The sequence below is a fragment of the Vicia villosa genome, linkage group LG4 (assembly GCF_029867415.1).
Source record: "Vicia villosa cultivar HV-30 ecotype Madison, WI linkage group LG4, Vvil1.0, whole genome shotgun sequence".
In the NCBI taxonomy this organism is placed as follows: domain Eukaryota; kingdom Viridiplantae; phylum Streptophyta; class Magnoliopsida; order Fabales; family Fabaceae; genus Vicia; species Vicia villosa.
Window position 1 is genome coordinate 180991958 of NC_081183.1, and position 71933 is coordinate 181063890.

The following is a 71933-nucleotide window of genomic DNA, read 5'->3' on the forward strand; positions in this document are numbered from 1 at the left end:
TACTGTCGACCATAGTTGATTCCTTTAAATATTCCATCATCACATTCCCAAGATACGCTAATAAAGGCAGAATAAGTACAAAAGAGAAAGAGAATTCAGGTTATTACCTTGAAAGAGATGAATTTGATGATTAATGTATGACAAGATTCACCAGAAGAAATGGTACAAAGACATCGTGGCCAATGAGAAATTGTTGACAAAGGCAATTGGCACCTGCAGAAAATAAGGGAAGAACTGTTAAAGTCTCACAAATGGTGAAAAAGGGGATATTAATCCAAGAACCCTTTATATATTTTTCAGACAATCATACAATATATGACAATAGGAGTTGGGAAGTGTGACTATGCTGCCAACCGTCGTGCTCGCATCAAACTATTCATAATACTCGAGTACCCTAAGATTGAGGTCAAATTTATACCACTCGCGTTGACCAGGGCGGACTTGAAACCCACTTTATAAAAGCCTTGTTCTAGAAAGCAGGAATAAGGGCTTAGGGGGACGACTCTTTTGGACTGCTCACATGGCCCAATAACAAGTACTATGAGTACTATGAGGAATGGCGCGAGGAATACATACAACCTAACTCAAGCTCGGAGCTCGTAATTTTGACATCCTATCAACTTTCCACCGTTAGATCTAATTGGACAGTGATATACACAAAATGCCGAATTAATGAAAAGCGGTTCTAACCGTGTTCCACATATAAAGCTCTATATGCGTCAAGTTCCATGTATTCTATTCACTCTCACATTCTAACTACTTCCCATTCTCCCCTGACTTGAGAATTGGATAGTTAACCTTGCAAGTACAACTCGCTTCGCCGTATTGGATATACGCTTTGCCGCATCTGAACTTTGTCTAATTTTGCCATTAACTATTTTTTGTTACTGCACGGAACGCCCTTTTTGTAAGACAGTGGAAAAAAACTTGAATTTTGTGAAATTTTAAAATAAAAAAATATAGAATAAATTAAAATAACATTAACTATTTCTTTTATGGCTTTTGAAACTATTTCATAATATATATTTGTGTTTTCATATTTCACTTACTAATATTTATTGCAACAAAAAGGACCGTCTGAGGACTAAGTCTACCGAACCTGTCTTATAAATAAAGGAAACACTGAAGTCACAATTCCAAGAAAATATTAACCAAATTTCACTTTCAAAACACTCTTGTAAGTTTGTGAATGAAAATGATGAAGCATGTGTTAATGATTAATGCATTAACCATGATGGTAGGAATAGCTGCACTTGCAGCTGATACCTGCAATGATATTATTCACACTTGTGGAGATGTTGAAATTCCATACCCGTTTGCCATATACAACAACAACCCGGATTGTTTCTCCCATCGACAATTACTTAAGCTCTACTGCAACAAATCCAAAATTTATGCGGGTAAGAACTTGCAAGTATTAAATATAAACATCTCCAAATCTCAAATCGAATGGTTGTTGGATGTCTCCAAGTATTGTGGTAAGGATAATGTTAATAATTATGAAAACACGCTTACCACAGCTTCTTATACCATTTCAAGCAAAGATAACAAGTTCATAACTGTTGGTAATAACAGTTACGGTTATCTTAACAGTTTCAGTGATGATGGCGGTAAATATTCAACAGGTTGCTTAACAAGATCTTTTGGTGATCCAAGAGACATTGATAATGGAACATGTTCGGGTATAGGGTGTTGCCAAGTTGACATTCCTCCTCGAATGACCAATATAAGTGTACAAGCTTACAATTTTAACAAATCATCCGAATCTTGTAGCTACTCGTTTGTTGTAAAGAATGATAGCTATACTTTTTCTTCCACTCATTTATCAAAAGGTTTACCTCAAAGGGAATTTCCTGCGGTTTTTGACTGGACCATTGGTGACGAAAACTGCTCTTCTGCCAAGAATAATGGAGTCAACTATGGGTGCAAGAGCAATAGCCACTGTGATGACAAGGATACATATTTTGGTTATCGATGCAAATGCAATCCAGGCTATGAAGGAAATCCTTATAATCCCATTGGCTGCACAGGTTAATTTTTTACTGCAATTTTTACAATTTTTGTTCGAGAAATTCTTATGTACTTGTCACAAAAAGTTGGATAGAGTTACCCAATTTTTTGTTTTTCTTATTTCAGTTGATCTTTACTATCACTATGCTAGCGTTGATTGAAGTTCTGAAATTCAGTAGTTTAACCATTTTTTATTGCAATTTTTACAATTTTTGTTTTTCTTATTTCAATTGATCTCTGTTATCACTATGCTCTTATTTCAATTTTTGTTTTTCTTTTTCTTTGTGGGTTTACAGACATTGACGAATGTGAAATCGGCCCACATGAATGCAAAACTAAAGAAAATTGTAGGAACACTGATGGGAATCACACATGTTTTTGTCCAAAGGGGTCTTCTGGAGATGGAACATTGAAAGGAGGGTGTCAACAAAATTTAAATACAATAGTACTTCCTATTGTCCTTGGTAAGCAGCAAAACACACCTAATTTTATGTGTGTTCATTTTTTTCCCTCTAAATCTTATGTGTTATGCTACTCATACTAGTTTGGAAAACAATCTAAATATTGGGTTCAATATATTTTGGATGCAGGAGCAGGAGCAGTATTTACTGTTCTATTTGCGGGGATAATTTTCTATTTACTAAACCAAAAAAGGAAACTTAACAAATTGAAAGAAAAATTTTATAAGCAGAATGGAGGTTCTATTTTGGAACAGAAACTTACCCAAAGACAAGACTCATCTCAAATAGCTCATATTTTTAAAGAAAATGAACTGAGGAAAGCCACAAACAACTATGATGAGAGCTTAATCGTTGGTAGGGGAGGTTTTGGTACAGTTTTCAAAGGGGAACTAGAAGATAATAGAATCGTTGCTATCAAAAAGTCCAAAACAATAGATGAAAGCCAAGTCGAGCAATTCATTAATGAGGTGGATGTTGTCTCTCGAATAAATCACAGGAATGTGGTTAAACTGTTGGGATGCTGTCTAGAAACAGAAGTTCCTTTGTTGGTTTATGAATTTGTTAGCAATGGCACCCTTTCTGAATTTATACGCACAGAAATAGGTAAGGTGAATAATGTATCATGGAAAACTCGTCTTAAGATAGCAGCAGAGGTAGCTGGAGCTTTGTCATATCTACATTCAGCTGCCTCAGTACCTATTATCCACAGAGATGTCAAGAGCGATAACATTCTTTTAGATGAAACCAACACTGCGAAAGTATCTGATTTTGGAGCTTCAAGATTGGTTCCACTTGATCAAATAGAGGTAGCCACAATGGTGCAAGGAACTATTGGTTATTTAGATCCAGAGTATATGCAAACAAGCCAATTGACAGAGAAAAGTGATGTCTATAGCTTTGGAGTAGTTCTTGTGGAATTGTTAACAGGGGAGAAGCCTTTTTGTGCTGGTAGGCCGGAAGAGAGAAGAAGTTTTTCTATGTACTTTTTATCTTGCTTGAAAAAGGATAGTTTGCATGAAGTTATTCATGATGGTATGTGGAATGAAGAAAACAAACAAGAGATCAAGGAGGTTTCTGTTCTTGCGGCAAAGTGTTTGAGACTAAGAGGAGAGGAAAGACCAAGCATGAAGGAAGTGGCTATGGAATTGGAGGGACTGAGGTTAATGAATAAGCACTCTTGGATCAACGAAGACATAAATGTAGAGGAGAGTCGGTACTTGCTTCATGAATCATCTTCTAGAATTGATGAACTTGGTGATAGCAGCAAACAAGGAGATTATGGGTATGACAGCTTGAAAGATCATGTATTGATTGCCTTGGATGATGGAAGATGATTGTGAGACGACAAAATGCAGTTCCCACTCGTTGTTTTAGTTTTTTTTTTCTTGCATATTTGATTTTATAATTCTGTTGTAATTTGATTGTTATATATTGATTGCCTTGGATGATGGAATAGTCGTAAAAATTTAAATATTGTTATTGTTATATATGAGAACATTGAATGATTGAATATACTAATAGTAGTATGTGAATGTGACATTCAAAAGAGGGTTTGCAGACAATCGATATCGGTGGCGTAAATGTAAGGACGAACATTTTGCATTAGCTATGCAACCCAACCTAAACCAGAAAATTATGATATAGAAGCAACCAAGGAGGTAAATCAAAATAAGAAAATGTATAATTAATTTGTATAGTACCTGGCCACCGAGAGTGAAATTCAGATGGAAGAATAATAGAAGGATCGATATTGAACTGCAATGACTTCATAGAACATAATGATCTGCAAAGTAATAAATGATGCATCTTGTTATAAAGGATCCAGAAATTCATCAAAACATAAGTTATTATAATTATACAACTACATCATAGTGAAATTACTTCAATAATTTGCTGAAATTTCATGTGGCAGGAAAACCCTAATATACAAAATGGATCATATCTTTACTTAGAAACTCGAGCATAGGGATTCAGAGTCTGAGATTCCAAAATCAGAATTCGTAGATCACACAATGCACAAAACTTTTATACTAGTCTTTAACTAAATCTAGAGTTGAGAATTCATGACGAAGAAGAAGAAATCGTTAGATAATGAAAAGATTGATTAGAAACGCAGAAAATCCTTATGAAGTTCCAAAAATGGATCCTCAAAGAGTTTAGACACGCACGTGTTAAGGCGGGAAGCTTTTTTTTTTTTTTTTTTTACTTTTTTTTAATTTTTGAGAAATTAAAATTCTTTTTTATTACAGCTTCTCTGAAACTTCCGACAAAAAGTTATAAATGTTTCATAAATTTAGAGAAGTATCTCCGGACGTATAATTTTCACATAAAATAAGTGTTAATTGTTGAGCACCCCTCACTTTGTCAAACTTTAATTCGCAGATATATCTCTGAATTAACTCTTGTTTTCAAACTAAGAGATATTTTTGAAAAATGCATCTTCGAAAGTTTTTAATGTATATATAACGCACAACAGACTCTCCCTTTCTTCCTTCATTTTTTGAATATTTTTCTTCCCCCATTGGAGCTCGTGAGCAACATTGTTCCAGTCAAATTTTCAAGAACCTATACTTCAATTTTATCAATCTCAACTCACTCCACATACAACATCATTATTCATCCTTATCAACTCTTGTTTGGATAAGTTTTTCATTTAACTTATTTTGATTTTGGATTAATGTATTAGGTAAAATAGTTTACTTTTAATGCATTAGGTAGTATTATAATTCGAAATAGGTAATTATATAGACATGCACTATGATTTTGATGCATTTTGGATTGTTAGGGCAATATTAGGAACTGATTCTACCACTGAAGCAAAACACGAAGCTTTTTCGGAGATGCATCTCCGAATTTGGTCATTTCTGGTATACAGTTTCAAATTAATAGAAAATTTCTTTGGCCACCTCCCTATGGGGGTCACCCCCAGCGAAAATACCAAAATACCCCTGCTTCGGAAGTTCATTTCCGAAAGCGTTTTTTTTTGAAAAAATTGACTTATTTCGGAAGTTCATTTCCGAAAACATTATTTCGGAAGTTCACTTCCGAAATACTGCGATTTCTGCAGATTTATCAAAACACTCCCCCTCCCCCAATCATTTACCCTAAATCAAAACAAAAAGTGGCAAAGGCGAAAATTTGTGCAAACAGAATTCCAAAGCTGCATCAAGGCTCCAATCACACTGCTAAACAACATTCAAAAGCCCTCAATCCTAACACTTTGTAAGTTTTGAAATTTTTAGATCTATTATTGAAATGCATGTTATTTAGGGTTTTAATTGCATAAATGATATATGGTTAGGTTGTTAGTAGTATTTAGGTTGTTTAGAAGCATTTTGATTTGGTTTGAAGTTTGGTTTAGGGGTCTGCCATGGAAGTTGCAGAAAAGTGCATCGCAGGGGTGTTTCGGAAGTTCATTTCCGAAAACACCTCCCTCCCAGTTTTCGGAAATGAACTTCCGAATTGTATCAGAAGTTCAAATTTTTTTGTTTTTTATTTTGTCTCGCATATTAATCGATTTCAACTGTTTACAGGAACATGTCAGACAACCAACAAGCACGCAGGACTGCGTCTTCTAAAGAGGGCGCTAAGGGAAGAAAGGGTTCTTCAAAGAAGGAGGTGAAAGTGGTGAAGGAGGTGAAGGAGGTGAAGGAGGTGAAGGAGAAGAAGAAGCTTTTGACTGGTTCTGCTTCTCGTCCCCTGGGAGTCCATGGCTCGGACGCGCAGGCTCAGCCTTCAGGCGTGATCAACGCTGATGGTTCTGATACTGAGTGGGATGAAGATTGGTATAATTATCTTCATTCGGAGGAGTTCGCTCGTCGAGAAGAATAACGTGTTTTTATTTTGTTTGATGTGTATTTTGTAACGCTCGTCGGGCAGAATAACATGTTTTTGTTTTGTTTGACGTGTTTTGTTTTGTTTTGTTCGGATTTCGGATTGTATCGCACAATGTTTTTGTATTGGATTTATCATGTTAATAAAAATACGTACTACTGTAAGTAACAAATGACGGAGGAGGTGTAACCGGGGCCGGAACATATGACGGAGGAGGTGGATGTCCGGAGGAAGAAGAACCGGAGGTACGTCCACCGCGAGACAAAGGAGCCAATCATTGTAAGCTATAGTTTATCATTATCATCTGGGGACGTCATTTCTAAAAAATCAAGATTAAAAATAATAAGATTTTTTTCCCAATTTTTTGTAATGACGTCCCCTGATGATAATGATAAATTATAGCTTACATTGATTGGCTCCTTTGTCTCGCGGTGGACGTACCTCCGGTTCTTCTTCCTCCGGACATCCACCTCCTCCGTCATATGCTCCGGCCCCGGTTACACCTCCTCCGTCATTTGTTACTTACAGTAGTACACCTTTTGAAATTTGGAAGCCTTTTTTTCTCCCCACCACTCTCTCATCCCCACCTACCCGTGTTCAACAATATGTAACTTTAATTTTATGTAATATTATCGTTGTAATATTCACCCGATTAAATAAAGCGAATTGTTGTTGTTTTTCATTTTATTCTGTCCAGACATATTTTCGGAGGTTCATTTCCGAATTCTCCAAGGGGGGTGCGTTCGGAAATGAACTCCCGTGTATTTCGTTGATTTTGGTTTATTGTTGGGTCTTCTCCAAGAATTGCCCCTTGATTTTCTCTTATCCAATCCCTTTGAATTTGTGGTGGGGGTTGGGGTATACCAAAAAACTCAGCGATGCACTTCATTTGCACTGCCATATGTTTGTTCGCCTGAGTGGTGTTTTGAGATAAAGGGTTAAAAACGGTACCCATTGTCTGCGCAAGCATCTAGACAATTTCATGATTGCTTTCGTCCATTTGCTGCCTGATTACTACTGCGAAGCTGTTTGTGAAATTTGGCATTTAGGACGAAAATACTGCCCAAAAGGCTTGCTAATTCGACCCATGTTATTGACAGCAGACCCATAACCTTGTAATGGGAGAAGTTATGTTCATTATAGGTTATGAATATGTCGAAGTGGAATTATGCAAACCTGCCATAAACGAAGTTGGCATGCATGCATAGTAAAGTTGGGAGGCCCTGAAGTCCTCTAGGAAACATTTCCCATTGGTGGAGGGGACACTGGTGGACCCTGTGGTCTTACATATGTCAAAATAGGGCCAGTGCGAGCGTTCGATTGCATTGGCGTCGAACTTGTTGAAGACAATATAGCATCCGAAACAGGTGTTGAAACCGCAGCCCCCCCTGCCGAAGACACTAGGGATGGTACTTTATTATTGTTAGGGGATTTCGAATAGTTGGCTGATTTTGACTTGCCATTTTTCTAACGTATATTCTCTTAGGTATTTCTCTGTTATTTGTGACTAATTTACCACTTCTAAGTCTCATGCGACGAAGTAAAATACAAGAACGTAATGAAGAATTTTATTTCTACTAGAACAAATATTTTCAAGCACAGTTCACACTGGACGTGCCAATTTTTTTACTGTGAAAATTGGTAAACAAGCGCTAGTCTTTCAAAATATTAATCTTTTGGTTACTCACAGGATCGACTAGGTTGATCCTAAGACATTTTCTTTTTTATTTCAAACTTTGTTCTTGAGAAATGAAGACCATTTCGACAATGATCATGTTCTTACTAAAATGTTTATTTCGATCTAAATAATTCTTTAAGGCAATATTATGAACTTGTAAAGAAACAAAATAAAGATAATTGAAAGTAAATTGCAAAGAAGTAAAATTCTAGAAATGATAAATTGTAAAACTGTTGAAAAGATAAAATTGGTGTTTACACGTACGTTCTGGGAAGATTCTTTTTTCAATACGCATATACTTTGAGTTTTTTAGTGAGGTTTGTACAAAATGAACGAACACCCTGAATCCTAACACTAAGAATCCTATATAAACTAATTCGAAATAACCGTCTTTAACGGTCTTTCGCTTAGAACATGTCATGTTTCGCTCGGCATGGCTTCCTTTCGCCCTGAAGCTCCACGCGTCTTCTGATAAAATGGATAAGGACGATGTCATACCCCAAAATTTACCCGTTATATTTCGTTTTTAAGGGAGTTAAAAATTAAGAGCCATAGCGTTTAATATACCTATTATTAAACTCGCTCTCCTATAAGATTCCCGTATTCTAAATATTAGTGCATTTCTTTCTTTTACCTTTATCAATTTTTTAATGTTAGAACTTTTATCATTTTTAGAACTTTAAATTTTTTCTCTCATTTCTTATAAGTTTAACCATTTTAGATTTGGTCACTTTTGAAATTAGATTGTAGGTTTGTATTATGTTTCGATTATTATTAAGATTTATTAGAATTAGCTTAGTATAATATTACTATTTTCCCATTAGTAAAATCCAAGATAATAATAAGAAAAGATAATAAAAATGATTCAATATTATTTCTTTAAAGTTACTACCATTATCATTGTAATTATTCAATCATGTTTTATTGTTATTAAAAAATGAATCAATTAACATCAATTACTACTACTGTGTGTGCTCGGTTCACCATCATCAATATTGTAGCATATTTTCTTCCCAAAATTAACTCTTCAAACCTGGTACAAAGTAGAATCAAATCTCATCTTGATTGCAAGCTAACAAAAACTAAATTGAAAGTTTCCTAAAACCAACAGAATCACAGAAGGAAATAAAACATTTTCATTCACAACAAATCTTCACAAATCCGATAGTGTATCAAAATTCAATCTTTCCATTTAAAAATTCAGATGCATAGAGAACGAATTAACGATACATAAACGTCCCAATACATGAATCGAAAAGCAGTTATAATCCCATAAGCCAATATCATTCCAAACCAAATCTCCCTGAAATTAAATCAGATTACAAACTTTCTCAATTAGTATTCATTAGAATCAATCCAAATTAATTACAAGACCTAATACCAGCCTATAAAAACACATGAATTTCACAGTAGAAGGGGGATGAACAATCGGGGAGAAGGGAGAAGAATCGGAGAGGTTTTTTTTTGTTCTGAGAAACTTGCTCGCGAAAGCTACGAGCACGAACCCGCCGCCGCCATTGATCTCTCTCTCCGCCGCCGCTCTTCCTCATTCTCTCCGCCGTCGTTCGTCATCTTTCCCCAACGCGCCCCACCGTACTGCTCGCCGTGCGACTGTCCTGGGGGCAAACGAAACTCCCGCCGTCGCCATACTTCAAAGAGGTAGATTTCTTCTCATGCTGTCCTTACTTTTTGCTGTGATAATTTTGCGATGAAGAAAAAGAGAGAGATTAGAGACCGCATAGAAGAGGAGACAGAAGTCTTGCAGATCTGGTTCCTCTCTGTCCACGTTTTAATTCCCTTATTCTTTTGTTTTTTTTGTTGTTTTTTATAATTTTATTTATTTATAACTAATAATTAACTTTTGGGTTAAGGTTAGACATTTAGTGGTTTGGCATATGAATGATGGGTCTTCTTTGTTTATTACTAACACTTACTGTCCATTGCTAACAGCGGCACCCATTGAATTTATCAATTTTTTTAGGATACTGGTTTCATTTTATTTCACTATTTGATCCTGTTACTATAGGTACATAACTTACTAGGTTAAATTAAATTAAGCTCTATTAAGAGAATAATAACAAAAAATATAAAAATATAAAAAAAAACGATAAAATTATACATATAAACATAATCAATTTACTCCAATTATAATAAAAATAACAATTTAATTAATTCTTACTAATTCTCTCCTCGACCCGACTAAATCTATTAGTCGCATTAGACGAGAGATGAAAAATTACAAATTAAAATACATTTTAATTTGCTGCCCGCGACGATCAATCTATCGATCTGAGTAACCAGCAATGCCCCATAATCTGTTAGCTATACTGACCAAATCTATTGGTCATCGCATCTAATGGTGCCATATCAGATCAGGGTTGTACGCCCAAAACATTTAAAATACTACGGATTTTCATCCCTTTCGATCAGGCAATTCAAAACGCCTTTCAAATCATAACTTCCTAAACTACGATAGGCCATTCAAAAAGCCTTCAAACCATATCCAATCAAATTCTAAGGCGTACAACCCTGTGCCCGAACTACTTCCCTCTAAATCTCATTTTTTCCGATTTGTTTCCCTTAATTATTAATCCTTGAAAGCATGAACCTTGCCTTAATAATTTTAGCCATAAAACCTTTGCCTTAACATAAAAACCTTAGGAAAGGGTTGAGGGTGCCTAATACCTTCCCTCGACCTGATTATAATAACTTACCCCGATCTCGTATCTGCGTAGGGTTTCCTATTCGCCCTTCAGAATAGGTGGCGACTCTAAATCTTTAATTTTTAGGGCAGGTTGCTACAGACGAAAATCAGTTAGCAAAACTTCTCTGTCAAATGTCGCTCCCTTTGTCGAATCAACCACAAAACTTAGCAAATATTTCTATGTCCAAGTCCAACACTTCCCTCTATGAGGAACAGGGGCGATTTCACACTATACATATTGATGTGGCTAAATACAAAAGCAATTTTAAATTAAATATATTAAAAATAAAAAATAAAATTATTTAAAGCAATACATTTATAATGAAAATGGTTTACTAAATATGAGAGATTAGTAAATATAAAAGTGAGAAAGAAACTTGAGAGACGATGACAATGTTTCAAAAATCGAATTGGACCGACCAGTCAAATAGGGAAATTAAAGGGTCATATATCTATCTGATTTGATTGTTGGATCAGTGAGAGTTGGTCAGAACCAGTCAAAACTAATAAAAACTGGAGAACCGGCAATTTTAGAAAATCGACGGTTAAGCTATTAAAGTAAAAAATATAAAGAGATTTTGTATCTAAGTTAGTTGGAACAACTTTCCTTCATTGAAATTAAATTTATTAGACATTGCACTTATTTTGTTATTTAGCTTATGTTCCAATTAAAATTTGCTCAACATTTATTTTGATTTGTATTTTGTATTATTTTGTTGTGTGTGATGATTATGATTAGAATGTGAATTTAAATACTGAACTTGTAAATTTTGAAATTTATTAGGTATCATGATTTTTTTTAGAGATTGAGTTATCTGGTTTGACCGATTTAATAACTATATAATTTTACTATAGAGAATGGTTTATTCAATTGAATTATCCAATTTATTCAACTGAATTATTCGAATTAATCTAGTTTAATCATGAGATTCAACTAGTAATCTAATAAGTCAATCAATAAACCTCTAACTCGTCATCGTCAATTAGATAACCGGTCCATTCTTTAAAATATTAAAAAGTTATAAACTAAATGAAACTATATAGAGATCAAAAGATACGAAGAGAAGAGAACAAGCAACATAGTATTATATTCTTCTAAAGAGTGAACTTTACATTGTAATATGAGTCTTATTTATAGGATCCAAGGGAGGTAGAACATTATGTACATTAAAGTGGAATAGAAAGATGAAGAATAAGAATAGGGATGGACATCCACTAGTATAAATGTTTATAACACTCCCCCTTGGATGTCCATTGAGGATATGCCTCGTTAAAACCTTACTAGAAAAAACCCAGTGGGAAAAAAATCTAGTGAAGGAAAAAGAGTACAATATCCTTTCATTTCTCCCCCTCAGTTGAACAGTCATTTCTTCGATGAAGACCAATCTTGTGTACTAGTTGATTAAAAATTCTGCTTGGGAGTGACTTTGTGAAAAGGTCTGCAAGGTTATCACATGAACAGATTTGTTGGATGCTTATATCACCATTCTTTTGGAGATCATGAGTAAAGAAGAACTTTGGGGAAATGTGTTTTGTCCGATCTCCTTTAATGTAACCATCTTTCAATTGAGCGATACATGCGGTATTATCTTCATATATGATCGTTGTATTTAATTTTTCAAAAGATAAACCACAAGTATTCTTGATGTGCTGAATTAAGGATCTCAACAAAACGCAATCTCGACTTGCCTCATGTAATGCTAAAAGTTCTGCATGATTAGATGATGTTGCTGCTATGGTTTGTTTCACCGATCTCCATGAAATAGTTGTACCTCCACATGTAAACAAATAACCAGTTTGTGATCTACCATTATGAGGATCTGACAAGTAACCTGCATATGCATAACCTGTTAATTCGAATTGGGATACTTTTGTATAAAACAAACCCATGTCTATTGTACATCTAAGGTAACGAAGTATATGTTTGACTCCGTTCCAATGTCTTCGTGTAGGTGAAGAACTGTATCTTGCTAATAGATTTACAGCAAATGATATATCAGAACGTGTATAATTAGCAAGGTACATTAGTGCTCCAATTGCACTGAGATATGGTACTTCAGGACCAAGCAATTCTTCATCCTTTTCTCGAGGTCTGAAAGGATCTTTCTCCACATCTAATGATCTAACAACCATTGGAGTAGACAACGGATGACTTTTGTCCATATAGAAGCGTTTTAACACTTTTTCTATATAGCCTTCTTGATGTACAAATATTCCTTTTTCCAAATGTTCAATTTGCAAACCTAGACATAATTTTTTCTTTCCTAGTTCCTTCATCTCAAACTCTTTCTTTAAACAACTCATAGCTTTTGGGAGCTCTTCCGGAGTTCCAATAATATTTATGTCATCCACATAGACAGCTATTATTGCGAATTCCTTTCCTGATCTTTTTATTAAAATACAAGGACAAATGGAGTTATTTGTATATCCTTCTCTAAGCAAATATTCATTGAGGCGATTATACCACATTCGTCCAGACTATTTCAGCCCATAGAGAGACTTGTTCAATCTTATGGAGTAGCGTTCTCGAGATTCGGAGTTGTGTGCATCTGGTACAGATAAGCTGTTACAACATCCATCATATGCAAATTAAGCCCTTCATGTGCTATTAGGCTTATTAGATATCGAAAAGTGCTTGCATCCATTACAGGTGAATATGTATCATCAAAATCAATTCCAGCAAGGCACATATCTTCATTACCGGAGCTAGTGTCCATATTCATTCTAAAAACAATAATAATTTTTTTTTTAAAATAAGTTATAAGCGCACATTAAAAACACAAATTATTTAAATAGTAAATCATGTAAACAAACAAGTAGAAAACACACTTTATTATTATTAGAAAATAAAATTCAAAACATCCATAAAACTTAAAAAGAAAATTTCCATAAAATTTTATTTCTTGACACTTCCATCTCCAATAAGGTGATCAATTTTTCCATCTGGATCAGCAAAGAAGTCACCAATATCTAAATGGGTAACATCCATATTACCGTAATCTGGATCATCATCTTCATTAGCAAAGTGAGTCTCGATCCTTTCCTTTTTATTTTTCAGTGATTTTTGATAAGGATCAACAAGGTGTTTTGGAGTACGACAAGTGCGACTCCAATGACCTTTTCCTCCACAACGATAGCAAATATTTTCATTTGTTTTGCTACTCTGACTTTCTTTTTCATTCTTTTCAACATTTTTCCACTTCGGGTGGAAATATGTGTTTTAATGATTCCCATTGCGACCACGATCAAAACCAAGACCATGAGCATAATTACGATCATGACCACGTGCGTATGCACGACCACGACCACGATTTTTCCTATAGTGGTCGTGCCTTGCCACATTCACTTCTGGGAATGGAGTTGTACCAGTGGGACGGGCCTCGTGATTTTTCATCAATAGTTCATTATTTTTCTCAGCCACAAGAAGACAAGATATTAGGTCAGAATATTTAATAAACCCCTTTTCTCGATACTGCTGCTACAGGAGCACATTGAATGCATGAAAAGTGGAAAATGTTTTTTCTAGCATATCTTCATCAGTTACTTTTTCTCCACATAATAATAACTTAGAAGTTATTCTAAACATTGCAGAATTATAATCACTTACACTTTTAAAATCCTGCAAACGTAAATGCATCCATTCATATCGAGCTTTTGGTAGGATAACCGTTTTTTGATGATCATATCTATCTTTCAAATTCTTCCACAAGACATGTGGATCAGTTACGGTAAGATACTCATTTTTAAGATCCTCGTGAAGGTGACGACGAAGGAATATCATGGCTTTTGCCTTTTGTTGATCACATGATTTATTTCCTTCTTTAATAGTGTCACCGTGACCTTCTGCGCTTAAATGAATTTGGGCGTCTAGTGCCCATGTCAAATAGTTCTTTCCCGAAATATCAAGAGCCCCAAAATCCAATTTTGTAAGATTTGACATACTTAGTAGTTCTATCATAAAAATAAAAGAAATAAAAATATTATAATGACATAATTATCATAAAGGCAATATTAAATACTAATATTTAAAATAATACTTTTGTAAATTCTAATATTTAGAAATAACACAATAGTAAACTAGATTGTCATATTAGTCTTAAAATTATCTGTTTTTTTTTTATAAAAAAAAAATCAATTTAGTGACAAAATACATCTTACATATACAATAAAATAAATAAATAAATAAAGCATTATGAGTTCTTCATGAACTATACAATGTTATTTCGCTATCCTTCAGGGATGCTTTGCTTTTGTTACAAACAATTATCTAAAAATTATAACCATCCTTCTGGGATGCGTTAAAATTAAAACCATCCTTCTGGGATGCAAAAAGTTATTTCTTCTTTCTCTAATTCAATTCCACCGAATAAACAAAAATAGTTCTTTCATGCTTTAAGCCAAATCCACCTTTTAATCCTTTGACACAATTAAATTTATTTGTGCACTATCCATCAAAATTGGAGTCATTGTAAAGCCACATGTGTTATCCACAACCTCAACAACATCAACCCATCTTACTTAAAGTTGAGTTGCTACCTGGGATTTTTTTTTTATATAATATTCTTAAACATACATCAATTCTATGACAAATAAAATTACAATAAAATTACATAATCTTAACCATAAAATTACAATAAAATCATTGAACAATAAAATTACAAAATTTTAAATGTCCTAATATGATTATATTTACTGAATATCATAAATAAATAAAAACAATGATCTCCTCCAAATCATACCTGAGAGCGTCATGCTGATAACCTATTATAAACTATGAAACTATATAGAGATCAAAAGATAGGAAGAGAAGAGAACAAGCAACATAGTATTATATTCTTCTAAAGAGTGAACTTTACATTGTAATATGGGTCTTATTTATAGGACCCAAGGGAGGTAGAACATTATGTACATTAAAGTGGAATAGGAAGATGAAGAATAAGAACAGGGATGGACATCCACTAGTATAAATGTTTATAACAAAAAATGATATATATATATATATATATATATATATATATATATATATAAGAATTTATTTATTTTTGGTGTGGCTATAGCCACAGTATGCCAATAAGTAAATCCGCCCATGATGAGGAGCGACTTCGACGGGTTTTCAGCAAACGTGCCGTTTTTTTTTGAAAGATTCACAATACCTCAAAAGATATTTCATTTTCTTTTATTATTAACATGGTGTCAAAATATCCAGCTAACAGTGCCACACTGCACCACTACATAGGGCCTACACATGCGTGTCAGCAGGGTTTCTGCATTTTCCGAGGGGGATTACCCCAAGTAAATTAGTGAGGGGCTTGTCACCACGCAAATAGTTTGCGATGATCTATTTTGCTAGGGGATATGTCCCCTCGCAAAATGATATTCAGTGAGGGGCTTAACCCTTGACAAATAACGTTTTTGCTTGTAGTGAAATGACTTATAATGTGATACATTTTTTTTTAAATGACTTATAATAAAAATGAATCTAATCATAAAAAGTTGGGAACTATGCATTTGACCAATTACTTAATAGCACATAATTTTATCATATTTAATTATTTATTAAATAATATAATTTTTGTTTGTTTTCAAAATATTTTACATTAAGAGTAATTGTACCCAATATATTAAGCAAAGGATGCTATAGATTTGATATAACTTGCTTCATGTCAAGTGTCAAATGTAATAATAAATATAACTCCTCCCTAGACAAAGCTTCTCTCGATTAGTTTTTAACATTTTTTTTTTGTTATTGGACCGAAAAAGTAATCAAACCAATATAAATAAATGAAACATTGAAGTCACAATTCCAAGCAAGTAACTTCTCTAGTAAGTTTGTGAATGAAAATGATGAAGCATGAGTTGATGGTTACTGCATTAACCATGGTGGTAAGAATAGTTGCACTTGCAGCTGATACCTGCAATGACATTCACACTTGCGGAGATATAGAAATTCCATACCCTTTTGGCATATACAACAACAACCCGGATTGTTTCTCCCGTCGAAAATTAATGCCGCTCAGTTGCAGTAACTCCAAAATTTATGCGGGTAATAACTTGCAAGTATTAGACATAAACATCTCCAAATCTCAAATCGAATTGTGGTTTTATGTCTCCAAGTATTGTGGCATTGGAAAGGATAGTAACACTACACTTACTAGTAACTTCTGTACCATTTCGAGCAAAGATAACAAGTTCCTAACTGTTGGTAATAACAGTTTCGGTTATCTTACCAGTTACACTGATGAAGGAATTAGCTACTCAACAGGGTGCTTAACAAGATCTTTTGGTGATCCAAGAGACATTGATAATGGAAAATGTACCGGTATAGGGTGTTGCCAAGTTGACATTCCTCCTCGAATGACCAATATAAGTATACAAGCTTTTAGTTTTGACAGATCATCACAATCTTGTAGCTATTCATTTGTTGTCAAGAATGGTAACTATACTTTTTCTTCCACTCATTTATCACAAGGTTTACCTGAGAAACTGCCTGTGATTTTTGACTGGACCATTGGTAAGGGAAACTGCACTTCTGCCAAGAATAATGGAGTCGATTATGGGTGCAAGAACAATAGCAAATGTGATGACAAGGACGTAGATTTTGGTTATCGATGCGAATGCAATCCAGGCTATGAAGGAAATCCTTATCATCCCATTGGCTGCACAGGTCTATTTTGGTTTTTCTTATTTCAGTATTCTATAATTCATCTTTACTATGCTTTGATTAATATGAGTTTACAGACATTGACGAATGTGAAAACGACACACATGAATGCAAAACTAAAGCAAATTGTAAGAACGCTTATGGGAGTCACACATGTTTCTGTCCAAGGGGGTCTTATGGAGATGGAACATTGAAAGGAGGATGTCAACAAAATTCAAGAGTACAAAAAATTGTCCTTGGTGGTAAGCAATTTCAATTTTTGAACTCTTCTATATTCCTTGCATGCATGTTTATTCATTGTGCCATTGATATTAGGAGCAATTTCAATTTTTGTACTAATGGGTATGATATATTTTGCATGTAGGAGTGGTAGGAGCAACATTGTTTCTTCTATTTGCTGGGACATTTTCATGCTTAATATACCATAAGAGGAAATTCAACAAATTGAAAGAGAAACTCTTTGAGCAGAATGGTGGTTTATTTTTGAGACAAAAACTCTCTGCAAAAGAATATTCCTCCTCTCAAAGTACTCAAATATTCAAACATGATGAACTAAAGAAGGCAACCAAAAACTTTGACCAGAGTTTAATCATAGGCAGAGGTAGTTTTGGTACTGTTTTCAAAGGATTTCTAGATGATAAAAGAATTGTCGCTATCAAAAAGTCCAATCAAATAAACAAAAGTCAAATCCAACAATTCATCGACGAGGTGGTTGTTCTCTCTCAAATAAATCATAGGAATGTGGTCAAACTTTTGGGGTGTTGTTTAGAGACAAAAGTTCCTCTCTTGGTTTATGAATTTGTTTCCAACGGTACCCTATCTAATTTCATACACAGAGAACGCGAAGTGAATAATGAAACCTGGAAAATTCGTCTTAAGATAGCAGCAGAAGTTGCGAGAGCTTTGTCATATCTACATTGGGATGTCACAATACCCATTATCCACAGTGATGTCAAGAGTGCTAATGTTCTCTTGGATGGAACCAACACTGCTAAAGTATCTGATTTTGGAGCTTCAAAATTGGTTCCACTTGATCAAACTCAAGTAGCCACAATGGTGCAAGGAACTTTAGGCTACTTAGATCCAGAGTATATGCAAACTAGTCAATTGACTGATAAAAGTGATGTCTATAGCTTTGGAGTAGTCCTTGTGGAACTGCTTACAGGAGAGAAACCTTTTTGTTTTGGTGGGCCAGAAAATAGTAGAAGTCTTGCCATGCACTTTCTGTCTTGCTTGAAAAAAGATAATGTGTTTGAAGTTATTCAAGATGGTATGTTGAACAAGGAAAATGAACAAGAGATCAAGGAAGTTTCTGTTCTTGCGGCAAAGTGTTTGAGACTAAGAGGGGAGGAAAGACCAAGCATGAAGGAAGTGGCTATGGAATTGGAGGGAATGAGGTTAATGGATAAGCAATCTTGGATCAAGGATGACATAAATATAGAGGAGAGTAAGTACTTACTTTGTAAGGGGCAACGTGGCAATGGATCCACTTATTGAGGGGTTGAGGCGTGGCACGAGAGAACGGGTTGCTAACAGAAAATATTATGTGTTGATTTTGTTTAAATTGACCAATTATTGGCTGCACTTGGTGTGGAATGATTGGTTAAGAAATATCTTTCTCCCAGAGCTGTGAAGCTTTCTAGAATCATTCCTTAGATTTTCTGTTTGTATTTCATCTTTCAATTAGTTTTTGCCATCTACATTTGTTGCTTTCCCTAAATTGTGTGTTTGTATTCGTTGAATCTTGTGGAATAGTACAATTTACACTCAATTTTCTACTCTTCTTGCATTTTAATTTTTTAACCATGACATCGCATATATGAACCTGGTGATAGCAACAAACAAGGAGATTATGGGTATGACAGCTTCAAAGATCAAGGTACTGAATATGAGAATTTGAGGCCTCAACATTAGTTGTATCCATAAGCATAACTGAACTTGAGTCTGAGCTTGGCTTCTTCTTCGCATTCTTGGACTTCTTTCTTTTAACGAATTTCTTCTTCTTACTTTGGTGCTTGAAAGCCCCTCCACCATCTTTGATTGATGACTCAAAATTGTCTTCAACCATTTGTTTTTCTTTATACTAATTTTTTCCTTTGTTCTTCTTCCATTTTTCTCCGCTTGGTTCTTGTTTCTTGATTTTTGTCAAGAGTACTTGTCCATGTTGCTTCTTAGTTTCCCTTTTAGCTATCTTCATTTCACGAGCTTTAATAGTACTTTGCAAGTTGTCAATCTTTACGAAATTCAAAGCCTTTGTATCTTTGATGGTCACCATTCTGTGATCAAAAAAAGAAGGCAAGTTTCTCAATATTTTCTCAATGATCTTCAATTCACCGAGGAAATCACCATACTGCTTCATTTGGTTTGTAAAAGTTAGTAATTTTGAAATATAATCACATATTTTCTCATCATTCTTCATCTACAATATCTCAAGTTGCCTTCTCAAGGATCACAACTTCATATTCTTGACTTTGGAATCACACCATAGTACCTTTCCAACTTATCCTATGCGGCCTTAGAATTGGTTTCACCAGAGATATTTTCAAAGACCTTCTAATCCATACTTTAATGGATAAGAAACAAATCACTGTAGTTTCTTTTATCGTCTTCTTTGAGTGTTTTCCTTTGTGTCACTGTTAGAAATTGATATTTATTTAACATATTACTTTTCTTGTTATGTCACATTATTTGTTTAGTCACTTTGCTTGTTATGTCACTTTACTTGTCTTGTTTTTTATAATAATTAGATTTCTTATTTGTCAAGATAGTAAAGTAGACCAAATCTAATGATGTCTACTATTTAGTCTACTATTTAGAATAGTGTTGTTTTGAATTTTACTTCCACTACAACAAGTAAGTTCATTGTTTGGTTCTATATATTTGTAGTACTTTTAACTTAATGAAATATATGAAAAACAACATATCATTTTCCTTCAAAAAAACAAACCATAAATGGCTTCCAACAATAGTTCTTTACCTCCACCTCCTATGTTTGTAGGAGAAAACTATCATTTGTGGGCTGCAAAAATGAAAGCTTATTTGAGAGCTCAAATTTGATGGGATATTGTGGAAAATGGAAGCAACCCACCACCTCTTCCAAATAACTCAACAGTGGCTCAAATAAAAAATCACAATGAGAAAGTGTCTAAAGAAGGAAGAGCACTTGCCATAATACATGCAGCACTACATGATGATATATTTATCAAGGTCTTGAATCTTGAGATTGCAAAAGAAGCTTGGGACAAGTTGAAGGAGGAGTTCCAAGGAAGTGAAAGAACAAAGAAGATGCAAGTTCTGAACTTGAGAAGGTAGTTTGAAGCACTAAAAATGAAAGAAACCGAAACTGTTAGAGAATTTTCTGACAGAATTTCAAAGGTTGTTTCACAAATTAGATTGCTGGGAGAGGAACTCAGTGATCAAAGAGTTGTGAAAAAAATTCTAGTGTGTCTTCCACAGAGGTTTGAAGCAAAAATACCCTCTCTTGAAGAAACTAAGGACCTTTCTCAAATCACACTTGCAGAGCTTGTTAATGCTTTGCAAGCTACTGAACAAAGAAGATCTTTAAGGATGGAAGAAAATATTGAAGGTGCTTTTGTGGCCAACACCAAAGGCAAAAACCAAAGCTACGATAGTTTTGGAAAAAAAGCCTTTTGGTGAAAAGAAAGGAAAAGGAAAAAGGGAGGAATTCAACAAAAAAGGAGAAAGTTGGAAAAAGAAATTTCCACTTTGTCAATATTGCAAAAAAGATACTCATTTAGAAAAATATTGTTGGTACAGGCCAGATGTTGAATGTAGAGCCTGCAATCAACTTGGTCATGTGGAGAAGGTTTGCAAAAATAAAGTAAACCAACAGGAACAACAAGCCAAAGTTATTGAATATCACTTACAAGAGGAGCAATTATTCATGGCTTCTTGCTATTCTGTCAATAGTAGCAAAGAAACATGGCTAATAGATAGTGGGTGCACTAATCACATGACTCACAATGTTGGCATTTTTAAGGAACTTGATAAGTCCTTTTACACCAAAGTTACTATCGGCAATGGAGAACATGTCGATGTCAAAGGAAAAGGTGTTGTAGCTGTTGAAACTCCCTCAGGTGCCAAATATATTTCAGATGTTTTATTTGTTCCTGAAATAAATCAAAGTCTTTGAAGTGTGGGGAAAATGATGGAAAAGAACTATTCATTGCATTTCAAAGACATGAGATGTACTATTCTAGATCCTTTTGGATCTAAGTTAATGACGGTTGAAATGAGAGGTAAAAGTTTTCCAGTAGAATGGAAACAAACAACCATGCATGCATTTCCAAGTACTGTTCGTAACTCCTCCTCATGGCATAAAAATTTTGGTCACTTTAGTAACTCAATCTTAAAACAAATGAGTTTTAAATTTTTTTGTGAACAAGTTGGAGTCCGCCATCAATTTACTGTTCCTTACACTCCTAAACAAAATGGAGTAAGTGAAAGAAAGAGTTTGGAGACCAAAAAAATTTTTGTTAGAAAAGATGTGAAGTTTGATGAGTTCTCTAAATGGAATTGGGAGAAAAGTCAAGCTGGAGGTCCAAGTATGGTATTACCTATGGAGGATAGTTTGGAAGATCAAAATTCAGAAGATGGAGGAGAAAATTATGCTAGTGATGTTGATTTTTCAACACGAGGTACTAGAATCTTGGATGATATTTATGTCAGGTGCAATATAGCTATATTAGAGCCTACATGGTATGTTGAAGCTGCTAATGTTGAGGAATGGACATGTGCCATGCATGGGGAGATAAAGATAATAGAGAAAAATCAAATATGACATCTTGTAGACAAAGGAAATCAATTTGGAGCATTGTAATTCCTAAAATCAGATGTCAGACATAATGACAAAAGCTCTTTTCAAGGGAAAGTTTGAAGAATTGAGATCAATATTTGGAGTATTCAAGAAAAATCTCAAGGAGGAGTGTTGGAAATTGATATTTTTCTAACATATTACTTTTCTTGTTATGTCACATTACTTGTTTAGTCACTTTGCTTGTTATGTCACTTTGCTTGTCATGTCACTTTACTTGTCTTGTTTTTTATAATAATTACTTACTTGTCAAGATAGTAAAGTAGACCAAATCTAATGATGTCTACTATTTAGTCTACTATTTAGAATAGTGTTGTTTTGGATTTTACTTTCACTACAACAAGTAAGTTCATTGCTTGGTTCTATATATTTGTAGTACTTTCAACTTAATGAAATATATGAAAAACAACATATCATTTTCCTTAAAAAAACAATCTTTATTATTTTGTAATTTCTATCCATCTCTTCTACACAACTTTACCATAACATCTATTTTTCTTACAGTCACACATGCATGTTAAGGCAAAGCTTCCAAACCTATTTCCACCATATCACAAATATCTTGTGCACCAAAAATGACTTTCATCCGAGTCACACATTCACCCCAATTATTTCCATCAAAAACTAGTCAATATGCTGCAAAATTTCTATGACCCACCGTGATTTAATTCACTTGAATCCCTAGAATCGTTCTTGCTCTTGATACCAATTTGCCAGGGACAAGAGTTTGGGAGAGATGAGATTGAGAGAGGAGAATATTGAAAAAAATATGAGAAATGAGTAGCAGTGTTATTGATACAAAAGGGCTATATGTATAGTCATGATCGTCGCATACTTGCACACCAAGTAACAGCTTTATACAAAGTTTCTAAAGCTGGAAACTAACTATTAATAACTCAATAAGTTAGTTATTCATAACAAACTAGCTATCAAACTCTAAGCTACTATAAGTTTTAATTAATCTCAACATTATTTAGCACATGAGAGAAAGAGGTGATATTTGTAAGATTTTTTCTTTACCCACCTTCCTATGGGGGTCACCCCTAGCGAAATCCCCAACTTACCCCTGCTTCGGAGATTCATCTCCGAAGTAATTTTTTTTAAAGATTTTTTTGAACTTCAGAAATGCATTTCCGAAAACACCAAAAAATTGGTGTTTTCGGAGATGCATTTCCGAAATGCATGAAAATTCAGTTATTTTTTACAATCAGGTAAGAAAACTATTAATGGACAAAAATTGTAATCGCATTGATAGTAAATTGGGAAGTCTCTTAATTATTTACCATTACAGGACAAAAATTGTAATCACATTGATAGTAAATTGAGAAGTCTCTTAAATGATAGTAAATGTAGAACGAGTTGTAATCAACCTGATTTGAAATTTCGAAGTGTCTTTTCTTTCTCCCCCACCACTCTCAGATGGTTACCTTCTAAGAAATGTGGTAACACTTTCCTACTTAAAAGCCTGCTCTCTCACCCATTTCTCTTCCAATCACATCCAAAATCATTTTCGATCTTTACTCTTTTCCTCTACTCACACATTTTCTCTCTCTTGTAACCGCTTTCATCACAATGTCTCGCCGCGGTCGAGGAAACCATCCCGAAAATTGTCGGAGTCAACCATCTCCTGCACATTCTCAATAATCATCCGTCAATGCTGCAGGATCAGGCCGTGGTAGTGGTGGTCGTGGCTCTCGCGGTGGACGTACCGTCGGTTCTTCCTCCTCCGGACATCCACCTCCTCCGGATATCCACCTCCTCCGTCATATGCTTCGCCATCGGTCACCCCTACTCCTACTCCTACATTTGTTGCAGCTCCGGTTGTTCGTCCACCTGTTGCAGCGCCGGTTGTTACTCCATTTGTTGCTACGCTGGTTGCTTCCTTGAGTTCGGCTCTGATTTCCATCGAGATCCTGACTGCCAAAGTTAAATAGAAGGCTACTCTAGAAGGCGCTTTGGTTCCCTAACCGACCTGGTTACGGTCAATTGGGAAGGAAAATTCAAGTTTGTGCTAATCATTTTCAGTTGCGAGTGGCTGATAAGGATCTACACCACTATGATGTAAGTATAGTTTGCTCATAAGTTTTTTGAACTTTAAGTGTATAGTTTTTGTTGTTGTTTATTATGTTGGTAAGTTACAATGTGGTATGGATTTCTAGATGATCAGAACTTTCTAACATGTTGCAGCGTCTCCTCCATCGTCTTTCTAACCTCATTCTTTTATCATCGGGATCAGGACTTTTCAAATTCCCTCTCATATGAGAGTCAATCGGGTTAAACTTGACTAAAGCACGCTTCATATATATGAATGTACTAGTACTCATTAACTGTACTCATACAGTATCCTACAAGATATTTTACAACATGTTTAAATGATAACAGTTGTGTTAACAAAAGGGCAACAATTTCTACACCTCTTGGTAAAAACATTGGATGAATAATCAAAACAAACCCTAAATTAGGTGTATTTTTCCATTAGGGTTTCATGATCATGAGAGTAATGTGAGGGTTTCATGATCATGAGAGTAATGTGAGTGGAATGTAAGAACAAAAAAATAGTAAAAGTAAAGAAAGTATAATTACCGAGAATATGAAAAGGAGAAGGTAGGTGAACAAGGGATGGGTTTGGTTCAGTGATGTTGAGTTCAAAGATCGAGGGCCGACGTTATCAAAATGTTGACTCATCCTCACCTACCTGTGTTTAACAATATGTAACTTTAATCTTATGTAATGTGATCGATGTAATTTTCATCCGATTAAATAAAGCGAATCGTTCTTGTTTGTTATTTTTCTTCTGTCCAGACCTTATTTCAGAAGTGCATTTCCGAATTCCTCCAAGGAGGGTGAATTCGAAGATGCACTTCCGAATACACCAATTTTCTGAAAAACAACTTTATTTCGGAGAAGCATCTCCGAAATCAATATTTTTCATTAAAATATTCACCTTTTCGGAGATGCATTTCCGAAAACACCTTTTTTTCTAATAAAAGTACGTTTTCGGAAATGAACTTCCGAAACAAGGGGTATTTTTGTAAATTCGCCAGAGGTGACTAAGAAAATTAGGAGATGGGTTAAGAAATTTCCTATTTGTAATATCTTGAGGAGTAAAGAAGGATAATTGTTGCATCTTGTCATTTTTGAAGCATGCATTGTATGGAGGTGGTTTATTAGATGGATAAATTTATTATATGAAATAAATGGTGGGGGTTTCGAACAAAAACTATTCTCTTCTTTAAAGTTTAAACTAAAATTTTCAATTTTATTTATGTTTTATTTGATTTGAATGCCATGAATGAAAGGCAAAATAAATGAATCATCAATTTTATTCTGTAATTATTATTCTACTTCTACGTGATCAATAAACTATATAAACATATATTTCCCATTAATCTTTTTATATAATTTAAGTTTTAGATTTTTTTTATATATATTAAGACAACTAATAAATTGTGTTCAATAAAATTTATTTAACTTTTTATATAATATCCAACATTTATTTATATTTTATTTTATATATTTGTCTCTATAGTAAATAATTGAAGTTAATTTTAACAAATTTATAATCAATTATGCATTGAAATTTGAAAATGACAAATAATTAGAAATAATTTACCTTTGCAAATACAATTGATCAAAGTGAGTTATAAACTGTTATTCCCTCTCTTATTTTTAAAGCATTGCTCAAAGAATATTTTTTAGTTATAAAAATTTTGGTGTGTAAACCAACTTTTTAATTGAGTTGATTTTTATTAAAATTGATTAAAAAAATAATTTATTTTGTAATAGGCAATTTGTGTCTAGCAATATTTGAACTTGGGAGCTCGAGGGGAGCACACCCTCAAGATCCAAACTTTAATAATTTTATACATTAATAATAATTCAAAAAAATATAGTATTTATACTATTCATACTATATTTATTCTCTATCGTGACACTCTATATAAATTTTAATTCATAAAAAGAAATATTGTAATTATAATTTTATAAAAATATTTTATTTTAAATATTTATTTTTATAATTAATAATATAATATAAAAAAGAAAACACATTTCAATTATAAATTTAGTAGGATATTATTTTAAAGAATTCTTAATGTGTGTGAAAGTTATAAAATGATCTTATAATAAAGAATAATGAAATAAAAAAATATGTATTATAAGGTTATCAACTAGGAGAAAAAACTATAGTTTGAAAATTAAATTGAATGTTTATTCAAGAAAAATAGTAATAGAATCATATAAAGAATAAAAGAATGGGAAAGTGGAGAATAAAAAGTAATTTTGCTTTTTTGTGTCAAACTCATACCGTTGCTATAGCTATAAAATCTTGTATCACACACACTTCACATTATGAGTCCTAAACCAACCAAAAACTTTCCATGGCAAACCAAAACCCTCCTTCAATTCCCATATCAAACTCTCAAACCACCATAACCAATCCAACAAAAAATTTCTCAGCAAACATGATCATTCAGAAAGTGAAAACCAACTTGGTTTTACACTCAAAATGGGGTGAACTTAATGGTGCCATGGGTGACCTTGGCACCTATATACCTATAGTTCTTTCTTTGACTCTATCAAAGAACCTCAACCTTGGCACCACATTAATCTTCACAGGTACATATTCTAGTTTTTCTAAATCACTTATCTCCTTAAGTAACAATTATTTTGTCACTATATGGACTTACACAAACACATACACGGCAGACACGATATACAGATATCAGACACGATACTGACATTTTTATCTGTGGTTTTTAATTTGATAGGTGTATACAACATTCTCACTGGTGTCATATATGGGGTCCCTATGCCGGTCCAGCCCATGAAATCCATTGCCGCGGAGGCTTTATCGGATACCACCTTCGGTGTACCGGAGATCATGGCGTCTGGAATCTTGACTAGTGTCGCGGTTTTTTTATTGGGTGCCACCGGGTTGATGCAACTGGTGTACAAGTTTATTCCTTTATCTGTTGTGAGGGGAATTCAACTAGCACAAGGTTTATCATTTGCTTTAACAGCTGTTAAATATGTTAGAAAAGTGCAAGACCTTCCAAAGTCTAAAGCTTTGGGTCCAAGACCTTGGTTTGGTTTAGATGGGTTGGTTTTAGCCATTGTTTGTGTTTGTTTTATTGTCATTGTGAATGGTGCTGGTGATGGTGAAAGTGAAAATCATCATAGGTGTTGTAATGGTGAAGAAAGTGGAGAAAAAAAGAGGACTAGTAGAGTGAGGAAAGTTGTTTTTTCACTTCCTTCTGCTTTTATAATCTTTGTTTTAGGTGTTATTTTGGCATTCATGAAAAAGCCAAATGTGGTTCATGAAATCAAATTTGGACCCTCTTCAATAGAAGTGGTGAAGTTCAGTAAACATGCATGGAAGAAAGGTTTTGTGAAAGGTACAGTTCCTCAACTACCTTTGACAATCTTGAACTCTGTGATAGCTGTTTGCAAGCTGTCAAAGGATTTGTTTCCTGAAAAGGACTTTTCGGTCACTTCAATTTCAGTGACAGTTGGGTTGATGAATTCGGTTGGTTGTTGGTTTGGTGCTATGCCATGTTGCCATGGTGCTGGTGGATTAGCAGGGCAGTATAAATTTGGTGGAAGGAGTGGAGGGTGTGTGGCACTTCTTGGTGTTGTCAAATTGGTATTGGGATTGGTGTTAGGAACATCATTGGCACACATATTGAAGATGTTTCCTGTTGGGATATTGGGTGTGTTGCTTTTGTTTGCTGGGATTGAACTTGCTATGTGTGCTAGAGATATGAATAGTAAAGAAGATTCATTTGTGGCACTTGTTTGTACTGCTGTTTCATTGGTTGGATCAAGTGCTGCTCTTGGATTTTTGGTTGGAATGGTTGTGTATTTGCTTCTTAAGCTAAGGAATTGGACAAAAGATAAACCATAGTATAGGTTCATAAAAGAGATTTGGATTTGTTAGAGACATAAATTCACGTATTCATGTGATTAACGTGTTCGCTGGATCAAGATCATACGGTAGAGAAAGCAAGAAGATTTTGATATTTTTTTAATAGTAAAATATCAAAATTAAAATCTGAACTTCCTGATCTTGATTCAAGAGTTATCAATGTGTTTATTTCGTGAATCTGTAAGATTTGTGATTGAACACAATTCAAATTCTCGTCAGAATATCTAACTATAGCTAGTTTAATATTGTTCGTTATTTAGTGTAGTTTTAAATTGTGGTACTATGTTGCAACTAAAATTGCGAATTGCATGCATTGTTGTGTATGTAATGATCAAGTAATGGTATAAAAGAAGTTCCATACTTGCTTTATTTACATAGAAACTCTATGTTCATTTATTTGGATGAACATGTAATGTACAAACAGTTTTAAAATTGAATCAAATGGCAAATAAACCAAATCAAAACCGAAATTGAAAATGAAAAGTTAAAACTTTGAATTAGAATTATAGGAAAAAAAATATAATGATTCAGTTCTTTAACAAATAGTTCAATTTGAAAAAAAAAATTGTCTTTTAACGATTTGGTTGGTATGGTTTGGAATTCCGAACCGGTATATCAAACCGATAATTTTGGTTTGGTTCGACGATAGTTTAAGTGACATTTTATTACAATTCGGTTTGATTTTCTGACCGAAGCCTAACATAAACAACCCTACTACTCCCTTCATTGGAAATGAAAATTGAACCAACAAAAAGAATAATTTTCCCTTTTGAGCTAATTTGGTCACTACTTCGAATAAAATTTGAAGACTAATAGAATGCTCGAATAAGGTTTGCAACTACCTACATAAATGGAGCATTATGTTATGCCATTCCAACTTTTGAAAATCGTATCAAAACCAAAAAGATTCATCATTATTAATAGTGTTATTTTCTTTATGTGCACATATGAAGATGAAGTTTTAAAATTATTATACTCATAGATTATCTTTCACTAAGTTAGATTACTCTAGAGTTCTGTTCATCCACTGTCATAGGATAAAAAGTAAGAATCCTAAAAAAAATATCACATGGTTTTTTCCTCTAATCATTCTTTCATTCCCAAGCATTAGAAGTTTTTAAATCAAAAACTTTCCCTCTATTTGTTACCCAAAGGGTAAGAAGTTGAAAATGGTTAAAATATTTCAAACACTTTTGAGTCTAAAGTCTATTGCTATATGTTCCATCAAAGAATGCATTACTATTACCTAGTTGACATTCCTTTACTCCACTTTCACTTTATATTACCATTCACAATATTTTTGTTCCAAGTATAATAAAAATTCTCGCATCTGAGAATCGAACTAAAAGTAATTTATAAATAACACTCACATTTCTTAATTCAATGAAGTGTTTACTACAAAATTTAAAGCGAACAATAAAAATTATAGTCACTATAGATGAATTTGAATTATCTGCACTCACCGATTTCATTCACATAATTAGCATGTTGATGGTTGCTGGATGAGATTGAATAACCTAAATTTCAGAATAGATTTTGAAATTTCTTAGAAAAACTAAAATATCAAATTTAAAATATGGTTATTCAATCTCGATTTTTGTTGCATACTATGTAACAAAAATTAGGACACTTTACATATAATTACATTTAATCATTTCATTGTAACATTTTTTACACATGTACAAGTAAATATATATATCAATAACATGTCTTTCACATTTACATGAGAAAGCGAGCTAACTCAACTTGATCTTCGATGGATCATATTGATTATCAAAGAAGGTTATAGTTGTATGCTGAATTGTTTAGACACTTCCTCAATCCGTATGTTTAAATCTGTCAAAATACATTATCTGAAACGTGTTTTTGGTAAACCTCCTGTGTTTAAGAGGGGTGGATTGAGAAACCGCCGATTGTTTAAGCTATCCAAATGGATTTCCTCCTGTATTGGAAAAAGAATTCGGAGTTCCATGCGTTCCATATCCTCCATACGATTGTTGAATGCTATCTAGAGATGCATAACGAGTTATGCCGCCATTGAAGGTATCGAATCCTTGTGATCTACAAAATATTACAACGAAATTATAATTAGAATAGGGTTAACATCTTCAACAAAACATAGGCAGGCCATTTGATAGCATAACTGGTCCTAGGGAGATAGAATGGGCCACAAACATGAGTGAGTATCATTTCTTACCTAATAAGTTGCTCTTCATTGTTAACTTGATCAAAGCACACACCTGAGATTATTGAATCGTGAATAATAATAAACTTGAAGAAGAAAATAAACAAAAATTCTTCAAAGGTAACGGAAGATAACAATGAAAATACCGGTAACCGGTGATGCATAACTTGCAGAATAAGGCATCATTGTGTCTAAAGAACCGAGACTTGTAGCATGCATTAGTCCTGTTCTATGTGATACATCTGGTAGCACACCATGCATTGATGCTTGAGTAGCAGACTATAAATAGAAAATTACAACCAAATTTAGGATGCAAACTCAAAGAACACGAGTATGAATGTATGATTATAATACTGCAGACGGACTATAGTATAACATACCGATGATCCTTGCAGTTTACTTCTCCCTTCGGTTGCTTCAAAAGGGTTCATGTATTTTGGTGCAACGGGAAGTCCTGAGGGAGGCTGTAAGAGAAACATCATATCATCTTATCAACATAGATATCAAAATCAAGAAAAACAATTTTGAACGTACTGTCAATGTAAAAAGTTTTATACAGACTCTATATATGAAGTCAAATTTTTTCTTTGACGGTATATATGAACTAAACTTGATAAGGATATGCATAGTGTACCACTGCATTAGGATGATACTGCATATTATTTCCATATCCCATGACATGATGTTGAACATTCTTCCAACCTGCTTGTGGTGCGGGACCAGATAAAAAGCTTGCTGTAAAAAGGTCCTGCAGAGATTTTTCTTAGGCATTAAGATTTTTCTCTATTGAAAACAAAAAAAAAATGTTATGAAAAATGGATACTTATATTACCTCTGGAAGTTCCATTCTTCCACTAGACTTGGTTTTTACTATACCGGACTGGGAGGGGACATCAGGATTGGTGTTTTGAGTAGGATTTGAGGTGGTACGAGAAGATAGTTCATCAAATGCGCGTGATGAATCATGCGTATTAGGAGAAAATGATGGCTGCATACATGTAATCAAATAATAGTACAAGATAAGTAATTATCTAAGAAGATAAGAAGAAATGAAAGATAAACAGCTTAATTAAGCATGTATAGTATATGGGCTTACTATATAAGTGCTTTCATATAAGCCATTTCTATAGTAACCGATAAGATAAAATTAAAACATTATCGTATAAACTTAACTTATTCCATAAGTTATCTTAGAGAACTTACGAAAATAATCTGAAAAAAGCTTATGGACATGTTCTAGATTGTTTTTTTATGTCAGGAAATAAGATCAAATAAACCAATCCGAACAAACGTAAAATTTTCATGTTGTATGTCTCACCTCGTTATTTGAAACTACACTGTTTGGCGATTTTATAGGTTGTGTTGCTGAACTCCAACCAACAGAAACAGAAGGATAATCATGCATGCTTGGGGGTTCATGTGCATGTGAAACTTCAATGGGATCTTCTATCTGTGGTTTATCTCCATGTGAAACTTCAACGGGGTTTTCTGTTTCATCTAGCTCGGGTTGCGGTGGAGGAGCTTCGTTACAAGGTTGTGCCATCTCAGAACATGTTGAAGTAGATGGAAAATCCAATGTAGAGGCGTTTTCTACTGTCGAAGTTGTTGGAACATTGTCACTAGTGGTTGCAACAAAAGGACCTGATAATTCGAAAAGTAAAAGGTCTAAAGGACTTGAAGTGTTTGCTTTAGGTGTTGGTTCCGCTTTAGGTGTTGGTTCTGTTGTGCGAGATGTAACGGTGTTTGTGTTTGGAGTTTTAGGAACATTTTCCTCAGTAGATGTTTCGAATGAGGCCCAATTACTTTCACTTTCCTGGGTCATACTCGGTGTTTCTTGTACAGCGACAATAGCAGTTTCAGAAGCTTGAGACTGTGTCATACTCGGTGTTTCTTGTACAGCGACAATAGCAGTTTCAGAAGCTAGAGACTTCATACTCAAATCATTGAAGCTTCTTGGTTTATTACTTATTTGCTCCGACGGTTTTTTCTCAATAGAACCTTCTCCGCCAGAAGTTGTTGCCTTTTACAATTAAAAACATCAAAGATTTAGTTCAAATCTATCAACGTTGGGAAAATAAAATAATTGAACGTAACCACATGTGTTAGTGGCAATACAGACGCATGTCAGACACGAGACATGCCTTTAACATGAGGCGTTGATACTATACTACAGAAAATTGCAATATGTATCATAAAAGAAATGCATCACAAAATTAAGAAAGTTCATTTACTTGTAAAGATGAATCATTCTTCGTTGTGATTTCACCCGAAGATCTTGGTACTGGTGCTTGGGATCTGTCCACATTCTTACGACCATCAAATGAAAGTTGTCCTATCTTTGATTCTAGATTTGATTGCCTGTGGGTTCTATAATCTTCGTCCCGAAACCTATCATCAACTACCTCAAATTTCATAGGACTTTTGCTTAATCCTCCATATCTTGAATACTTTCGTACGTATTTAGGACTTCTGCTTTCATCGTATACATATCTTAAATTCGCGCCCTCGTTTCTTTCACTTGGACTGTTTCTTGCTCCGGGACTTGACCTAGGACTTACCAACTCTAAACGAAACGAACTATTTTTCTTACTCACATAGGACTCCTCCTTGTCATTCTGTATTCAAATAAACAACAAAATGAACAAATTTTCAGTCATAGAGTTTGGTTCCTCTTAAGTAAGGTATTAGGTTTGAATCTTGCGAACGAAGAAAACATACACCGAGAGAGTTTTGATCCTTAAATAAGATAATACGCGTAAATATGTATATAAAAGTTACCATTTTAATCCTGGGAAGAGTTTCTTGACTTATTTCACCGGTATATTTTCGGTCCACATAGACATGCTTGATAAAATCTCGAAGTCTGTGCATATTACTGAAAGAAGAGATTCGAATTAGATCATATGTGGTCGCGAGTTAAGTATATGACTTATACGATGTGACGTGACTGCAATGTCACGTCACAAATTTATGCAATATCAAGGATTGAGACGTGACCGCAATTTTAAGAAGAAAAAGTTACTTGGAATCGGGATACGAATGTCGCATAGGATCCCATCCTTTGAAATAAATCTGCTTCGCTCTCTGCGTATAAATCGAAGTCGAACATTTATTACCAAATTAAAATCTAGTAGATTGATAAAATAAAATAAAATAAAAAGCATGATAATAATGCTCACCTCATTGCCACCGGCTTGAAGAGCAGTGACTTCATCGGGAGTGAATTTTGCCATCGATACCGATTTTACTCGATGCGTGAACTCTCGACTGTAATTTCATATAACTTAGTAAGTAAAAACATACAAATGAATATGAACAATGATAAGAAAGAAAATAACCCTAAAAAGATTTGTTTTCTTACTGTAGTCCACTGCAATTTGTGCATACAAATGTTGAGAATGTTGTACATGCATATTGTGGTCCCTAATTCATAAAATCAATCAATGTCAAAAACAATGTCATACAAAATTGTTGCAAAACCACGATCACATCGTGATTTTGTAATATATAACATATCACTTCTGTCAAAATCACGATGGTTCATCGTGATTGTGCTAATTTCTCTGTAAATTCAAACATGTACGAAATGCACAAGCGCAGTTATTGTAAAGTCGTGTTATGAATTTTTTAAATAATAAAAGAATTTGTAAGGAATGAATTAATATTATACCAAGGCATTGCAATTGATGCATCTTCTATTTTCAGGAAGTTTTAAGAGACCTCTAATTATTCTTTCAACTCTTTCTTCTTCTTTCTTTGAAGGACTCATCTTCAAATTGATTCCTCTATCAACAAGCAACCTTCATTACAAAATTTTCAATTTCAATGTGAGGGATGATATATAACAATAAAATGTTAATGATGTGCAAAGAGAAACATGTTATGATTGTTATGGACAATGATAGAAGTGGTAGAATCACAGAGGTTTGACAAATTTGGGACAAAGATTTGTCCAAACAAGACAGTTTTGTTGTTGTTGTTTTTTTTTAAGGAGAGGAAGTTGCCGGTAATTAAGGTACCACACGATTTTATTTACCTTTTTTGGTCATTCAACTACTTTATACAAGTTCTCTGTTTAAATGACAACTGAAAATTCACTGAATAATAAAAATATTTCTGATAATTTATTAACAATAAAGAATCTCAATTTTTTTTAAAAAGACCATGTAAAAAGCTTAATTGCAACTTTATTCCTCCTATTTTGTCTTTTTTTTATTTTGATTTCTCTATTTTAAAAATTATTATTTTAGTCTAATTTTTAAGTTTTCTGTGCAATTTTCGTCCCCCTATTCTGTTTTTTCCTGCAAAATTAGTCTATTTTTTTCACTTTTTCAACAGAAAACTCAAAAGAAGGACCAAAATCGTAATTTTAAAAATGGGGGATCGAAATCGGAAAAAAAAAATAGGGGGAGCCAAAGTTATAATTAAGCATATATTAAATAGGTTTCATCCGTTACAAAATAAATGTCATATTTGTAACATTTATTTGTTTCAAAATAGAGAAAAAAATATGCACCAATAGTATAAAAGATTTTACACTGACAACTAATGAGGCGTGTGTATTCTGTCAAATTAGGTCTTTATTTTTAAAATATTTACATGACATGGTTGAATGATGAAATTCTATTAGATGATGGTGTAAAACTATTTTACACTGACGGTGCACTACCTTTAATTTTTTTCATAATAAGTGTCGTTAGTTTCTACTTTCTAATGTAATTTTAAAATTTAGAGTTTCTATCTCCTTCAACAGGTTCAAAGACTCGGACAATGAAATTTCAGTAGAGTTGAGGGAAGATCGTTGCAGACGAAATATTGGAGTGCTTTGATTTTGAGAATGTGGTTTGATTCAAGATTATCTTGAAGGATTTGCTGCCTAATGAGTTGTGTGCAACAAAAGGAGTTCAAAATTCAGATTTGTGTTACTTAACAGTTGCCTTTAAGATTTTAGTTTGTATGTGATTATCTATTATATCAAAAGACACTTTTTGATATTATATTAGTGGGAGACTTAAGAATTTCTAATGGCTTGTCATTGGATACTGCCATTGGATACTGGACTAGGTGTTAGTGATGACAATGCCAAAATCACTATAAATTGCGGTGTACATTTTCTCTATCCCTTATCTCTTTTAATTTCTACATAGAATTTACATGTTTTTAGATTTTTTTTTTTTTTTTTTTTTTTTGGTTTATAACCACCGGTTTAGTCCGGTTCGGGGGAACAGCTCTGGCATCAAGTGGGTCAAGCCCCCTCCCGATCGCAGTTGCGGGGGATCGAACCGTGGTTCTCCCTACCAAGTCCAGCGCCAATCACCACTGGACCAACTAACGATTGGTACATGTTTTTAGATTTTAATCACTTCCTAGTTTGCATGTGATTAGGTTTTATTTCTTATAGCAATTTAATGTTTAAGCTTAATTGTGTCTTAGATCTAGTTCTAGATTGTGTATCAATTAATTAAATTATATTTGAACGTTTTTGTTTGGATCAAATTGCGTTAATTATCATATTATTGATTAGTTGATTCATTATCATCTTGTTATAATTGAATTCATATATACATCAATTCAATCGCGTAATTATTTTTAAAACTCTTTTACACTTCTTCTCTCGCGCACTTTTAAACTTAGATTTTGGAAAACTTTTTGAAGTTTTTTTATTGGGGTCTTGCGCTTCAAAAGTTGTGATATGGGTGAGAACAATCTAAAATGATAATATAATAGAGCTCCCATATTCAAAGGAGAAAATTATGCATATTGAAATGAATGCATGTGTGTACACTTGATGTTAGTATAGATAAAATACTTTGGGTTGCTATCAAGGACGATCCTTTTGTCCCAAAAAGTATCTTCGATGGAATTTCGATTAATAAACCCCCATCCTCACCCCTACAAATACTTGACTTATGATTATTTAAGAAAACCTCTTATGGTTTGAAAGTAATAAATATATTAGTTTTTGCCTAGAGCGCTAATGCGTATTTCTTAATTTTACATTGTCAAACAGCTAAGACAGTGTGGGATATTCTTCAAGTTCTCAACGAGGGAATTGAAGACGTCAAGAAAACTAAAATTAACATTTTGATAGAGAGGTATGGGCTCTTGCATATGAAACCCGATGAAACAATGGCTTCCATGCATATGAGGTTTTCTCACATGATTAACAAGTCAGAAAATTTGGGAAAGACTTTATCTAACCAGGAATGTGCTAACAAAATATTAAGATATGTGTGCATGGAATCAAAATTAAATGTGACTACTATAAACGAATCCAATGATCTTTAATCACTCGACATATATACTTTTTTTATAAAGCTAACCGAGCATGAACATGAGTTCAAAAGACTCGAAGCTAGTGAAGCAAATGTAAAAAGGAAAGAAAAGGTTAAAGAGAAAAAGATAAGCATCTCCTTGAAGGCATCGACTTCCAAGACCAAGATAGAGGAAGATGAAGAGAGTGTTGCTAAATATTCTTCGAAAGAAGAAGAAGAAGAAGAAGAAGAAGAAGAAGAAGAAGAAGAAGAAGAAGAAGAAGAAGAAGAAGAAGAAGAAGAAGAAGAAGAAGAAGAAGAAGAAGAAGAAGAAGAAGAAGAAGAAGAAGAAGAAGAAGAAGAAGAAGAAGAAGAAGAAGAAGAAGAAGAAGAAGAAGAAGAAGAAGAAGAAGAAGAAGAAGAAGAAGAAGAAGAAGAAGAAGAAGAGATAGGTATGTTTTCAGACGCTACAAAAAATACATAAAGAGAAATAGTCTGAAGCATTCTGATAACAATTTAGTAAAGTTAATGAAATTTAACCCACCAATAAAATGGGAAGATAAAACTAGGAATAAAGGAAAATAACTTGTTAAGAATATTGTAAGCCTGGACAATACAAAAATGATTATCCAAGTTTAACTAAGTGCAAAAGCGAGCAAGTGTTATATAAGAAGAAGGGTCATAAAGTCAAAGTTCGTAAAGCCTATATTGCTTGGGATAAAGATGAAGATTTTTCCTCTTCCAACCCAAGTTCTGATGAAGATCAAATAGCAAATATTTGTTTGATGGTGCATCACAAGGAAGAGAATGTATAGGTAAGTTATTTTGAATCATATTTTTTTCTTTCTTACAATCAGTTATCTAACCCTTTTCATGAAAAGCATAGTGAGGCCTTAAATTATTTATAAAAAAATATCCTCCCAAAAGAAAAAGATTTTAAAACTTGAAAGAGAAATATTAAATCTTAAAAGTGATTTAGAATCCTTGAAAGAGGAACATGCACTTCTTATTAATGACCAATTGCGTATCTTTAATACTTTAGAAGAAAGGATAGATATACTTGAGTGTGATACTTGTCGTAGTTTAAAACTTGAAATTGACAATTTAAAAGGACAAATAACACATATCTTCAAACCACCTAGTATTATTTCTATTAGTTCAAGTGATGAAAGGAAAAGTTTTAGAAAAAACTTATAGGAAATATGCCTATTTCACTAGGAAGAGTAGATAGAATAATTATCCTAAGGTAATTTTTTATTATTGTAGGTAAAAGGGTCATATTAGACCTTTAGGTCACATTATGAACGTAAATGTTTCTAGTGATCTCATGACATGGATGCCTAAAGGTTTAAGTACTAACCCTTAAGGATCCAACTCAAGTTGGGTACCTAAATTACCTTGTTGATCTTCAAGTAGGAATGTCTCACAGCAGCAAATAGGATGTGATTCCTGAATAATGGTTGTTCAAGGCATATAAAGGGAGGTTGGAGGCACGTCGATGTTTATTTACTTTTTTCATAAAGATCATGGCTATGCCACTTATGAAAATAACAATTGAGGTAAAATTTTAGGTGAAGGTATTGTGGGAAATCCCTCCACAATCATCACAGATGGTGTTTTTCAGTTAAAGAGATTAAACGCACCCTCCTAAGAATTAGTCAATCACTCAACAAAGGGTATTCTAAATGTTTGATACCTTAAGTTGTCTTATTGAACATAAAGATGATAAGGAAATAGAGTTTAAGAGTTATGGATTTGATTATGTCTATATGTTGAACCTAAATGATGTATCAAATAATGGTACCAAATATTTACTCATTGGAGTGAAGACTCTTGGCTATGGCATATATGTTTGAGCCATGTTCATTTTGATTTGACTAATAAGATAGCAGCCAAGAATCTAGTAACTAGTTTACCTAAAATAAAATTTTTAAAAGAGAAATTATGTGGTGCATGCCAAATAAGAAAGCAAACAAGAGTGTCTTTTAAACCAAAAAAATTGTGTTTCCACAACTAGACCTCTTGAGTTTTTCAAGCTATATCTCTTTGGCCCCTCAAGGACTAAAAGTCTAGGAGACAATTACTATGACTTTGGGATGGTAGACGATTACACTAGGTTTTGTTGAATTCTATTATTAGCCCATAAGAAAGAAACTTTTAAAAAAATTGTTAGATTCTCCTAGCTTGTCCAAAACCAACTAAAATTTAAAATAACATCTTTAAGAAGCGGCCATGGTGGTGAATTTTTTAATTATCATTTTTAAAAATGTTGCAACAAAAATAATATCCCTTAACTTTTCATGTTCGTGCAGTTCATAACAGAATGGTGTTATAGAGTGTAAAACTTGTGTTTTAGAGTAATTAACACGGACTATGATAAGTGAGACAGGTCTACCTCATTACTTTTGAGTGGATATAGTCAAACATTGCATGCCATGTCTTAAACAAGGTGGTCATTAGACCAATCCTATAGAAGACTCCTTATGAGTTACTTAAAGGTAGAATGCTAAATATTTCTTATTTTTTATATTTTCGGTAGCAAATTCTTTATTCTAAACAATGATAAAGACAAGGTAGGTAAGTTCGATGCTAAAGTTTATTAGGAACTCTTTCTTGGGTATTCTTCATCTAGTAAAGTATATAGGATTTTCAATAAGTGAAACCTCTATTGTTGAAGAGTTTGTGCATGTAGTTTTAATTAAAACCAAATCCCAATAGATGGGGATATGTATTTCTTCTAGTTCTGATGTTTTAGGTAAAATCACAAAAGATTTATTCAAATCATTCCAGCTACGCCTATTTCTGTTGTGCATCTGTCTCCGCCTTCACCTAAAGCCAAGAAACGCAAGGTTAACTTAGGAAAACCCCCCAATCAACTTGGATGAGGTTTCTGCAATAGATTTAGAGAGGAAAAATATTACCAAAGGTGGAACGGTATGCTCCTCTTATTGTATCTCCCCTACAACATCCCTATTGACCAACGAGACCTCTCTTTCGAAGGAAATCACTTTGACAATAGAGCCTTATATATTATAGCTTTGATTCCCCTAAATATGTTAAAAGGGTCATAAATATGGGTCATAATTAACTTCTTCAAATGTTAGGGACCTGTATGATGAGAAGCGTCGTGTTGGGCAAGGTGACGTTTGATGAATTTGTTTCAAATTTGAACCAAACTTTTTTGAACCCAATGAATGAAAAGATAAGAAAAAATTCAAGAATATAAAAATAAAATGGAGAAGGCCTTCCACAAATAGGGTGACGTGTTGTCTCGGTCGGAAGCCAAACTTAAAAGTCTGAAGGAGGCGGTCGTAGATCACGCCTCTGTGGTGAATTTGCTAGAAGATAACCTTAATGAGTCGCCATGGAGGATATTTGTTTCCTCTGACTAGTCCTTTGAGAAGTCAAAGACACAAGTCCTATTCTTATACTTGCCCTCAACCTTGATTAGATCGGGTTATTCAAGACCATCCAAGATAAAAAGTTAGTGGATGAGGTAGACGAGGGTGTTAACAATGAGTTTTTCTCTAAGGATGGATGGATAACCTTAAGATGGTGCCTCTTCCAGAAACGAAAACTAAGTCCATTTTGGACGGTGAGATCGACCCTCCTGCGTTAGAAATTTAATTAGTGTGATTTTTGCCATTGCCTTTTTTTAATGTGTTTCTAATGACCCCTTCGTGAGAGACAGACTATTATGTATTCCTCATTTTAATGGTTGTACTATTTATTCCTCCCTTTGAATGGATCGCGTATTCTTGCCCTTTTTAGGGCTTTATTAATGGATTTTTTTTATTTTATTCAGTTATTTCATGATTTATTCTCATAAAAGTGTCATTTGTTGTAAAATAAATCGCACCTACAAGCAATCATATTTTGGTCAAGTTCATAAATGACTTTTATTCCTAGAGGTTAGGCGCGTTTAGAGAGTGGAATATTGACGTTTGTCAGATAAATATGAACAAGGACTCCCAAGGTTTTCCTTGATTCACCTTGGTTGGGCTCATAAATGACATTGTCGCTTTGGGCTTAATATCAGAGGGTGTGATGCTACCCTGGAAGGTGTAATGATGCCACTATAGGTGTAATAATACCACTATGGGTTCAATGATACTATTATAGATGCAATGATACCACTATGGATGCAATAAAGCCATTATGGGTGTAATGATGCCATTATAGGCGTAATGATTCCACTATGGGCGCTATTTAAATGCATCATACTTGGATCAGGATAGGGCGATTTGGTAAGTAGGACACATCGTTAAAAACCTTTCCCTTGTAGGGGATAAGAGTGTCACCTAATCATTTTCATTAATATTGACGAACCAAGAATACAATTTTAAACTATGATGCGGAGCCCTCTGATAATTAAAAAAATGAATTTTTCTTTCTCCTTTACTGAATTTCAAAATTTTATAATCAACTATAATATTTACTCAAATTTACTTAGTTCCTAGACCTGGAGTTGCCATTTCCATTGAGTTCTTCCAACGAATAAGTGAATCCCGTACCCTGTAAGAGCCCTCCTAATTGGGAGATAGTCTTCCAATCTTGGAAGGTGCTAGTACTTCTTTGAATATCAGGTATCCCTCTCCCGTTTATCTTGGTACGACTCTTGAATTTTCCTTTCTTATGTCTCTTTACTTTGCTGCAAACTCATGGATGTGTGTCATCTTTACATTTTATCAAGTAGATCAATGTCACATCTATGACATGCCTCATTTTCTTTGCAAATCGATGTCACATCTAAGGCATGCCCCATTTTCTTTGTAGATCGATGTCATATATATGGCATGCCTCATTTTCTTTGCAAATCGATGTCACATCTAAGACATGCCTCATTTTTTGTAAGGAGAAAACATTGTGAGAAATGAATTTATACAAGCTATCAAACGTAAATGAAAAATTGGAGCAAGGGGATTCATGTTATTTTAAGAAGATGAGAAAAACAATGTGGGTGTACTTTTAGCTTTCTCACTAAAATGTTCATATCGCTAGTTTTGTGTGTTAATCTCAACAAGTAGCATGGTTTCAGAGCCATACATCATCTTAAATGATGTCTCTTTGGTGGATGAGTGTGGTGTTGTGTGATATAATCATAGTACTTCATGCAATTTTCAAGCCACAATCCTTTCTCTTCATCGAGCTTCCTCTTGAATTCGGACAGGATGATTTTATTGGCATATTAAACTTATCTGTTGGATTAGGGATGCTCCACCAAGATGAATTTGGTTTATATTTTCAAATGTTTGCAGAACTTGACCATTCTGGAACTAGCAAAATTGTTCCTATTATTTGAGATGATGCACTTTGGGATACTGGAATCTACAAATTAGTCATTTCCAATAAAAACTCCTGACCATGTTTGTCATCATCATGTACATTGCTTCTGCTTTGATCCACTTGGTGAAATAACTGTGGCTTGTAAGAAAAAACTTTAATTGCCTTAGAGCAAGAGGAAAAGGCCCTAGAATGTCCAAGTCCCATTAATAAAACGGTTTCTTGAATCCTAGTTGACACGTCTTCGCCACAAGAGCTAAATGTATGTCTCGTACCCATTATTATGACACAGTGGTTAAAGAGAATAAAGATTATGTGGAGAAATTTGACATGGCATGGGTTAGTTTTACCGAGGTCCCACGGTGGGTGTCAATTATACTTGAAAAAAGTACAATATTTGTGACTTCGCACATATATGACATGTTGAAGCCTCGATCGGTGTGAAGGTTGTTGAATATTATCAAAAAAAGTATACAAAATTAATATATTATACAATAATTACTTTTTCATCTTCAATCTTTTTCTTTATAAACTTATGATTAGTTTTATTACATTATCGTCAAATTTTATTTCGCTCTTCTTCTTACCGTTTAGCATAATTCGTAAATCTTTGAACAACTATCTATGTATGGTTACTTTTATTATATTGTCGTCAAATTTTGTTTCGCTTTTCTTTGCAACGTTTAGCGTAGCTCATAAATCTCGTAGCTTATAAATCTTTGTGCCGCTTAGTTTGAATACAATTGTTTTCTACTAAAATAATGCATTCAGCCCATTCAAAATATTTGTTTTTAAAAATCTTGTGATATTATATTTGATTTTGAATTTAGGGCACTAAACCTATATTTACACCCTTCATCAATTTCGAAATATTATTTTCTAAAAATTTTGTGATATTATATAAGATAAATGATATGGTGACACCAATCTTTGACACATACACCATACATTTATACGAAATTACTCTCTTCGTCCCAAAATATAAGAAAAAAATATTAAAAAACACAATTATTAAGAAAAGTAATAAGCAAAATAATTTGACATGTGGTTTTTTTTTAAAAAATTGCTCAGGAAGATGTAAAAACAATTATAATTAATTGTTGGTTATAGAAAAGATGAGAGAGAGGATAAATTAAATGCAATTTGCACTTCATTTTACCTTGAAAAAAATAAAATATATTTTTTTCTCTTATATTTTGGGACCAATAAATACATTTTTTTCTCTTATATTTGAGAACGAAGAGTATCTACTTTTTAATTTTTTTTTAATTATATTTATGTGCTTTAGAATTTGTGTTACCTTTAAAATAAAAAGAAACACATACAATACATTGTAAAGGATACAGTGTATAATTGTGGTGTCGTAATAGCATATCTCATTATATAAAAAGGTGTTGAATGTTATGAGAAAAATTTATACAAAAATCAATCACTATTATATAATTATTACTTTTTCATTTTGATTCATTTTCTTCATACAATTATCTGCGTACGATTAATTTTATTACATTATCGTCAAATTTTGTTTCGCTCTTCTTCACACCGTTTAGTGTAATTCATAAATTTTTGTGAATCTAGGGTTTATGATTTAGGATAGTTCATAAATCTTTGCGCGATTAGTTTTATTATTTATCGTCAAATCCTTTCGCTCTTCTTTACACCATTTAGTGTAGGTAATAAATCTTTGCGCCGCTTAGTTTGAATACAATTGTTTTCTACCAAAAACATGTATCCCGCCTATTCGAATTATTCATTTTTCTAAAATTCTTGTGATATATTATATTTGATTTTGAATTGACACTAAACCTACAGTTACACCCTTCATCAATTTCTTCCATCTTGCAAAATTTTGGTTTTGAAATGGTATCCATCTTATGTGAAGGGCTTCCTCATTTTCTCCAATGCCATCAGCTCATGAAACCCTAAAAGCCATTTTATTTTGAATTTTGCTTTGGCAAAATCTTACAGGTTTGACTTCCTCTTCTAATTTTCAAATCCTTTATTTTTTGTTCCTATACTATTAATCAATTAGATAATTCTCTTCTTTTTTTCAGAGTAGTTCCTCTTGCTTTCAGCTGCATAACAGAGAGCATTGAAGAAATTTCAACTACAAGGTTAGTTCATGTGAAAATCAGTATAAAGAGTGTGATGTTATGAATCTATTCTACTAAATATTCATATTTTATATTTATGCGAATATACTAACATTAATTTTCTTGTGTTTGAGAATATATGTAACTCTAATGATTGAGGCAGAATATAGTACCTGCAAAGGAAAAAATTTAGGGATCTTTGATGATTTGGTTTTTTTATTTACTCATTTTGCAATTTTAAAGAATCTCATGTGAAATTGACACGCACACTAAATGTTAAAAGAGACATCATTGAAGGTTTGAACCGGACTCTAACCTATCTAATGTTCTTACACATTTTTATATACACAAAACTTTTAGTTTTAGTTTATCAAAACATTTTTTTAAACAACATTTTTTGCGCATAAAAAGTCGACCATGAAAATTATCTACTTAGTACGACGGGTGATAGAGTGGTCGAGAGAGAACTAGTCTAATTGTGAGAGTTGAGAGAAAATTAAATAGAGGGTTAGAGACGGTCTTTAGAAGCGAATGGCTTCTACTATAAATTTAGCAAAAGACAACAATGTCATACACAATTTACTTATATTAAATATTTTTACTTTATAATACAAAATGACGGAAATATAGAATTAAAGTTAACTGGTGAAAATGAAGAACTTCATATGTTCTATGTGATATATAAGTATCGCTGAATCAAATATGAGGAGGAGGATGTATTGAATGTGTACCAAAACCACTTCGTTATATAAGACTCCACTTGATTTCAGTTTCAAAAAGTTTTAACAACAACCAAGTAAGTAGAGTCTTAAATCAAACAAACCTTGTGATTTTCCGCCAAACAGGGGTAATTAACTTTGACATAGGCACTATAGTTTACCATTCACCAAAAAACTTTCAAAGAAACAGAACTAAATTTCCGTTCAAACTGTTGTTGTATTATTTGGCCAATTTCTATTTTCATGTTGAATATTTGAAACTGAAAAGGGTAGGGAGCAGGAAAGAGGGCACAAACGCCAAATTGGGGAGGGGGGGAATCTGTACAAATATAGGTAGCCAAAAATTCAAAAGACCTATACCATGAGATCAATGCAACAGTAAATCTGAACAAAAGCAGATCTCAAGCTGGAAAAAAAAAAGGTTCAGGTAGACTACGCCAAGGAGATGAACTTCGCAGCAACAAAATCTCCTTGCCGCAGCCCCGTTTTCAGACGAACAATTATTGAAGTTATCAGAGCCTCGGCTATTGGTTCTTATTACCTTCACCAACCTCTTCCTCGGAAGCCTTCTTTGCTTCAGCAATCATAAGAGCAACCATGGCCCTGTGAATTGCTACATCTGCTCTAGAATGCAATTTTTTAGCCCTCTCTCTCTTTAACTTAGCTATTTTGCGTGCACGCTGAGCAGCATTTACTAAGTCACGCCGTCTAAACTCCTCTAGGTCTGAACCATTCAGTTGTTCAATCCACTGCTTCTGAGGGCTATCTGGTACGTACTTCCTGTGACCTGGTAACTCATATTTGACCACGTTTGTTCTAACCCCATTTCTTTTAGCTGACGACGATGGCAGTCTCTGGCTGTAAGAAGCTGGTGTATGTGAATCATTATTGTGCGTAAATGACCCAAGTTTCTTGGACTTGCTCCTGTTAATTTTCTGCATATGATTTCTGTAGTATACATCATTGCTCATAGAATAATATTTCATGCTGGCAGTATCCCGTTGGGAGAATACTCTTGGTGATGTCAGAGGCACTGGAGAATCATCCAAAGAATCATAACTATGGCCTGGATACCTTTCATCAGAAAATGCTGAGCCATTTGGTCTTCTTCCTGGAGTCGCAACAAATAGATGTAAGGAGAAAGTTTTTGAATTTTTTTCAAAGTGTAATTATAACCAATGAAATAAACTCTTACCATTAGTTTGGAAACCATCATGATATCGAAATCTGTTTGTATGCCCAGAGACTGATATTTTCTTTTGAGATCGATGTTTTAATCCCTTGTTCTGTGATTCCAAACCTCTTGGTTTCAGACAGAAAGCAAACATGGCTGGCTTCTCCAAAGTTGCACCCTTGTCCAGGCATCCATTAGAAGCAATGTTATTCTTAGTCACGGCTACTTCCCACTCCTTCAGTTGCTGTTGATATCGTTCCCACATAGGCATCTGAAAAGCACATGAAATTTTCAGGCAAACAATAATGGAGCATACACGTACCGGTCATCCCCAGAAAAAAGCAAGGTAAATTGTATAGTCATCATGCTTTCAGCCAATTGAACACAATATTACACCCACTTGTTATACTATAGCAAATGAAATGAATCATCTAAGTTAACTAATGATGAACCACTTGAATCAACTCTGTTAGTTTAACATATAACCCATGAAAACATCCTAGGATAAAGAAGTTACCACCAACCACCATATCAAGCCAACTGGCTACAAAACCGAAACCGAAACCGAAACCGAAACCTACCATACAATAATGAGCACAACAACATATCTTTTAATTTGGCATTTTTAGGGAGCAGTGGTTAGTACAGCTTTCTCAGTCCATTTTCTGTCTACTATTATTAAGAATGCTATAGTAGGAGATTTCAGTTCTTCAAGATTCATTGGCAGTGTAATTTTTTGGAAGTATTGTAGGGTTTAATAAATAAGTGGAATAAAATACCAAGTTTCTGAACCATTATTTGCTCCACCTTTTGTATCCCTAATGTTATTGACTTCTTAGTGTGTAATGTAGGAATTCTCCTAAAAACTTAGAGAAATTGGAGAGCTTTCCTATAGCTACTGTTCTTATATCTCTCTTCCCACCCCATTCTCTCATCCTACTTTTCAAGTGTCTCAGCAAAGCTAGTCTATCATTTCAAGACATTCATAAAAACATCATAAAGTGAACAAGAGTAATTGAACTGTACCTGAAAGTGTCGTATTAAAGCCATTCCCTTCTTCTGCCTTCTCTGGAGCCAATGGTCGTAAATGATCTTGACTAAACCCAAAGGCCCAACGTGAAACGTGAGTTCCTCTATTTCATGTGGTGTAAACTGATCACGCATCTTAGCATATGCAGCCTTTTCAAACAGGTCCATTGTCTTCTCAAACATCTCCTCCGTGATCCCATTCAAGTCACTGTTGTACTTATCAGAATTTTGAATGTTCGAAAACCATTGCTCATCCTCGCTATCCATGTCATACAGAACCCGGGATGGATTCAGAGCCATCTCAAAATCTGTTTCAACCTGTTGAAAATACATAGAGCTCCGAACAAAAGTTACCTCAGACCCGTTATCATCATTTTCTTCTATCAAGTGAACACCAGGAATAGGTATGTTTTTAACTGAAGCAGCACGCAGGTTCCGGTTGTAGCATTCCTCATGCATCTCCTTGAATAGAGCCCACTGACTCCTGTCAGGAAATTCCAAGATCCAATCCTTATCTCCTTTCCACATCATTGCATGTGTATAACGATTTGTTGATCCAAGCTGTATAAACTGAAGTGCTTTGTAGGAATACCTTGTAACTCCTAAAACTTTCACGGAGAGTTTCCACTCATTATGATCAAACAGCTCTAATACAACATGGGACCCATATTCTCTCCACCCTTTATCACCAGCTGTAATCAACACATTTGCATCACAAGATAAGCATTCAAAATTCTTTTCAGGGGCCCTAGTAACATCTGATGACTTCTTCTCACTAGCCTTTCTAATTCGTTTGTTAGGAAGCCCTTTCTGATTATGGCCTCTGTGCCTTGAACTTAACTCATACCCTGCAAAAGGCACTGAATATGACACTTGTGTACGTGGCTTTTTAGGTCCGCTGCTAAAATCATTGTAAAGAGAGTCAGGCTTGCCATCAGACCACAGATGTGACTGGAATCCCAATGACATCGAACTATTCCGGCTCCGGTAAGAACTTCTTGGAGCAGTTCGATTGGAGCTTGGAATAACACTTCCATTTACATTCCAAGACAAATCAGGAGACTGTTGAGCATTATTAGGCTTCTCAAATTCATCAACTGAAGGAATCTGGACACGGAGATCACCATTAAAAGAATGAGAACCTCCATCCACCTTATCCTGGTGTATTAAAGAATTTGAAGGTAAAGATCCTAGCTTTGGGGCTGAATGATGGGATTGTGACTCTCGTGAGCGTGTATTACCAAGCCCCTCAGAACCATGGGAAATAGAAGTTCCAGTACCTTGAAGACCAATACTCTGGTCATTTTGAGAGACTGCTTGATCACCACAAGCAGAGGGATCCATTAAAGGATCTAACCCAGGACAGGACCATCCATCACCTGTAGCATCATTTGACAAAGTCGTCGTATCTTTCTGCAGAATAATTTCTGAACTCCTGTTAGAGCAATCATCAATGTTAGAATAGTCATCAGTGACCAAACCAGAATCTTCCTGACCATCTGTTGTTTCCTGATTACAAAGGCCTACATGAGCTGTTGACTGCTCCATCAGCAACTTAAGATGCAAACAGAGGAAAAAGGTAGGTGCAGCAGCAAATGAAAGAGCAAATGGAGGAAGCTTCCTCTTGCCAGAATCAGAAGATTGATGAGTATTAACTTGAGAGGACACTTTGGAAAGACCCATGATGTTAATCCCTGGCCTACTCCTCTTCCTCATGACCTGTCATACAGAAGTTGCACAAATTGACTCAACAAATCCTAACATAAGCTAATTTGCAGCGATTCTTAAAAGCTTGGACATGATGTACAATAATGAAAATAGCAAAAAAGTATTAAATGTGGCAAGTAATGTTTTAAAAGAGCTGATGTGGAAATACCAATCAGGAAATATAGAAAGGGGAACAGAAAAAGTACCTTGACTGACGAGGGCCGGCTGATGGAAGCTGTGGTGAACTCATTTGATCCATGCTGAAGTGCCTGGATGTTATCATATGTGCATTCAGATAGATGGAGCTGCTTACTGAGTAGGCAGTGTCTCTTCAGCTTGGAATCCAAATACACCCAATGTGAACTCTTCAATCTGGAGAAATTGTAGAGTGCAAACACAAGTGGCTGCTTGATAGCGTGAAGACTGGAAAACTTGAACCCAATGGATGTAAATGGAAGCTGCAAGTGCAGGTCATAGTTCCCTAGGGGAGCAGGTTGGTGGAAAACCCTAAGGACAAAAAAGACAAAGGTTGCAGCCATCTTTAAGCAACCTTCAAATAATAGAAATCTCAAACCCGCTACATTATCAACAAACAGCATCTCCAAACAAACTCTTGGCCACTTGGTCACAATTGTACCATACCGAAGCAGTAAAACAGCATAGAGCAGCCACAGATTTTCGGATTGAAAAGCTTCATTTAGTATCAACCGTATAGGAAAATTCAAGTGAAATTTGAATGATGCTGACTCCATGTTCCAAAACATTTTTGACACTCCCTCATTGTAATTGAACCACAGTGGCCCCTCAAACCTTCTGCCCCTTGGTTGTTTTACATTCTGAATCCCACCAACCACATGATCAAAGGAAATAGAACAAGGTGTACTTACAATGATGTGTTTCGCTCTGGGCGCAGGAGGCAACATTCCAGCTGGCCTTCGATACCGCTTTCTAAAATATACAGCAGGCAGTTTGGAATCTTTAATTTGAGTGGCACTTTGCAATGAGGACTTCTCCCTCAAATTATCACTTACCTTTTCTTGTGATATAGAACCACAAGAAAAATTATTTGAAGCATCCCTAGATGAACTCTTAGTTGCATTTCCCTTTCCTGAAACAGGTTCATCGTATAACAATGATGAGGTTGGACTTGGATGTGTCACCGAAGTTTTCTGTTTCTTAATGCCATGAAAAGAAGAAGATTTAAGCCGATGAGAAGATCGAGCCAACCATGAAATTATAGGCTCTGAGTCCATAGAGCTCCCACCACAACTATCATCCTTCGTAATTACTTCTTTTCTTTGCCTTTCTTTCTCGGACTTGCTTCCATTTTGCTGATCAGGCCTTCTACGTTTTGTCAAATCCCTTCTCCCTTTTGCACGTCCAGGAACTTCATTACGAAGTAACAAGAGTTTGAACCTCTCAGTATGGAGATTAATCCATTCCTCATCTCGGTCATCATATTTGATATGGTGAAGCCTTTGTGCCTCGTCATACTCATTGACAAGACCATAATACCAACTCTGGTCCAAAGGCCAAAATACTTTAATTCTACGGTTCAGTACCCAATATGCATCTACATCACCAGGCAAAATTTCATAAAAATGGCGCCTCTTCCTGGATTTTTCTTTATCTTTGTCTTGCTTCCTTGGTCTCAAATGTCTGCCAGCAGTATCAACTGAAGCTGATTCTGAACCTGACCGAGACTTTGAGCCACGGTTAACAATGTTTTGACTAGAAGATAGAAAAAAGGACAAACCATTTGCTGATGGCCGGGGAGAAGACTTGCTACTAGAAGAAAACCCAGTACAGCTTGGATCAAACCTTGAAGAAAGCATTCTGGCTGCATTCTCTTCAAGGTTTTCCTCATCCTCATCCTGCAAATCAACAGATATTGTACAGCTATCAATCAAAGGCTCAGCCTCCTTCGAAACACTAGGTTTATCTGAAGCCAGACTCTTCCGCTTCCTATCCTTCTTTTTTGCCTTTTTTAAAGAAGAAAGACCACTATTTACAACAGAATTAGGGGCATGATCCCCATTCTCCGTGACATGCTGAACTGAAATTGAATTTGAATCACTATTCCTATTTTCCTTAAATTCATCAAAATGTTTCTTCAAATTACTCTTTGAAGATTGAACTTCCCTACCCAAATCATCACTACCTATCTTAGGCACCAGATCATCATCGCCAACTCTAATACTAGGATGCCCTACCAGATTCAATGATTGACCAAGATTGGATTTCTTCCGCCCCACTAAAGTCCTTTTACGTTTAGGAATACAAACATCACTAGAAACACCAAGCAAAACTCCATTAAGCCCACTACTGCTATTAAACACTTCACTCACTCCCAATTTCAGTCCACCCAAATCATCCCCCCCACCAGAACCCGACCCTTTTTCACATACTTCATCGGCAACCTTCTTCCCACTACCATCACCATTTTCTAAACTACTCAAAACCACTTCTTTTTTAGCCTTCTTTCTCTTACTCCTAGTCTCATCACTGCCCCCGGGAGCACTACTACTCTTCCTCTTCGAGTTTTTCTTCGAACCCTCTTCTGTCAATTTCGATTTATACAAACTTTTAATATCAAGAGATCTCGATTTCTTAGGAATTGCAGCACCATTGGAGTTATCTTCTCTACCTTCCATGAACAAAATCAACAAAACAAACCCCCCAACCAAAATTCACCCAATTTTTACATTCCATCATACATATTCCCACCCAAATTTTCACATTTCACACATTCCATCACACATAACACAACATGCATTCTCCTCAGATCTGAAAAACCAAACCGGCAAAAACAAATTCACAAAACAACACCTCACAAAAAAAAAACAAAAAACCAAATTGATCATACCCAACAACCCCCATGCAATGTACTTCTATATCAAATCAAACCACAACCCCCCATCAAAATTCAAAATTGAATACATACCTTACACATACGCAATACCCGATTCATTCCACACATCGCAGAGATCAAAAGCCCCAATTCAAAGATTAGGGTTTCCGAATTCCATGGTCGCCGATTTGAAACCCTAACTGAATCCTCTGAAATTGAAAATTAAAAATGAATATAATTTCTTTTTTTTTTAACCGCGAGAAAACTAGGGTTTCTTTCTGGTGTGACAGGGTAAAGAGTTTATAACGAAAATGAAAATTTGATAGAAAAGGAAAATAGAATTTGCAAGAAAATTTGGATCAAAGGGGATGAACCGACACGTGGGTAATTCTCCACCGTTGGATTCAAATATTTTGATGGAGGTGTGTTTCTCTGCGTTAAGGTCTAAGGAAAAAGTAATGTTCACGAACTTATCGCCAAATCATGACTATGTCATGGAAATCTAGAAAGTTTAAACAAGCCTTTTCTTCTTCTTCTCGAGTAAGGTTTGTTTTTATTATAAAAAAAGAGTAAGTTTTGTTTTTTTTGATAAATTTATTTTATGTGAAAAAAAAGTAATAGATACTAAATTTTAAATTTTAAATTTTAAAGGGAATAAACACTAATTTGAAGTAAAATTTGTTTGAACTTTAAACTTAAATGTTTTTCATCAAAGTTGTATTTAAAAAAAATTGTTTAGTATTGATAAGTGATGTGATGTTTCTAATTTGAGAAGTATTTTTGTTTTTAATGTAAATAAAACTAATATCTGAAATGATCGAAATTCGTTTTTGTTCTATATTTTCTATTTATATTATTAAAAATAAATAAATATGAGAAAAAATATTTATATTGATGGTGGTGTTTTAAATGTGTTCGAATAAATGAATATTAGGGTTTGAAAATAAAAGAAGATTGCGGTGTGTATATACTAATGATGGTATGGATTCTCAATTAGTTAATAGTTTCGTTCGATTTAATTGTAAGGAAATGTTGGAGTTTGAGAATAAGATAAGAGAGCGGTATATATACTATAGACAATATTGTTAATATACTGCTAGTTAACATTAACATTTAATGCTCACGCTGGATTTATTCCTTGTTTGATAATTTTTACAAGTCAACACCTTGTATTTTTCAGTATAATTAAATATTCATAGTAAAAGGGAAAATCAAAATAGAAAAGTAACATACAAATAAGCAAAGCACATAAGGAATATTTAGTATCCTCATCGTCTTCATTGAACAGTCTACGAGGCAAAGGCATTTCGATTTCAGAAAGCTTGTGAAGCATGTAATCAATCTTGGTATTTGTCCAGTTTTGAGCTTGTTGGCATGAGATCTGCGACATTAGGAGCTTGACATAAGAAAAGAAGTTGAGACAATACTTAATCAAATGATGATGTTTGATAGTGTTTTCGACATGAATGTTTGGCTTTGGGTGTCGAAATAGCCATGCTACTTTAAGACTTGGGACTTAGAATGTTTTTCAGACTGTGAATGGTAGTTTCTTCAGGAATTTAACAAATTTTGGTAGTCGACGACGGCAGTTGAAGCGAAATAATAAATATCATATTAAGTAGCTGCTTTTTGATCTTATCCGTGCATAGAAGACGTGTGGAAGCAAGCTAAAAGGTTGGAAGACATGCAACGAGATATGTGTCGCTCATTAGTAATATAGTCGTTGTAGACAAATATTGTTAGAACAATATTTGGTTCTGCATTCAATCTTTAAGTTTCGATGATAACAATATATATTTATCATTCAACAATTTTGTACTTAATAGATTCTTAAATGTGCATATTCACTATTTTGGTTGATTAGGATTGTTGTCCACAAAAATTATCAGAATTAGCGTCATCGCACATTAGAAGAACTATTCATCTCAATTCTGAAGTGACATCAGTAGTTCTCAAGAATACTGAATGACTCATCAGAAATGGGATTTACAATTGTTCTAAAGCGAAGCTACTTTTCAAGATCAGAATTCAGAATGTGTCATTCAGATAGGACGTTGCTTATAACTCTAAAGACATCTTTCTGGCTCTGAAAACTATTTTCTCTTAAAACATCTATGTTACATGATTTCCTCACTGCTCTCTCTACTTCAGATAAGAATTACATTTCAAAAAGAAGAATGGTCAGAAACTTGCAATAGAACCAGTATGGTACAACAGTACATCACCTTTTCCATTACTGCATGACGTATTGTACGCTTCTGTCTTTGGTATGCTCTTTGTTCCCCACAACTTTTTTGAGTCGTTATGTCAAGGAAAACTACGTCTTGTCCTCTCTCAACGGTCATATTTTCATGGGACTATATAAGAGTCACTCTCATTTGAAGACGCGGCTAATTCACAACGCTACTCAAGCTATATTTTCAAACTCAGCAAATAAACTTTAAAGAGAAAAAGAGAAAGAAAAATCTTATAAAAAATTGTACTAAACACTCCATTGTGATAAATATAAATTCTAAGAATCTCTAGAACACAAGAGTTTTTGCTCGTTAGATTGTGTTAACATTTGTGTTGAACTGTTTATGTTTCAATCTACTTTTAAGAATCAATATCTTATAAACATTACCATTTGTAAGTTTGTTGAGATTTGTATTCCTCAAGTGACTAGGTTGTTAGTTTGTATACTTGAGAAGGCTAAGGTATCTTTCTAGACTCTTAGAGGTTATTTGTAATCTTTCAAGATTAGTGGATTAAGTCTTTTTCCAAGGAGAAATCACTATGGTGGGTGGATAGGATTAACCTTTCTAAGGTGAACTTGGATTACTAAACGTGTTCTTTTTCTTTCTTTTTTTAACTATCTCATCGACTTTTGTGAACAATCTTTTAAGAAGAAAAATTTTTCAAAAACCCAATTTAAACCCTCATTTCTTGTGTTTTTCTCCACCTTCATTTGCCATCAGAGCTCCGGATCTTTGTTTATTTTTATCAAACACTTAACCATGTAGAGAGGTATAGTGTGAGAAAAACTTCTAAGTGGTTGTTGTCGCTACCGCGAAAATTAACAGAGTCGCCACTAACATATTTATCCTGAAAAGGAAGGGAATGCCAGCAAACCACAAAACAAAACAACGGTCTCACGACCAGAGAAAAAGGGTAAGGGAGTCGGTTACGCGAGGGGAAGGTGTTAGCACCCCTCGCGCCCATCGTACTCGATGGTATCCACGCCTGTGTCTAAATCTATGGGTGTGTAAGCAAACTACGCTAATCTGGACTAAAATGAATGCAAAATGTAGGGAAAAGAAAGGATTGTGCTCGCACGGGCCCTACCCCGCTGCCTACGTATCTGTTTTGCAGAATCAGAGCTACCGTAGCTCGGCTAACTAATTTTTGTTTGTTTTGTGTTTTTTAGGTGAACGAGTTACATTCACACCCCGCTGCTCGACCTTTGGAGACTTATGTTTGGGAATGGAGCGGAAATAACAAGCTCTTAAGAAAAGAAAATCAAAGAGTGTGGTTTGTGTTTTAAAGAATGCATGAGAAAAACATAAGCTAAGGGGGGAAAGTTTGCTACCTAATGTTATCATACAAAGGGTACCAGTCTAAACTAAACTAATCAACCTACGGGGAAAAAGGCGAAAGCAAACAAAGATAGCACACAAACGAGCATCCGCTCGTAAAGCAAACAAACCAACGGTACTGACCGAATGGTAGAAAAGCGGTCCCGCTATAGCCAAGGGGAGCAGCTCAACCCAAGTCAACCAAGCATTAGACCTCGCGAAAATGATCGGGCTATAGACAAGAGGAGCGAATCCCTCTCAGCAACCAAGCCGTCACGGATCGTAAAGGAAAACGGTGCGTGCGTACACCGAGCATCAACGTCGAGCGACGCGAGTTATAGGAAAGACAGGGGTCCGGCTACATGAACTCTTTTCCTAACATACTCGATAACAAGATCTTGTGCAGGTTCAAAAGCAAGCGACGCAAAGCGTGCGCATAATGATCAGACTCGATGAGACTAGGCGAGGGTTGATTACTAACCCTTTTCGCGTGCCTTCCATGAGGACTTAACGGAGTGCCATATAGGACTTATTACACCGTGACTCCCTGCCGCAAAGCACAAATATAAACACACCAACAAAAACAGAGCCTCTTTCGAGGACTTGGCCAGATGCATGTCTAGGTCCTGCTTCTCATGTTAAAGGATGATGCGAGAAAGCGATAAATGCGAGAGAAATAAAATGAAACGGGGGACAATACCGAACGGATAGCAAATCCGCAATGAGCTAGCAAGCGTAAGCAGAGAAGTCCAAAATACTTCGCGTAAGCTAGCATCAAGCAAAGCAAGTCAGAAAGCGTCGTCGTGAAAATAGATCACAAGCGACATGTGGCACGCGTCGAGCATAACCACACGAGCAACCTGCAAGAGAACACAAGCCAGACAATGCAGGAATATACATCTCAATGAATGAGAGATCAGATGAATCTCGTCGGGAATAAGTTCGTGTCCCACAAATAAAGTGGGACACGATGCAAATCAATCGCACTAGAAGCGAACTCGTGTCCCACAAATAAAGTGGAACACAAAGCAATCGAAGGCTCTCTCGACGTACCTCGCACATCTCAACAACCAAATCAGTAATAACAAGGAAGCATGCACCGACCATAGAAAATAATAGAAATTAAATTCTAATTAAATCCTAAACAAAAGGCTAACAAGATTAAATTGTTTTTTGTAACATTTTTATCTAAAATTCAGAACTAAACTATGTACAACAATTAAAGTCTAACAAACAAAAGATTATATGTTTTTTATTATCTCTTTATCGTCTAAAACAAATATAGAAAACAAAATCTAATTCTAAATAGAAGCGATTACATGTTTTTATTCATTTTTATAATGCAAAAGTCTAACAAAACATTTGATTTTATATGGCATTTTTTATCTAAAAACTAACAGAAATAAGAGATCACATGTTTTTGTATTACTTAAAAAGAAATAGGAAACAAAACTATGAAAAACAATGAAATCTAATGTGGAAAATATGTACACAGGGGGGTGAATTACTTGAATGGTGGTGCAGGAAGCCCTTTGGGCGCTAAGGCCCAACAACACGTTTATGTCACAGTTTCAGATTTTTGTGCTAAAAAAAAGGTGACACAAGCCAAAGGGGAGGTATGTTAACAGCAACTCATGACAAGGCCCAATGTTGTTTTCTAGATTTTCTAGGTCCAGGCTCGATCCAAATTATCATTCAGATTTTTTATATCATTTAATAACTAACTAACCAATCAGATTTTCAATTAATCCTCCACTAATCACAATTATATTCAACTTTAATTCAATTAAGAAGAAAGAATGATGGAAGGGATTAGGTTTACGTGGACATCAAATTGGGAGAACTCAGCTTCCCCTCCTTTCACATGAACGAACGGCGGCGCCGGGAGAGGCTTCTTCTTCTTCGTGAATTCGCGGCGGCGGATGGATCAACCTTCTCCTCCGATCGAACACACGTCACCGTCCGATCACCATCACCTCTCGATCTCTCTTCACACGTCTCCGCTCAAGCTCTCTTCGACTGCCTCTTCTTCGTCATGAAGTGTTACGTCAGAGATATTGATCGGAAAAATAGCAAGTGTACTATTTTTACGAAGTAGTAATAAAAGGTTAGAAACCAAGTATCGATCTCGAGGACTGCGTTGGAATATAAGTTTTATAATTATTCAATTAAATAAAAAGTCAACTGGTGTTTTTGATTGAGTTATAATTTCTAAATTTAAAATAAAAATAGCAGAAAGTAACTTTAAGCCTTTTTCACTAATATGAGTAAATGCCAAGGCAAGGTGTGTAATTTGCTCTGTAATAACCCTGAATCCTTATTTGAGATCTTTTCAACAAGTTCATGAGATTCAATTACTAACTCTTTAGAGTGTTTGCCCCTAAATCCTTATTGGGCAAACCTTTGGTTTTTCATCTATAAACCTAAGTCCTTAGAAATAAGAGATAAAAGCAAGCTTGTTTTCTATCAAAAGTTCTTAGTGACCATAGGGTATCCCTAGTCCTAGGTGATATCTACTATGGTTCAATTTAATACAAACCTTAACAATTGCGAGCCGGCAAATTGTTAATCATAGAACAATCTTTATTTGTCCGATAAAGAAGGCATTAAAAACGGTATAAAATTGAATTGAATAACATAAACATGAAGTCGATCAAATCAGAATATCAAAGTCATTACAAACCAAATCAGGGACACCCCTCTAGCATTGGGGGGTTTAGCTACTCATATTGTTCAAAAGAAATTCAAAAGTATCAAAGTTAAACATTACAGATAATTGGGGGATTTGTGATCTTCAATTGCTCTTGCTCATGAATGATCTCTCTTCTCCAATAATCTCATACGTTGCTCTGCTTCAGATTCAATTCCTTTGGTTGTGTAAAAGATACCCCTTCTCTTCTCAATCCCTCACTATATAATGCAAACCCTTCTTTTTCAGTCGGAAAGTACCAAAACGCCCTTCTGGATCACTTTTTGAGTGAAAGTCATAAAAACAAGAAAATCTGCGCAACAAGCCAACACGGGTCGTGTTGGGCAACACGGGTGCCCGTGTTGGTCCTCTGGATCCCTTAAAATCAAACTTGCGCTCAGCAGCAGCAACACGGGTCGTCTTAGGCAACACGGGTGCCCGTGTTGCACCACTGTTTTTCCACTTTTTCTACTTTCTTGCATGCCCAGCAACACGAGTCGTGTTACTCAACACGGGCGCCCGTGTTGCACCACTGACTTCATTCTTTCTTCTTTATCTTGCTCTTTACCTCCGACATTTCTTGCACTGGATCGCGTGAAGAATCTCCTAGATCTGAAATACCACTAAACAACCAAACCAACGCATAAAATGGGAAAATAAACTCGAAAACTAACAAACGGATAAAACTTGAAAAAACAAACAAAATTACTTAAACAAATTAAAAAGACTATACTATGACATTAAACAGTGCAAAATACTTGGATTATCATCAGGAAAGTGACAAAGACATAATGAGAATCGTGACCGATCACAACCTCAAACTTATTTCATTGCTTGTCCTCAAGTGATGCTCGAGAAACAAGTTAGGCCCCCCCAAATTATTCACAGATATCTTACCACAGTACTGCTGAGATTTTTCGCACTTCCCTTTTCTTGAACTTTCAATGATTTCCTTCTTCCCCGAATTTAGTAATTCAGTTATACTTCCACATTACGGTGCCTCTTTACCTGTAAAATTATTCACACTCTCACCAAAACTCTCAGGTTAAAGTGTTTGCACTCAATGATCAAGGCATGCACGGTCAACTCATAGATTTGTATAGCATTTATCTTCATCTCATGCGCACACGACACACTTTTTGAGGTCTTTTAAGGTTGTAACGGGGCTAAGGGACAAGGTGGGATGAACAAACAAACGGGAGAACTATAGGCTTTTGGCTTAAAATCAGAGTTATTATCTCGCTCACTGTGTTGTTATGAAGTTCACAATCGCAAATGTCGGACACCGTTTCTTAAAATCTTTGACTGACTACTCATATCTTTCTTTGAATATCTCTTTTCTTGCGCATCTTTAGTCTCAGATCAATTTCTTCTATAGGTAAGTGCCACCTTTTTGTATTTTTCATTTCTTTTTCTCTCTTTTTTTTTCTTTTTGGTTCTTTTGCACTTACCTATTCTTCTGATTTTGGTGTACCGACCCCAAACTTAAATTGTTTCACAGCTTGCAACAATAACAACTCTTATCTAAGCAGGGTAAGGAAGTGTTTGGGTGATGGGTTAATTCATGCATGTATTAAACAAACAACAGGCTATATGGCTCAAACGGGGTTAACAAGGGATAACGTGAAAAGGTTGGCTTGAAAGGCTCAGGTGTAAAACAAACAAGTGCCTCAGTGTATAAACATGTGCATTAGAAATTTCAACAAACACTTACACAAATCAAGAGTGACGATGGCATACCTGACAACTCTCATGATGATTTTGTATTTGGCTTTTTATGATCCTCACCATGTTTGGTCAAGCTCACAGGGTCCGAAAACACTTCTTGCTTGGTACACTTTATCACCTCTCCGAGTCTGCAAGTCTATCATTTGGGTCCAATTCTTGAAAGTGCGTCCGATCATTGAAGTCAACAGTACCAACCTTTTGGGGGTTCCTTGCACCACTGTTAGGTGCGATTTGGTTCACTATCTCACATTCTCATCACTTGTCCTGCTAACAATTTCAGCATCCTGCACTGACATGTCATAGCTGACAAATTTAAAGGAAATACGAAATAAAAAGAAACTACTAAAAGCGATAAATAGAACTCCCCCCCACACTTGAACTAAACATTGTCCGCAATGTTTTTGTCCAAACGTGAGAGGTGTATACCGGACCTACTGAGGAGGGGGTGGAAACTGCAACATCAGACGTTGCATCATCTCGTGCATATCAATGATCATCACACCTTGCCTGGTCTGCTCCTCGCCTTGCCAGATTTGCTCAGTTCTCAGATGCCCAATTTCAGATTGAATCCATTCCCATTGACTCGAAGCCATAGAGGAAGATCCTGAACCATAGGGGTGAAAATGAGAGGGCTCCTGTGGGAACTGATGCTGAGTCGGGTCTTCGCCGTCTCCTTGATTACCTGCATCAAAATCAGCATATTGGTCGTCTCCTTCCGGAGCGACATTAGTGTAGAGCCAGTTAGCACGATTAGCCGTGCTGGCTTTTGCCGGGTCAGGTAATTCAAACAGGAATCGACTTCTGCTTGTTAACCAATAGCCACCATTAGAAATAATAATCATGGATTGATGAATAAGGGATTCCATATCAATCTTAGTTTTACCTGCAATCGGAGTGTCAGTGTCCAATAATTCTTTGTAACCAAAATGAACCGCAATTTGGGTGATAAGACCACCCACAGAAATTCCACCCGACGAGGCACGACCTACCTTGCCTAGAAAATCAGCCACGAACGCGGCGGCATTAAGCACATCATGATGAAGCATTGCATAGAGGAAAAAGAGTTCCCTCATGGTCGCCACGCGATGACTATCACCCCGGCCAAATACAGTGTATGCAAGACCCTTCTGGGCATAGCGAATACATGGATTCTGAATCCATGAGGACTTAGCACTCGCGGCGACATACGCCTTCAATCCTGTGATATCGCCCCAAAATTGTTGTCCCGGGAATTCATCCGGAACAGTCCCCGGTCCATAGATGGGCAATTTGAGGATACCCCCTAACTCCTCTACGGTTAACTCATGAGCTTGGTTAAACAAGCGAAACTTAAGAGTACCAAAGAAGTACTTAATAGACCCATTCCACTTTCTTTCTAAATGAAACTCTATTGTGCTTAGAAACTCAAGAGTGAGGCGTTCATAGGATGGTGCCTCCATATACATAAATTCCAGCATACCCACAGAATGAAATAGCCTATCAATCTCGGTTTTAATGCCTAGGGTATTCATAGTGTTTTCACAGATATACCTTGTGGGGATGAGCTTCCGTTTGACATGGTTCAAATATCTTTGGTGATGCTTAGGGTTCTCAAAGAGAATGTCATGCGGGTTGGATTGGCGGACTGGCCTTTTGCGAGTGCCTGCAGACTCAGCGACTTGCTTACCCGTGTTGGTTCTTTTCTTTGGTGGCATAATGAGTACCTACAAGAAAGAGAACAAACAAAAATACAAAACGAAAAATTTATGAATTAGAAGAAAAAGTTACCGTAGGGTTGAAGAGGGGGAGGAGTGGAATAACTTTTGTGAAGGTTGATGTGGGTTTGGAGTAGTGTAGAAGGGGAAGTTGGGAGCTTTAAGATTGGTTTTAATGGAGGTTTAGGTTTTTGTGAGAGAGAGAGAGATGTTGAAGAAGAGTGTTTGTGAGAGAAGGAGGAAATAAAATAATAAGAAAAAGGAGGGTATTCGATTCTGATTGGATGGAAAAGAGGTGGGATGGGTGGGGTCCATGGGCCCATATAAAAAATTTTGAAAAAAAAATTCACGCACAGGCAACACGGCCCGTGTTGCGTAACACGGCCACCCGTATTGCCTCACTGATTTATTTTTTTGAAAATAGCCTGCTCCCAGTGGACGCAACACGGCCACCCGTGTTGTGCAACACGGCCACCCGTGTTACTCCACTGTTTTCATTCTTTCTCTCTTCTTTCTTGTTTTTTTTTTCCATATTTTGTCTGGGGCAACACGACCCGTGTTCCACAACACGGCCACCCGTGTTGCACCCCTGGTTCCACTTCACAAAAAAAAAATTCTTCTTCCTTTTTCCTTGTTTTTCCTCACCTTGTGACTACCACTGGGATTAGCTTTTCCTGAAACATAAAAAAAAATACATAAAAGAAAACAACGAGAATACATTAGGAAAATTCGTGGGTTGCCTCCCACGAAGCGCTTCGTTTAACGTCGCTTGGCTCGACGATCGTTCATCTTATCCTGTAAGACGAACACTGTGAATCAGACCACTTTCTTGTCCTTGATAATACGGCTTTACCCGTTGTCCATTCACTTTAAATGTATCCCCGTTGGTTTGATTTTTTAATTCTATTGCTCCATGAGGGAATACTTTGTGAATTAGGAATGGTCCTGACCATCGTGACTTTAACTTTCCAGGGAAAAGTTTCAACCTGGAATTAAACAGCAATACCAATTGACCTTCCCGCAATTCCTTTTTCTGAATCCTCTGATCATGCCATCTTTTTGTTTGTTCCTTGTAGATTTTGGCATTCTCGTATGCTTGATTGTGGAACTCTTCCAGTTCGTGAAGTTGAGTTGTTCGAGCTTCACCGGCTTTCAGAAAATCACAGTTTAGGAGTTTGGTGGCCCAAAACGCTTTGTGTTCGAGTTCGAGCGGTAGGTGGCATGCCTTCCCATACACCAGTTGATACGGAGACATACCTATCGGGGTCTTGTACGCTGTCTTGTATGCCCAGAGAGCGTCATCTAGCTTGGTCGACCAGTCTTTGCGAGAGGCACTAACAGTTTTTTTCCAGAATTTGTTTAATTTGACTGTTAGAAACCTCGACTTGCCCACTTGTTTGAGGATGATATGGGGTGGCGATCTTGTGTTTGACATTGTATTTTTTTAGCAAATTCTCCATTAGTTTATTTAAGAAGTGAGTACCTTCATCACTGATTAGCGCTCTGGGTACTCCAAACCTAGAGAAGATGTTATGCTTGAGAAAAGTCACAACCACTTTCGCATCATTGGTGGGTAAGGCTACAGCTTCCACCCACTTTGATACGTAGTCAACTGCCACCAAGATATAATTCTTCCCGAAGGATGGTGGGAACGGTCCCATAAAATCAATCCCCCATAAGTCAAACAGTTCCACTTCCAACATAGCATTCTGAGGCATCTGATTTCGCTTTGAGATGTTACCTGTTCTTTGACATCTGTCACATTCTCGAACCACATGGTGAGCATCCTTGAATAAGGTCGGCCAGTATAACCCAGATTGTAAGACTTTCGCAGCAGTTCTATCTCCACTAAAGTGTCCCCCATAGTCTGAGTCATTGTCATACCCCAATTTTTGACCTAAGATACCACCTCATATCATTGCATATGCATCATTTGCATCTCTGACAAATTGCATAGTTTGTGTTTGCTACTTGTGACTCAGCAGGGATTTAATCAAGAAATCACTCATCAGTACAAGCAACAATCAATTAGGGTTTTGTTCTCCCTTCATCTCAAATGAACCATCTTCATCAACAATCAACATTTAGTCCTCAGAGATTCATTTCAACAAACTCAAAGGCTCTGAATCAACCCGATTAGGGTTTTGACTGAAGATAGCACACTCCTGACTTTTGCTCAGGATTTGACCTAATGACTTGGGACATGACCTCAAGACCCCAAGTACATCATTTTGACCTAATCTATTGACTCAAGACATCCCCTACACAAGGATTGATCAACAGTGAAATTTCAAATCATCAGATTAGGGTTTTGAACTATCAGGGACCAAAATCAGGGATCGCATTTGGGAAAACCTAAAAATCCCCAGGGAGTCAATCAAAGGTTTCAATCATCTTCAAATAATCCCTATGACAATATCCCATGGAAATTTCATCAAAGTTGCAAAGAAAATATCATGTTTATTCCATTGTTGGAAAATTATTTCAAAAATGATTCAAGATCATGGATTCCAGGATTTTAATTCAAGATCATTTCAAATTCATGGTGCAAGAATATATTTCAAGACTTGAAATTCAAAAGTTCACTACTTCAAGGATGTTCCACCATTTCCTTTTGAAAAAAGACCATTCAAAATTTCAACATTTCAAAGGAATTCAAATTCAAAGTTCATTCAAGAATATTCAAACTTCATGTTTGAATAACAATTTCATTCAAGGATTCTAAGAGAAATTCAAGCATTTACAAATGGAGTTCTTTACATGAAAAAGTTCCAATTTCCAAATGAATTACAAATGAACTTTATCTAAAGTTCAAGAATTGCATCATTTCAAAATTCCATTCAAAGTTCATACAATCTAAAGTTGGAATAAATTGGAATTACAAGAAAAAAGAAAAAAAGCTCCAAAGACTTTCTTGAATTCTCCAATCTTCAAAGTATTCATTCTTCAAAATCAAATTTCTTCATGCTTTTCTCAAGAATGCTCATGTTGCATGAAAAAAGAAACAAAAAGGGGTGAGATTAGCAAAAAGTTAACAAAATAATTCAAGACAAAAAGGGATCAAAGAGAGATTTTTCCCACTTGCATAAGAAATAATGTCATAAAGAATATTCTTATTCTTATGAGATTCTTGCAATGATTACAATCAAGTTTACCAAATGCCAAACACACCCTTAACTTTTCCTATAAATAGAGGTCATTACTTCATTGCAAATCACACCAAAACCTCACAAAAGATAGGTTTTCTCTTTCTTTCTTGAATTGCAAGTTTTAAGTTTCAAAGTGAGGAAGAAATCCCAACCTCCAAACCCTTGAAGTTCTGGCCAAAGTAATGATTCTAACATCTCATAAACATCATACATGATGTGTTTGAACCATTCACACACCTCAAATCATCCCAAAACTCAGAATCATCATCTCACCTCCAAATATGCATAACACTAGTCTTATCATGCCAAAATCCATACCAAGCAAATTCTGTCCAAACTAACCTTCTAAACATCATCCATATACTTCATATGAACTGTTCCAACCATCATACATGATCTGAAACACCAAAACCACTAAGCTTGATCCTCACTTGAACCATATTGCAGATCGAGTACCATGGATTGATCAAGAGGTTTTCAAATTGTTCCAGGCATCCAAACATGTTCCATAAGGTCCACTGAAGGTGTTCAGATCAAGAAACAACAACTGGAACTCCTCATTTGCAGAATTCGATTCTCACTTTTGCCGTTTTTGAAGGTAAGCTACTTGAACTTCAAACTCTATGAATCATGCATCATGAATGAAATATGAACATACCATCTCATTTCTGCACACATGAGGATCATTAACCCTCAATCAATTGCTATTTATCTTGCACACACACGATTTCAGATTGAAACTCAGAATTAGGGTTCTTCGTGTTCATCAGAAAATTGATAGCCTTAGGGTTAAAATAAATGCAATTAAATGATACCATTGTGTTCCTTATGAAAAATCGAGCAAGTTAGGCTATTCACTTGATCCAAACAATTCAGTTTTCAGAATTTTCAAATTCAATTTGGGGGTTGTGTTCTTGGCGCCAAATTTTGAAACTGAACTTAGGAACTTGATTTAAAATATATTTAATTCATTGCAAGAGATTAACAGACCACGCGCGTGGTCTGGTTGGTTAAGTTTTTGAGTTGTGAGAGAGAGGGCGCGAGTTCAACACTCATGGGGGCCAAAACATTTTTTTATCACTATTTTCTTTCAATTTTTTACACAACTTTAATTAATTCATTGATCAATCAAATTAACTCATTTTTACTTCATTTTTTACACACTTCTTATTTAATATACATATTTTGACAATATCAAAAAAATCATAAAAAAGGGTTTATTTAATATGCTTTTAATTAGGTTTAAAATGATACATTTTTAAGTGTTTTTAAATACTTTAAATATTGTTTTTCATTTAATTTTTAACCTAATCACTTGTAAATATTTTTTGTGATCAAACCCTAATCATTTAGGTCTTAATTAAGCATTAAAACTTGTTTTAACTTAATTAAGTTGACTTTTGTCAAAATTCAAATCGTTTTAAGACGAGCGATCGCGATTCTTTTTCAAAACGATAAACCACTTCTTTTTGATTAAATCCTTTTGACTAATCAATCAATTTTCAAAATGAAGTGGGGCCTCTCGAATATTAGAGAGTGTAAGTCCCATTTCTTTTCTTTTTGTACAGTTTTCAAAACAATAAAACATTCTTCAAAACAAAATCTTTTCAAAACAGTTTTCAAATCATTTTCAAAACAACAAAACTCCAAAGGAACTTCAAACTTTTCAAATATACCATGGGCCTCCACGTAGGTATAAGTCCCAAGCCCCTTTTGTACATACCCATTCCTGTACATGAAATTAGGTATTTCATTGTACACACTTTTGTACATATCTCGATCAATTAAAACTCCAAAAAAATACAAAAAAAAACAAAAATGAAGGTTTCTTTAAATCTTCCCAAAAATATCATGGGCCTCCATGTAGGTATAAGTCCCAAGCCCCTTTGTAAATACCTGTTTACATAGCTTTGAATAAACTCAAGTGGACCTCTCCCTGAGTATGAGTCCCGAGCCCCGTGTATACAAATGGATCATGCTTACAGGTATATTTCCTTCATAAACTCCATTATATACACACACTTTGTCATACATATGTGCTTGTTCATACTTGTTCATATTTGTTCATGTACTTGCTCATGTTTGTTCGTACTTGTTCATACTTGTGATTGTGTTATGTATGCTTGTTCAACTTAGTACAACACTAGGTTCCCCATAGCCTCCTATTGGGCTTCGTGCAAAGAATCTCCACTAGTTTAGGTTAGGACATAGAGTATGGTTTCCCGATGAAATCGCTCTAAGAGCTCAAACCAACTATACCATGCCTCCCCTCGGGCTTTGTACAAACGAGTGACCCTCCCATAGCCTCCTCTTGGGCTTACAATGCAAGGACCCTGGATTGTCCCTCCCATAGCCTCCTCTTGGGCTTACAATGCAGGGACCCTCGGATAGCCTCCTCTTGGGCTTCGTACAAGGACCCACGGGCTTCTTATAAGCATCCCCAATATCCAAATCAAATACCCTAGGAGATTAGACATTTATCATCTCTATGATAGGAGTATCTCTTCTATATCATCACAAACAATCAATCAATCAAACTTTTTTTTGCCACAAGGCTGGCTAATCAATCAAACTTCTTTTTGCCACAAGGCTGGCTAATCAATCAAACTGTTTTACCACCGTACTGGATGATTAATCAAAGTTTTTGTCACAAGGCTGACTTCATTGAAACTTTTGCCACAAGGCTGGCTGATTAATCAAAGTTTTTGTCACAAGGCTGACTTCATTGAAACTTTTGCCACAAGGCTGGTTAAACAAAAACATCTTTATCATTCTAAGCACCATAAGTGGCATGGCCCAGGGCTTATAATGAAAAGATTTTCAAACAAAAATCAAACAGATGTATGTGATGATATAGATTAGATACATCGAACATTTAGATGACATTTGTCTCTTATCCTTTGCTTCCACTAGCATAAGTGGGAACTACGATTGCTCTGACTTTCTCAACATCCCTTTGAGAATACGTAGGCACAAGGTCGTATCCTTGGCGAGCAAAACTTCTCTCTCAAACCATTCAAACCTTAGCACCCGTAGACCCCGAGCTACAGATGCTCTGATTCCCTCTAAGGGATATGTATGCAGAGGATCGCGATGATCTTTGCGAGCATAATCAAACAAACACCTTAGGTCCCACCTCTTTCTCACAAGAACCTCCACCATAACAAGAATGGAATAAACAAAACAAAGAAACCTATAGAGTACTATAGATACGTTGGGTGCTAATACCTTCCCTTCGTATAACCAACCCTCTTACCCAAGATCTTTCCCCCCCACTTTTAGGTTATTGCAGCTTTTTTCCTTTTCCTCTTTTGGAAACAATAAAAAGTTTGGTCGGTACAAAAGAAAAATCATTTTTTGAGCACTCGAGCCCAAAGAAGGCATCAGGTGTCTCATCCCGAAAAAGGACAACGATTTTTCCCGCGACAGAAAAATGGCGACTTCACTGGGGACCATCTTTTTATTGTTTCCAAAGAAAGGGTTAATTTTAATTTTTGTGTTTGTTATTTCATTTTTGTTACATGTTTTGTTCTATGATTCTGCTACATCTGTGGTTCTGTTACAAGTGATACATTATGGACAAATCCTAACCCGGATTAAGAACACATAAGAATTAGGTGGAGGGTATAGTCATGTATGGCATACAAGGAGTTAGTCCTTAAAAAGTCAGCATGAGAATCCTTCCGCTCAGTGGAGGTTCCTTGTTGGTAGTATATGTTTAGCAAGTTCAGTTGCGAAGACATTATTGCTTTCATTGAACTGTAGAAGCTAAGTTGGCTGTAGAACCCACAACCCATCCTGGCCTTATTAGGACGTGGTGCAGAAACGATCCAGGTGAAGACTTGGATAGTTGTCATGCGGAGAACCACACTCAGACGAGTTTTTCTTGAGAATATTTCTAGCTCACAAGTTCAGTTGTGCAAGCCGGTAATATCCGAAAGAAAAATGTAGACTCTGACGTATCAGTAGAACATGTTTTGCAGGTGATAAACCCTAGTACTATCCCATGTTTGGTTCTCTGACCTCATGCTCGTGACGCTGGACCTTTGAACCTATGTGTACTATGTTTGAATTACCATGTTTGTAGTACCATGTTTGCGTTACCATGTTTGAACTACCATGTTTGCCTTACCATGTTTGAATATGTGGCATCCACGCATCCATGCATTCATACATTCATTAAAAATCCATCCTTTCCCATAAAAACATGATTTTTCCAAAAAAAGTTTAGAGAATTTCCTTTGCAAACATTACAAGATTAAGTTATGGAGTGGGTAAAAAGGCATACCAAAAAGTACGATTTCAAAATGCCTAATGTGGAAAGGCTGAAAGAGTTAGCATCTTCTGTACAAGATCCTTCTGATTTTAGGAAAAGCCATGGAAAGCTTTTGCCTATCTTGAATACTCATGTTGATGAAGGACTTCTCAAAACTCTGGTTCAGTTCTATGATCCCGTCTACCGGTGTTTCACCTTTCCAGACTATCAGTTGGTACCAACCTTGGAAGAATATGCCGATCTTTTGGGTATTCCTGTATCTGACAAAATACCTTTCAATGGTTTGGAAGCCATTCCTAAGTCACCAGTCATTGCAGCAAGTATCCACTTGAAGAAATCTGAAATAGAAAGTAATTGGACTACCAAAGGAAACTTTCCGGGTTTGACTTCGCAGTTTCTAATAAAGAAAGCCTTTGATTTCATTGAAACTGGTAGCATGATAGCTTTTGAAGCTGTACTAGCCTTGCTCATCTATGGGTTGGTTCTGTTTCCCAACATCAACGACTTTGTTGATATCAATGCCATAAAGATCTTTCTGATTGGAAATCCTGTTCCGACTTTGCTTGGTGACATGTATTTCTCTGTTCATCATAGGAATCGCCAGGGAGGTGGAATCATTGTATGCTGTGCACCTCTTTTGTACAAATGGATTGTTTCACACTTACCTAAGTCTCCTATTTTCACGGAAAACCGAGAAGGCTTACGTTGGCCTCGAAGACTTATGTCTCTTACTAATAAAGATATTCATTGGTATACCTTGGCTCGCTGTGGTACAGAAACCATTGATAGTTGTGGAGAGTTCGCCAACGTACCCCTCGTTGGTACACATGGAGGAATTAACTATAATCCGGTCCTAGCCCGACGACAACTCGGGTATGCAAATTCAGCTAAACCCATTGGTCTCGCAGTGGAATGCTACTTTTACCGAGAAGGGGAGGATCCTCAAAGGTTGAAGACAAGAATGGTAAGAGCTTGGTACGACGTCCGAAGAAAAGAAAAAGGTGGGCAAAGGAACTGCATTGCTACGAACGCCTACACCAGCTGGGTGAAGAAAAGAGCAAAAGAGTTTCAAATGCCTTATGATTATGAAAAACCCATGTTCCCTGCGTTGTCTCAACTACCCAACATTCCCATTGACACTACGGAAGAATACCAAGAGATTTTAGCCAAGATGAGGTTAGAAAAAGACGCTTGGGAAGAAAAGTTTCGTAAAACTGATGAGGAAAATAGAAAGTTGAAGAAAAGAGTAAAAGATCACGAAGAAACTCTTTATTATCAAGATGGTTGGCTCATGAGTAAAGATGAGAAGATCCGTCAGAAAGATGCCGCAATCAGAAGATACATCAAAGAAAGCAAGAAAAATCTTGAAGCCTCGACAAGCAACGCTCCGATGCCTGACAATTGGAAGAATGTTGTTGACAAACTGAGGACCGAAAAGGCCGAATTGAAATCTCACTATGGGAAAGAAATCCTGAGGCTCAAGCTGCACAATGCATTTGGTTCTTCGTCTGATGAAGATGTTTAGGATTTGTTTAGCTTTTTTATTTATCATTTGCTTTTGTAAGGAGCTACGCTCCAATGTTGTAACATTTCCCATTATTGCAATAAAAAAAATGAATGAATAAAAGATTTGTTTGTGTTCCAATGTTTGCAAGAAAATAATCTTTAAAATAATTGGAAAAATCATAAATTTCTTTTTGCATACATCATTCTGCATATCGAGTCTGTTGTATAGAGTCTCATCTTTTGGATCTTTCTCCATTAGATCGTCAAGCTGTCGCGTCTCAAAGTTTCTCGACCGCGTTCGCAATCAGATCACAGATACAATACTCGTTCAAGCAGAAGAAGAGTAATGGAACACTCTGAACAAGAGAATATTGAGCTCCGTGGTACGGTGACCACCCTTCAGGAAAAGTTGGAAAGTCTCACTACTCTGGTTGACTCCTTAATGGCCGCACAGAATCAGCCGCCGCCACCTAACAGTCAAGCAACGGTAACATCTGAAGTCACTACTCCAGTTTCTACAGTTGCATTCAGCATTCCATCTTTCTCCATGCCAGAAGGTTGGGGCATGCCTTTCAGCTTTGGTGCAGGTTTCCGCCATAATTTTTCTGGGGTTCAAACAACCACAACTGAAGCGCCGGCTGCACAAGGTTCGGCGTTTATTCCACATTCAGGGGTAACTTTTTCCCAAATCACTATGGCACTTTCTCAACCCACTATGACAGTTCCGACCCCTACGATTCACACCGTTCCTTATGATGGCAATGAGATTTATCATGATCAAGGTGATAGCACAAATCCGCGTAATCTTGTGGAAGATCTCCAAGAACAGTTCAACAAGATTCAATTGGAAGTCAAGGCTATTCGTGGGAAAGATTTGTTTGGAAAGAATGCCCAGGAGCTATGTTTGGTTCCCAGTGTACAAATACCAGCTAAGTTCAAGGTCCCTGACTTTGAGAAGTACAAAGGTAGTTATTGTCCACAAAGTCATCTCGTAATGTATGCCAGAAAGATGTCTACTTATGCAGATAATCATCAGTTGCTTATCCATTACTTTCAAGACAGTTTGACTGGTGCTGCACTAAAGTGGTACACAGGCTTGGATAGCACTAATATTCGAACATTCAATGACCTAGGTGAGGCCTTTGTCCGACAATACAAATATAACTCGGATATGGCTCCAGACAGAGATCAGCTCCGATCCATGACTCAGAAAGACCATGAAGCTTTCAAAGAATATGCCCAACGATGGAGAGAAACTGCTGCTCAGATTAATCCAACGTTAAAAGAGAAAGAGATGACAAAGATCTTCTTGAATACTCTCAGTCCGTTTTATTATGAACGCATGATTGCTAGTGCTCCAAGTGATTTCACCGAAATGGTAAACATGGGGATGCGTCTAGAAGAAGGAGTCCGAACCGGACGTCTAACTAAAGAAGGTGGATCTTCAAGTGGAACCAAAAAGTTCGGAAGTGGTTTCCAAAAGAAGAAAGAACAAAGTGTTGACATGGTATCCCAAGGGAGGCCAAGAGGAAATGTCAGTCGTCCACGACAGGTTGCTTCTATCACACCAGTCGTTAATGCAGCACCAAACCCAGGATTTACCCCGCAGTTTCAACAACAACAGCCTCGACAACAGGCTCAACAGTTTAACAATAATCAGAATCGTGTACAAAGAGCTCCACAGTTTGATCCGATTCCAATGACCTACACAGAATTGTACCCTGCTTTGATTGAAAAAGGTCTCGTTCAAACTAGAGCACCACCACCAGTACCTGAAAAAGTAGCTTTGAAATATGAAGTTCAGAGGTTGGTTAGATCTAATCTCCTCTCATTCAGAAATTTGAATCCAAATGTGCAAGCAAATCCGCTGCCCAATCATGGAGGGCATGTTGTAAACATGGTGTATAGATGTCCTGGTCCATATCGAGTCTATA

General features: G+C 35.6%; 6 protein-coding genes across 6 annotated transcripts; 3 read left to right on the plus strand and 3 right to left on the minus strand.

Moving 5' to 3' along the window:
* Positions 1-1104: 1104 nt before the first annotated feature.
* Positions 1105-3956, plus strand: LOC131596233 (putative wall-associated receptor kinase-like 16). The gene is made up of 3 exons (XM_058868835.1): positions 1105-2030; positions 2307-2474; positions 2601-3956. The coding sequence occupies exons 1-3, from the start codon at positions 1190-1192 to the stop codon at positions 3803-3805; spliced, it is 2214 nt and encodes a 737-aa protein (XP_058724818.1). The 5' UTR covers positions 1105-1189; the 3' UTR covers positions 3806-3956.
* A 9951-nt stretch (positions 3957-13907) lies between these two features.
* On the minus strand, positions 13908-14627 carry LOC131598447 (uncharacterized). The gene is made up of 2 exons (XM_058871046.1): positions 14295-14627; positions 13908-14165 (listed from the first exon to the last, which is right to left on the minus strand). Exons 1-2 carry the CDS (start codon positions 14625-14627, stop codon positions 13908-13910), a joined length of 591 nt encoding a protein of 196 aa, XP_058727029.1.
* A 1842-nt stretch (positions 14628-16469) lies between these two features.
* On the plus strand, positions 16470-19133 carry LOC131600453 (wall-associated receptor kinase 5-like). Its single transcript, XM_058872614.1, has 3 exons — positions 16470-17351; positions 17426-17590; positions 17713-19133. Exons 1-3 carry the CDS (start codon positions 16523-16525, stop codon positions 18843-18845), a joined length of 2127 nt encoding a protein of 708 aa, XP_058728597.1. The 5' UTR covers positions 16470-16522; the 3' UTR covers positions 18846-19133.
* Positions 19134-26457: 7324 nt separating this feature from the next.
* On the plus strand, positions 26458-28392 carry LOC131600454 (molybdate transporter 1-like). The gene is made up of 2 exons (XM_058872615.1): positions 26458-26799; positions 26952-28392. Exons 1-2 carry the CDS (start codon positions 26562-26564, stop codon positions 28085-28087), a joined length of 1374 nt encoding a protein of 457 aa, XP_058728598.1. The 5' UTR covers positions 26458-26561; the 3' UTR covers positions 28088-28392.
* A 1440-nt stretch (positions 28393-29832) lies between these two features.
* On the minus strand, positions 29833-34233 carry LOC131600455 (probable ADP-ribosylation factor GTPase-activating protein AGD14). The gene is made up of 13 exons (XM_058872616.1): positions 33964-34233; positions 33655-33716; positions 33473-33560; positions 33316-33377; positions 33072-33168; positions 32525-32908; positions 31612-32313; positions 31126-31281; positions 30928-31041; positions 30674-30757; positions 30440-30572; positions 30306-30348; positions 29833-30169 (listed from the first exon to the last, which is right to left on the minus strand). Exons 1-13 carry the CDS (start codon positions 34060-34062, stop codon positions 30031-30033), a joined length of 2163 nt encoding a protein of 720 aa, XP_058728599.1. The 5' UTR covers positions 34063-34233; the 3' UTR covers positions 29833-30030.
* Positions 34234-44839: 10606 nt separating this feature from the next.
* On the minus strand, positions 44840-51854 carry LOC131596237 (uncharacterized). The gene is made up of 5 exons (XM_058868838.1): positions 51497-51854; positions 48759-51339; positions 46843-48564; positions 45838-46087; positions 44840-45753 (listed from the first exon to the last, which is right to left on the minus strand). The coding sequence occupies exons 2-5, from the start codon at positions 51204-51206 to the stop codon at positions 45167-45169; spliced, it is 5007 nt and encodes a 1668-aa protein (XP_058724821.1). The 5' UTR covers positions 51207-51339; positions 51497-51854; the 3' UTR covers positions 44840-45166.
* Positions 51855-71933: the final 20079 nt, after the last annotated feature.

Excerpts from the sequence above, each read along its gene's own strand:
- LOC131596233 (XM_058868835.1), top strand. The coding sequence starts at position 1,190 with ATGAAAATGATGAAGCATGTGTTAATGATTAATGCATTAACCATGATG. Across the intron at positions 2,031-2,306 it reads TAATCCCATTGGCTGCACAG|ACATTGACGAATGTGAAATC; the intron begins GTTAATTTTTTA and ends GTGGGTTTACAG. Across the intron at positions 2,475-2,600 it reads AGTACTTCCTATTGTCCTTG|GAGCAGGAGCAGTATTTACT; the intron begins GTAAGCAGCAAA and ends TTTTGGATGCAG.
- LOC131598447 (XM_058871046.1), bottom strand. The coding sequence starts at position 14,627 with ATGTCAAATCTTACAAAATTGGATTTTGGGGCTCTTGATATTTCGGGA. Across the intron at positions 14,166-14,294 it reads GTTTGCAGGATTTTAAAAGT|CAGCAGTATCGAGAAAAGGG; the intron begins GTAAGTGATTAT and ends GTGCTCCTGTAG.
- LOC131600453 (XM_058872614.1), top strand. The coding sequence starts at position 16,523 with ATGAAAATGATGAAGCATGAGTTGATGGTTACTGCATTAACCATGGTG. Across the intron at positions 17,352-17,425 it reads TCATCCCATTGGCTGCACAG|ACATTGACGAATGTGAAAAC; the intron begins GTCTATTTTGGT and ends ATGAGTTTACAG. Across the intron at positions 17,591-17,712 it reads ACAAAAAATTGTCCTTGGTG|GAGTGGTAGGAGCAACATTG; the intron begins GTAAGCAATTTC and ends TTTTGCATGTAG.
- LOC131600455 (XM_058872616.1), bottom strand. The coding sequence starts at position 34,062 with ATGAGTCCTTCAAAGAAAGAAGAAGAAAGAGTTGAAAGAATAATTAGA. Across the intron at positions 33,717-33,963 it reads GCATCAATTGCAATGCCTTG|GGACCACAATATGCATGTAC; the intron begins GTATAATATTAA and ends TTTATGAATTAG. Across the intron at positions 33,169-33,315 it reads CATTCGTATCCCGATTCCAA|TAATATGCACAGACTTCGAG; the intron begins GTAACTTTTTCT and ends CTCTTCTTTCAG.
- LOC131600454 (XM_058872615.1), top strand. The coding sequence starts at position 26,562 with ATGGCAAACCAAAACCCTCCTTCAATTCCCATATCAAACTCTCAAACC. Across the intron at positions 26,800-26,951 it reads CACCACATTAATCTTCACAG|GTGTATACAACATTCTCACT; the intron begins GTACATATTCTA and ends TTAATTTGATAG.
- LOC131596237 (XM_058868838.1), bottom strand. The coding sequence starts at position 51,206 with ATGGAAGGTAGAGAAGATAACTCCAATGGTGCTGCAATTCCTAAGAAA. Across the intron at positions 46,088-46,842 it reads CTTTAATACGACACTTTCAG|ATGCCTATGTGGGAACGATA; the intron begins GTACAGTTCAAT and ends TGTGCTTTTCAG. Across the intron at positions 45,754-45,837 it reads TGATGGTTTCCAAACTAATG|GAAGAAGACCAAATGGCTCA; the intron begins GTAAGAGTTTAT and ends TTGCGACTCCAG.